We start from the raw sequence: 71,797 nt of genomic DNA, 5'->3' as shown, positions 1-71,797 counted from the left end.
ATCACAAATGATATGGGATACATTTCCCGTTACATAATTTCACATTTGATATGTTTCTTTTTCTTTTCATCGATAACTTTACTGCCTTTTTCTTCCTTTTTCGGTTTTTTGTTACCTCCATCATTTCGTGCTCCTTTGTTGACAACCCGCGTCGACTTAGGCATGTTTTTATCTCCTTGATTCGATGGACCCGTGTATGCAGCTTTTTTATTTTTTCCTTGACTCTGTTGAGCTCTCCAATTTCGCTCATTCGTCACAAGCAACCCGGTATTTATCGGATTCATCTTGGAATTAATATCGGGATAAATCAGGGTGCTCCTTTTTATTTGATAGACTAAAAGAAAGAAGAAGAAGAATGTGGTTACATAAATGAAGAAACTCCCTTTTCACCATCTTGTATTTTGAAGGAAAGAAAATTACTCAACAGGCATTCACGCACACACTGAGTGAATCTCGACCCTGTGTGATTTTCTCCTTCTTCTGAAATGTTCTATTCCTTCACTCACAACATATCCTTCCTTAGAAGAAGAAGAATACCTTGATATCCAAATTATGAAATGTTTTTACTTTTTCTTATTTGAAACCATCTGGTGGGGAAGATGAGAACATAACAAACTATTCAATACTTTGCTTCCGCCCTGGATTGCACAATATACCATTGGCGTCCAGGGCGTGATAAACTGTGACGTGGATTCATCAAGTGTCAACTTATCAAATCGCTTCAAAAATAGTTATTACACAATCACCTCAAGCTTGTATTAAACAAATCAAGACCTCTAGAAAAACTTATTAACATCCTCTAAAGAGTCTCAGGCCAAGTTGGCAACGAGAGCATCCGTCAGGTGGAATTTATGTACAAAATCCATTGTGCCACCCTGGTCCATAGAGACAATGTTAACTCTTGTTAACCTCTATCCAATTACCATATCAAAACTCTACAAAACCTCAAATCTCCCTCAATAAAAATATCAACCAACTGAGCTTTAACAAATTGATTTTTTTAAATCATTGACAATTTTGTTTTCTCTGTTCGAGAAATGTTAATCTACCCCTTGTCTTCTGTTTAAGACCTTTTTCTTGAGAGCTTATACACGCATGACTTCGATTACTTTTAAAATTGTATAGATTTGGCTGGGTCTTGCTCAGTTTTCTCAGTCCTTGTGATTTTTGCCTCTTGTAATCAATCAATCATTTTTTACAAACGGGCGCGAACGAGGTTTTTCTAGAAGAAGTTCAATTTATTTACCACTGAACTCCAATCATTTTCTCGTTTCATAAGATTTACACGGCTTATTGATCTTAACCAATGATGCATAATGCTCAAAGCTTCTGTTCCAGATTAGATCAATCAGGGCCTTGACGTTAGCGGTGAACACCAATGAGAAAAAATAAAAGTGAATCTCCTTATCAAAGCTACTTATTTCCTGAGTTTCATGGTCCATGTGATTTTCACGCAAATTCTAGATTGAAAGAATCATTCAATTACCGCCAGTTTTTTGAAAATATACCATGCAAAAACAAAGAAAATGCTAGATTCAATCCGCCATCCGAATGTGACGCAAATTCGAGACATTACTTACTCTTACCCGAAAAAGGTGGAAGATCTCCCTCTAGCCTTCAGTTTTATTATATTGGTGATACACCAATGCAAATACCAACATACCCATAAATATGTTATTCCTATACACTACACAATTTCCCAAAATTTCAGCCTAAATGTTCTTGTAAACTTGGTTCTAATAAAAAATGTGTGTCTGTGTTATACCTTGACTACCTTTGCTCTCTCTAAAAAGAGGATATTTAAACACGTTCTTTTCCTGTCTTTAGCTGTCCTACCCACAATCCTCCCTTCAAAAAATCCTCAGTAAATTACATCAAACACGTTTCTTTATAAGAACATTAAGCTTCGCTGGCCAAAATCTTAAGAACAAGTTAAGAACATTTTAAGGCTTGGTGGGCTCTAAAACGCCTGTTTTCTGAGGAAAATGGACAAAAATACTCAAAAAATGCATGTTAAGAACATTTTTAGGCTTGAAACCCGAAAGGTTAAGAACATCTGATGGATTCAAAAATTTTGGATGTTCTTATAAAAAAAAATGTGTAAGCATTTTCAACTGAGACACATACAAAAAAATTCCAAAATGAATTTCAAATATTATATCTTACACTGAAGCAAACCAAGTAAAAGGTCCTTTAACCAGCTGTATTTATCTTATCTTCCCAAAAAGCTCATTTTTCTCTCCTCCTAAAAATTCTCACTAGGAGATTCTTGTTCACACCATGGATGAAAATTATTTCGAACTTTTTGACGAACAGATGTCTCCAAAATATTCGCTTTGAAAAAGTAATACTGTATTTCCAATCCAATCTCTATACATAAAAAGAGAACCTTTTTTCATATCCTATCGTTTTTCAATTTGAGACTCTTTTTCATGTGTTTGATTATAATACAAACTTGTATATGTAATATTTTTAGTCTAATATATAAATTTCCCCTTTTATAATATCCTCCTTTCCTACATATACACATAACAAGAAGTCTTCTTCATCCTTCAACTTTATATTTTCCCTTTTATCATTTTATCTTTTCTACGCTCCTCTTTTTTCCATCTTCATCTATCTTCTCAGCTTTCTATCGTATGTCGAACTCTTTCTAAATAATTTATCTCGAGATACAACTTTTTTCAGAAGAGAAGGAAATTAAAACTTCTATTTTTCATTTTTCATGTAAAAGCATAACAAGTATTTTTTATTTATAAAAGGCAATGTTGCCATGACAATTTAGGTCCTCTTGCAAGACAAATTATTACCCATAGAACATCAGTGTCAGAGGAAATCAACATGAAAATACGATAAAAACTATTTCGTTTCATTGAGAACTAGTTTTAGCTTCCCACTTCAAAAACTATTGAGAACTACACGTTAACTGTCTCCAAAAGGTTCCTCTTTTTACCTTTCAACAAGAAATATGCACTAAATCTACTGGTACTTTTTGAGGTCATGCTCAGCTCCAAAATTTTTTTTGCTTATTATCCCAATCCGAACATATCAAGTTTAAGACAGGGATACGTAAAAATGGGGACAGTTCCAGAAACTTTTCAAACAGGATGCCCCGATAGAGTATTGAGAATGGGGTTCTTCAACAGAGCTTCGAGACGGGTACTTCTAAAGAGCTTCGGTACAGGTATCGTTTCCCGGAGCTTCGTGATATGACTTTTTGAAAAGAGGTGTTTCATAGTATCGAAACAGGTTGGAAACAGGGGTCTTTACCACAAATTTTTTAGGCAGGGGTGCTACATATTGAGTTTTTGAGTCGGGGTATGCTTCCACTGGAGGGCCTACTTTCATTAAGTATATGCGACAGTGATGTTTATCCACTTAGTATTGAAACAGGGGATGTTTTAACATTTTCGTGTGTCCTATTGACAGTGCCTTGTTCGATGTCCAGACTCGGAAAGTTATCACGTGCCCTTTACCATCTGTTTCAATTTTGCACTCTCCCCAAATTTTAAATCCAATTATCATCCCACATTAAAAAAGATATTAATCTTTCCATTGGACATGGTGAAAACGATTGATTTTAGTAGGTTTTATTCACTAAGGGTAAGCAAATTTGATTTTCGTTTTCAATTAATTTCAATTTCTATTGTAAGCTTATATCAAACACTTTCATAATTTCACCACCGTTATTTCGATTGTAAGATTACGCTTTGAGTAAACACAGACGTCACAAATTGTTTGGAACAAATTTGATCATCATAATTGTTTTTGGTATAAATATCATGAAGCAGGTATCGCATATCATTTTCTTGTTGTTTGTTGGTGGTTGAGGTGCACAAAACAAAATGAAACTTTTTCAAATTACTTTTGTGACTCTGTTCATCGCTGTATGGGCTCATGCCAAAAAGAACCCCATGGAAAGTAAGCATCTGATTTTCATTGTTAAATACTCATAATAGATTTCTAATCCGCATATTGAACCAAAATAAATCTTTTTAAATGAAAAATTAAAATCTGTTTAGGACTTTGAAATCTTGTCTTGATCTAGCTGAATTGGGATCAGTACATCAGGATAGCAAACACCCGCCGTTGTCTACCAAAGAGACTTTTCCATTCGTAGAATTTAGAAAAATTCAGGAAAATATTGAAAATCTGTGCTAATATGAGTGTACTTTCCGCCTGAGATGCAAAACTGATTTAAATGCTCAAAAATGTTCTTTGCATGAACAAAACCTTCTTCTTCTTGTCTTTCCAGCACCTGGATTGGTGGACGGTGATATCCAAGTCTCGCCGGAAGAGTTCATCGCATTGAAGGAAGGCAAATTGACATTCGGTTCAATTCGTGGTGGTAGATGGACCAAAGGAGAAATCCCTTACGTCATTTCATCCAACATGAGTAAGTCTCCCTTTCTTATTTTTGCACCTCCTTAAAATATGGGTTAGGTTACTATGGTAAATTTTCCAAATTTACTGATTTGTTTTGAGAACTGATTCGATCAAGTTGTAGAGGTGGAAATTTCGTCTGAAACCACGACAACAGGAAACGTCACTTGTAACACCATCCTTCTCCTTCATTAAGTTTGAACTATTTTCAAACCAAGAACATTGTCACATACTTAATACACAGTAATTTGATATTTATCCTTCTCGGGTTTTAATACTTTTCCGGTGTATACAAAATGAGTGAAGGATTTCTAAAAGTAGTTGGGGTGCGTAAGATTACTCAAGTAACCTGCTTTTCCATTATTAACTTTGCTAAATACGTTTTATAGCCCTAATTAGAGAAAAGTTTACGATATTTCCCAACGGATTCTTCTTGACTTGTCCACCCCAGTCTCGTCACCATGCTCAGTTTTCTGTATTACGTTCCAACGTTTTTGAACAGGAGCAAGCGGACGTCAACGTATTCAAGAAGCTATCAACGAATACCACGCAAGGACCTGCTTGAGATTCAAACAACGCACCAATGAACGATACTATATCACTTTCCAAGAAGGGACAGGGTAAGAATAAATCCCAAGCTATTCTGTTCGTTTTTCAAAAATATAAAAAATAAGCCTACATATTAAAAGTTAGATTCACGAAGGAGGGTAAGATTCGATTCTTCATTCGTTTTCTGTCCTTTATTTCGTTTATGATAACGTCTGTTTTTTTTTTTTCTATCGAAAATTAAGGGTATTAAAAGTTACAATCATAAATTATGTGTCTCACCTATGTTTGAAAACTGTTTCTTGTCTATCCTCAACTTAACTCATACTAACCCGAGTTAGTCAGGTGGTATAACTCACAGTGAAAACAGAATGTTACAAAAGTTTACTTTCTTCTCAGCTGCAACTCACCGGTCGGTATGGTCAGTTATGGCAACAGGATCAATTTAGAATACCCAGGATGCCACAGTAAAGGAACCGTCATGCATGAAATCGGACACAGTATTGGTAAGCCAATTGTTTGATTGGTTGACGAAATAAGAATCCCCGCTCCTTCCAATGGTCCGCTCAGTTAATAGATAGCCGAGCCATTGAAGCCGTGAAAACAATTGAACGACTGCCTAAAAGTCCTAGATTACTGTGCTTATCCACGTTAATATCGACTCTGTCTGCTTGAGTTGAGTAAAGGCCATATTCCTGCACCTCAGGAAAGGAGAAACTTGCTAATCTAACGTCAAGATCAATTCGCAAGAAAATGTCCTTTAACCAATCAGATCGCTTGATTCTTTATAGGTTTGTACCACGAACAGAATCGTCCAGATCGCGATCAATATGTCAAGATTCACTTGCAAAACATCAATGGGCGTAAGTGAACATTGTGATTTGTCATCTTATAATTGCTTCTTGAAATGGCTGATATAGTTGATAAAAAATGAATGTTTTATTTTTAATCAGTGATGACTTACAAGATAAAACATGGGTTTTTTTCTCTACCTGAGACATATTATGCCCTACCCCCCCCCCGGCTATCAGTTTTCTTTTAATTTCCAACCCCTTTGAATATATTCCGGAATGCCTAATTACTCGCACCGAAGCGAAATGAAGCCCTTCTATTGGCTAGAAATGACGTATAACTTGAAGTTAACCAATAGGATGGCTTCATTTCGTTTCGGAGTGAAACGGAGCCGTAGCGTGTGAACATGGACTCAGATGGAGAGGAAAAATGTCACTGCCGTTTGGAAAACATCATTCTAAAAATTCATATTGTTGAATAATGAACCTCTTTGAACTTTTTAGCATGGGCTTATGCTTTCAAGATTGTAAATTCGATCGACTCTTTGGGAACACCTTACGATTTCCACTCCATGATGCATTACAGTACATTTGCTGACTCAGCACTTAACCGTACATTTCCTACAACCTCCAATTTTAGGACCTATTCCCACTTGGGAAGGAGTATTTCCTTTCCTGTCTTGTCAATTGCTTTGATAATTCGTAAAGTAGCTTATCGGTAAAAACTTTTGCGCCACCAAGCGTCACAGTCAGCCGACGAATTTTCCACCGTTTGGTGACTAACGATTCCTTTAAAAAACATTTCATTCCGAATACTTTCTTTGAATATTGTCAGAGTTACTGCTATAGAGATTGAGCATCGCGTTTGAAAAAATTAATTATAAAGAAATGCAATCTTTCAATAATTCACGTTGAAAAACGGTGAACTTTCTCGATAGATTGTTCATCGCTGTATGGGCTCATGCCAAAAAGAACCCCATGGAAAGTAAGCATCTGATTTTCATTGTTAAATACTCATAATAGATTTCTAATCCGCATATTGAACCAAAATAAATCTTTTTAAATGAAAAATTAAAATCTGTTTAGGACTTTGAAATCTTGTCTTGATCTAGCTGAATTGGGATCAGTACATCAGGATAGCAAACACCCGCCGTTGTCTACCAAAGAGACTTTTCCATTCGTAGAATTTAGAAAAATTCAGGAAAATATTGAAAATCTGTGCTAATATGAGTGTACTTTCCGCCTGAGATGCAAAACTGATTTAAATGCTCAAAAATGTTCAAAAAACATTTCATTCCGAATACTTTCTTTGAATATTGTCAGAGTTACTGCTATAGAGATTGAGCATCGCGTTTGAAAAAATTAATTATAAAGAAATGCAATCTTTCAATAATTCACGTTGAAAAACGGTGAACTTTCTCGATAGATTGCACTTTACAGTGAGAGTTGAACTAAAAAGTCACTTTCATGCATTTCTTGTACTGTATGAATCATTCATAATCAACTTTCTTCTTTCCTGTTGTCAGTTCAACAGCTTTTGCATACCGTGGCAAGAAGACCATCACCACCATCGATCCTTCCAAACAAAGCATCATTGATACCTACAATCGCATCAGTGGCTTCAGTGACGTAGATGTTCGGCAAATCGACCTTATGTACAAAGATGAATGCGCTAAAAGAGGTTCCTTTACTTTACATTTAATCTTCCGGTTCACTTTTCCCCTGATGTCGCCCCTTCACCCGCTCAAATAAGCTCGATCGTCAAATACGATTCAAATTCTCAAAGAAAAAACGACTGTTTTCACACCATAACGAACTAAAAGATGAGTTGGTATTCATAGTATGCACCATTGCGCAATGTCTTCCATGGACCCAACCGCTGATTGGTTGCTAGTGACGCATTGACTGACTTTACGTCACTTACAACCAACCGTGATGTAATGTCAGAAGACGTTGCAATGGTGCATATTATGAATAGGCTAAATCTGTCCATTTTTCTAATACTCATGATAAAAAATTGTTTTTATTTCTTTTCTCAGGAAATGGTGGAAATGGTGGAAACGGTGGAAATGGTGGTAAGTATTTTTTTGTATCATTCACAAAAAAGCTTTTTATCATAATTGCTTTCATCATCATCCTTCGGTCTAGGTCTGTAAAGATCTAGGTCGGAAACATACAATAACCCTCCCGCCACAGCTACCGGTCGACCATTGCTGTCTCCAATTCTCCTAACTCAAGTCCTGCTGTTGTTGCTTTAGATAATTTAATAATTACTTCATCTCTCCCTACACATTTCCATATACCTATTCATTGATTGTTTCTCTCTTTTGATTCCAGGAAATGGCGGAAATGGTGAGTTTTTATTTTCTCTTAAAGATAAAAAAAGAGCGGGTCGATAAGTTTACGAACTGACTTTTGTGCTTGCTTGATAATTTTTGAACATAGCGAACTTTTTTTGGAATTCTTTTGCTTTTTGGTTACTAAATCTTTTAAATCCAAAAAATTTTGACCTCTTCTTAAAAGGTTCATGCACCGACAAGGATAGAAGTTGTCCGGGATGGAAAAGCTATTGCGGAAAGAACCAACACGTAGACACAAACTGCAAGAAAACATGCGGAACATGCCCCGGAACGGGTGGTGGTGGCAGTGGATGCCAAGACAAACACACAGGATGTGCAAGCTACAAGCGATCGGGATATTGTACTCGTCAACATGTCCAATGGATGAAAGAGAATTGCTGTAAAACTTGTGGTTTTTAAGGAAATATATGTTTTTAAAATTGAATCTAATTTTGTGAATTCCAATTGGTGCACGCTCTAGTTTACTTCTGGAGTTTAGTTCAGAGTTTTAACTCTGATTTTAACATAAAACTTGAGGTCTAAAAGGTCATAATCATTCCAATAAGACTGAAAATGTTGTCTAAAAGACTTTAAAACCCTCTGAAATCGAAATATCCAGGAAAGTTGGTGGTCGTTAAACCTTTATTACCACTATTAACTAATTAGCTTTTAATTAGAACTATTAGCTAATTCTCACCCGAACTTTGATTTCCGAAAAACGTTACAATGTCCAAAATTCTCAATATATTTCGAACTTGGTAATTGTAACTCCTACGTCCACTTTTACCGTGTGCTGATGCCGTTAGTTCCAGCCACTGACCTTTATAACCCAAGCTATATTTGTCATCGCATTAAAAACTATAGTCCGTACGGGACTCACAGAACGTGAACCGCGAAAACACAAGTGATCTTAGAAGTAAAAAGTTAATCTTTCTTATTGTCCAAGACATTGTGTCAGAATCAGAGTATGCACAGTGTCTCTTTTCTCAAATATTTGAAGCAAGCCGTCGAATGGCTTTGCCACATTCTCGACCGTAGCCACCAGTTGTGGGAAATACCGTTGGTGTTGGAATCGCTCTATTATTATCGTGATGTTTCGCCTACTTTTCATTTAGGTGCATTAGGTCCACATTTTTCTGAGTGGAAAACCATACAAATGCTTTTTGGATGTCAACAAAAAACCTCTTGTTGAAATATCGAATCAAGCTTCGTTTGATTTCACCGATGACTCCCACTAAAAATGGAGGAGGGCTATCTGCATGTCATGCTCATGGAGAACTTCTTTCAACATTTTCACGAGAAAATTTCTCAACTTGCTGTGTCGGTGGGGAGATAAAAAGTCCCCTTTTTGCACGAGAGAGCGTGGTCTAACAAAAATGACGAAACACACTCATAGTTTGATCTGATGATATTTGATGGAGCTGCCAGAGACATAACGGATGCAAATAAGGTCTTGTATAATTTGGAGATATTATAAGCTTCGCTCTAAAAGATTAGCGTTGACAATGGAGATGAAGTGCCGTTCTTATTTCACAATACTTCTGTTGGTCGTTTAGAAGAGCATCAAAAAATTGCAATGATTCTTTGACTTTGTCGATCCTCTTCTTGTTGAAATCTTGATCAGGAATTTCGCGACTTTTTTGCGTCAGTAAGATTTAAGTATTATCAAGATTTGACGTGATTTTAGTCGAGAGTTGCCGTACTCGATTGCGAGTTGCTCTTTGAAAATCGGGATAGCGCGTCCACCATATACTTGGTAGTTTTATATCGAAACCCAGAGGTGAATCGGTGAATCCAGTGTGCGGCAGCGCATATGTGGTTCGATTTTGCTGATCTTTACAATACAAGGAGAAGTTAGATCTTGCGAGCCGGGAAGTATCTTATCCATTTGGTGGACTAACTTTCTTGGGGTTTTTCTTGTTTCTTATGGTAATAAGAATATATTTTAAGCTTCTGGGCCACCTGGGTACAATGCTGGACAAAAGGTTTGTAGACTTCTGCAATATTTGCAAAATACTTCAATATCGATCAAAAACAAGCTCCCAAGAGGCTCTGGGTGCTTTCCAAGCCTATCCAAAGTCTTTCAAAGTCTTTCAAAGTCTTTCAAAGTCTTTCAAAGTCTTTCAAAGTCTTTCAAAGTCTTTCAAAGTCTTTCAAAGTCACCCACTGCAGTCTAACCACAAGGGCTTGATTAACTGGCTTACACCAGTATCAAAACGCTGATTTTTTGCTTGTGGTTCCCTCAAAAGCAATTCAAAAGCAATGCAACGACTTCAAAAGTGTTTTTCTTAACTTCCATCCCCTTTCAGACACATTGAAGAGTCATTTTGCTCTATTTCTCATCATTTTCACTGAAATTTCATTTGTCTACAACCTTTTGTCCGGCATTGTATCCATAATGGCGGATTTTTGGTCATTGGACCCCCGTAGGCAAAACTGAAAATTCTTTCAACCCAAATATAGGCTTATCATATATCAATCGATCGGAAATTTGATACTGATTAATTTTGAGATACAAAGTTGGGTCTGAAAACTTTCTTATCTCGAGATATAAATCACTTTTGTTTTATCAGGTTTGGCTGCAATTGTAGGCGGGTTATCATGGAGTAAGGCAATTCTTTTAGTCATTACTTAAATATACATTTAAACATACCAAAACTTTATGTGCTCCTAGAAAAGGCATTAAAAGTTATTCGTGCAAATTTTCAATAAGTTTGCACTAAAAATGTGTAATTTACAGAGTACAATTTCCTTACCGTCAAAAGAAATTTTTTTTCTCTCAAAAATGGCCTTTTTCTCTGAAATGAATGAGTGAAATGTTTCTTAATAAGGTTTAGAGCCACCAAGGATACAGGGTTTGATCCCAGAAACGATGAAATTTCCAAGCTATTGCTAAAAAATTTGACAAATTCTCCCAAAATCTAGAACTCAAAGCTTGTAATCATTGGAATCTCTCTACTCACTGAGCCTTATATACCTTTTAAGATGTTTTTATATTTATTTTTAGTAAATAAATCTTGTTTTTTATATGCAATTTTTAATTTTAAGTTTATTTTTAAGACAGATCCCAGACAGATACATATATTTTTTATCACTATTTATTTACCTTATATTTATATTCTTTTCTAGATAATATTTGTGAGAATAGGTTTTGTAACCTCCTGTAAATTATCGAATAGAAATAGAAATAGAAATTGTATCTCAACATTAAACAAAGTTTAATTCTATTCTTTAGTTTGACAAATGCAAAGAAGACTGGCTCTACCGACTGTAAACTCTTTTCGGCAAAAAGATCCGTTTTTTTGCGAATTTTCTTCGGCTGTGGGCATTTTTCTTAGATAGTGATTCGACTTAGACTATAACATAGTCTAGGCAGGAGTATGACTGATATGACGAAAAGGAGTATACTTTTTTTTCTCGCGCGCTATTTTGCTCGTTTCGCGCCATTTTACAATTCCGAAAATTCCGAAAATTCTCCCAGCTCGATCCCCGACTTTTCTATATGCGGACCTCATGTAAGCAGCTGGAGTTCCAGGAAAATCAACAAACTTTGGCTGGTTGGGTTTGTGCTAACATGTGCAGATAAATACGAAAAACACTAAAGATAATTCATACCAATCGATTGGTGGTAAGGATACTTACTAGAAACTCAAAGTCATGACACACATGAGATTGCATGAGATATCATGATAATGTACGTTAGCGTATTATGTGATCACTTAATAGAACTAGAACTAGAACTGCAATTGGAAAGGGTTTGTTTTCAAAACAAAGGTTACGGAAAATCTTGTGTTTTCTTACTACAAAACTGTCTAATATACCAGACCCCCGCGCTCGATAGGATCGATCATCGGAACGGCTCGATGACGGATCGATATGTGATCGATGGATTACTTATCGATCCGGATAGGAGATCGATAGAGGATCGATACTCAAGATTTTTTTAAGCTTATGATTAGTTATCGATCTATCATCGATCTATCATCGATCTATCATCGATCTTATCGACCCTATCGACTCTTTCTAAAAATCGAGCTCTAATATTAATCGATCTTTCTCGCTATCGATTACCTTTCGACACCTATCAATTACCTATCGACACCTATCGATTACCTACCTCTATCGATCCAATCAAAATATCGACCGTTTTTTTATATTGATTAATCGATCCATATCGATCTAATAGACCTTTTTTTAAAGATGCAACCCTGTTGAATAATTATGTAGTCCAGCATAAAAACAATGATACAGCCATGCATAATTACTGTTTCATGCATATTATAATAATTATGCATGGCTATATCATTGTTTTTTTTGCTGGACTACATAATTATTCAACAGGGTGGCCTCATTAAAAAAAGGTCTATGGCGTCAAACCGGATTTACTTATCGGTACTTATCTGGCACCCGATGTAGAAATTTTCTTTCGACACGCTAAGAATGCTCTGGGAAAAGGTCGGGGAAACTTTCAACATCTGCTGGAAGGTTTATATTACGGAATTTCGCCTGAGCCCTAGCTCCGAACTTAAAAAAGCGGAGGGGGCCGGCTTAAAAATGGCCGATATGGTACTCTCGGGTACCTAATATAATAAGCGCCGCCCCCCTTAGCAGTGCGTCACAAACAGCCATATAAACAAAACTCAACATTCTCACAAAAGTTGTCTTTTTGATTTCCCAAACATTCGTCTCAAGCGTTCCCTTCTACAATAATTTATGTAATTGCAATTGCGGTCAGTCCACAGTCGGCTTCAACATATACACGTGTGTTTATTTACGTGACCGAAGTGCCTACTAAAACAATCCGGGGGGAAATAGCGAAGCAACACAGCAGATTATTCGTAAGTATCTTTTGGCATTGACAATCAAATACAGTATATTATACTATATTTCCTTTAATTCAAAACTCAAAAATTCATTTTTCATTCGCGAAAAATAAAAATAAAAGAATAATGAATTAATATAACATACTAAGACGCCCCCGTCTTTTACTCTCATTTAATTTCCAATCTCGGCACGTGCAAAACGCCTGTCCGCCCAATATCCACCCAATCAGCTTAAATTCACTTTAATTGTCCTTTGACATTCAAAAAATAGTATTTAAAAATTATGAATTTATAATAATTACAAAAAACAAAAAGTTTGATACTTCATTAGTGAAATATTCAATAAATTCCTGGTTTCAATTTTCAGTGGGCGTTCTTCTAGGGCTTCGTTTATCGCGCAATTTTTGCGTCACACAAACTTTCTCGGCCGCTCGTAATAATTATACATTGCCAAATTTGGTTCTCCATTGTCGAGTCAGGATCGATGGTGACGTCACCTAAGCATAAAAAAGAAAGGATTTCGTCAGTTTTATGCATATATTAATTTGCGAGATATTCTATTCGCCGCGCGAGCGCACTTTTCGTAGACTAGTCGGAGTACTTTCTTTTACTCGCGGGATTGATGGTAACTTTTCATCTTCGTTATTTTTAAAATGAAGCACAACCGAAAAAAAACGAAACTTCAGAAAGTTGCGTATTTCCAGTGAGTAAACGACTCTGACAATTAACAAAATTGATGATGATGATTTTTTTTCGGTCAGGCCAATGTCTCGTATTGGGGGTTCTAGTCTTGAGCCCAAAGCCTACGCAGGATTGCAGCGTTTGGGTAAACGAGACAAAACTCTAAAAAAGCTGGTGTTTTGACGCGCTTCCGTGCTCTCGAAATATCGCGGTTTGAGACGCACTGCTTAGAGCCTGAAAAATTAAATAAGCTTATTCGAGGATTTACGGGCTCGATGTATGATCGATATACATGATCGATATACATGATAGATGCATAATCGATTTATAATCGATTTATAATCGATGCATAATCGATTTATAATCGATGCATAATCGATTAACGATCGATGATGAATCGATTAACGATCGATGATGAATCGATTAACGATCGATGATGAATCGATTAACGATCGATGACGAATCGATTAACGATCAATGACGAATCGATTAACGATCGATGACGAATCGATTAACGATCGATGACGAATCGATTAACGATCGATGACGAATCAATATACTCGATTGAAATACTAGCTCGATAATGGATCAACGAAGGATCAATACTCAAGACTTTTTAATGGCTGAATCTTCCATCGATCTCCTATCCGGATCGATAAGTAATCCATCGATCACATATCGATCCGTCATCGAGCCGTTCCGATGATCGATCCTATCGAGCGCGGGGGTCTGGAATATAGCACCGTTTAATATACCAGACGTCCGCGCTCGATAGGATCAATCATCGAAACGGCTCGATGACGGATCGATATGTGATCGATGGATTACTTAACGATCCGGATAGGAGATCGATAGAGGATCGATACTCAAGATTTTTTTAAGCTTATGATTAGTTATCGATTATTTATCGATCTATCATCATCGATCTTTTATCGATCTTATCGACCCTATCGACTCATACTCGATTTACGATCGATAACGAATCGATTAACGATCGATAACGAATCGATTAACGATCGATGACGAATCGGTATACTCAATTGAAATACTAGCTCGATAATGGATCAACAAAGGATCGATACTCAAGACTTTTTAATGGCTGAATCTTCCATCGATCTCCTATCCAGATCGTTAAGTAATCCATCGATCACATATCGATCCGTCATCGAGCCGTCCCGATGATCGATCCTATCGAGCGCGGACGTCTGGGTTATATTAGTAGCACAAAATTAAAAAAAGACTTGAATTCACACAAGAAGGCCTTACCAGTCAGGGCTTCCTTGGTCTTTTTTAACATTAGTTTTGATAGAATAAAAACATACCTTGATTAACACAACCAAACCTTCTGTCTGTTTACTTCTTTTCTTCCCCCAGCCCCAGCAACTTTCGCTTTTTTGGTTATATACTGTAAGTAGGTTTTAAAATCCCACAAGTAATGAACCTCTTATAGCTTTATCTGACAGTATATTATATATAGACCAAAACTCCTACCGTGAGATCGGGTAACTTGCATCAGTGGAGGCTAACATGCATAGCCTTCAAATGAATGACCTGGCTGGTCATTAAAATTCAACTATGCAGCTCCGCTCGCAGCTCTACTCTACCATTTTTGTTTTGATTTAGCTTTGTATTTTAATGACCAGCCAGGTCTTTCATTTGAGGGCTTGTATGCATGTTAGCCTCCACTGATGCAAGTTACCCGATCTCACGGTATATCAAGATTATGAGATTTGGAGTGTGGGCCGATTTTACTCTTTGTTTTCAGTGGTTTCACTTTTGATTTCAAGCCAACATTTTAGCAACGGGATGATGCTTGCCCATCTTTATGATTAGTCTAGGCTATAAGGCGGTCTCCTTCCTTTCTATTTTGTGGATACCGTCTCATGTATTATTAGTGTTCAAATGGTAAATAAATAGTTACCGTGAAGTAGGGTAACTTGCATCAGTGGAGGGAAACTTGCATAGCCATCAAATGACTGACCAATCAAAGCAGCAAAATTTCAAAACAAATCAATTACGCAGCTCCGCTTGCAGCTCTACTCTACCATTTTTGTTTTGATTTAACTTTGTATTTTAATGACCAGACAGGTCATTCATTTGACAGTTAGTCACACTAGGAAATCTAGCTTTCAGAAAAAACAACATCAGTCATCTACAGAATGTATTTGCAACAACAAGGATGAGAGTTACCTGAATCAAGTTCGCAAGACAATTAATTAAAACTTGAAAGTTTGAAACAAAATAAAACGTGCAGCAGCCAAAATCAACCAACCAAAATTTGTCATTCAATTCCCGAGACAGCGCTTCGATTTTTAAGGCCTAGTTTATACGCTAAAGTAAAAACAATTCCGCACATGTAAATGGGTCAGTGTTTGAGGTCCGGCAAAATTTCCGGGAAATAGCCTATCCGGGAGTGCGGGATCTAGGTGGGCTCCGTCTCCTCCGTAGATCTTTTTCTTGGGAAGTTGATCTTCGAATTAGTTCTCAAGGTTGGCTTGGCTCAAATTATTTCATCTATGGCTCAAATTTTAGGCAATTTCTCATAGTTTTTGATAGCCTGGATATCCAGACCGTAAACTATTTCACCGTCTAGTTTTTTTAAGATCATGTTTCTGGTTTACGGTCTGGTCCAACTAACTCCTCTGCAGGGATATCTGTCCCTGCATATGTGAGTGTCTCTAATTGGTCAGTACGCGACCAGTCACTGAGTAGAATTTTCGTGGGATTTTCAATATTTTTCGATGCGCGTGCATAATTTATGGAAAAAGCTGACATTGCAAAAAAAGATAAACAAATGAAAATGAAAACACAGGTTCATTTCTAAACAAAATGGCTGATGGAAAGGAGCCTTTATGAATGTGGCTGACGTTTGGATGTGGTTTGAATTAGTTTGAAAGGCTTTTGAGTTTGTAAAAGAGGTTTTATGGTAAGTAATTATGTGTGTTTGCCTAGGTTTCCAAAGTTTGGAGATTCTATCAACAAGGGTTCAGTCACAGACTGTGTCATTCAAACTGTACCATAACTGTTTTAGTTGCACCAGACTCTAAAATTTTAGAAACTTTGTATGTTGAGGTAAGACTTTTTTTTCTGAAATTTTGTGTCTGGATACCCAGGCTAAGTTTTTGAGAACGTTAATTTCATTTAAAAGCACCAGGTTATTTTTCCGTGAATCCGTTTAGAAGTTTTGCGGCGCATTTTTTACTTGAGAGTCAGGTAAACGATATAGCGCTTTCGCAGCATTAATCTTTGATACGCATTTTGGCGGGGCGCTAGTGTGACTAACTGTTTGAGGGCTATGCATGTTAGCCTCCACTGATGCAAGTTACCCGACTTCACGGTATATATATACTTACTTACTAGTTACAGGGGGTTGTGCAAAAAACCAAACATAGAAAGTTTTCCAAATCTCCTATTTCGATTGAACCAATAAAAAATGAAACTTCTCCATGTTTAACTTTTTTGCACCAATTCTTCAATATGAAAATATTTAAGATTTTAAGTTATTTTTTTATTCAATGATTTTTACGGCACTTTGTTGACAATCTGACTCTCACATCAAATTCCCGCTTTCTTCAGAAAATTGAAGATGAGAAAAACCTAAGCCTTAGGATCACGGATTGAAACAAATATATATGAAGGGTGAGATTTTACAGCCGCCCGTTGTGCCAGGCACTGAGAGGCCACAGGTGCCAAAAATAAGGGCCGTGTGAAATGCAGCAATTTCATTGGTGGAAATTTGATAAACAGCTGCGAAGGAGCACCAGGAAGCAATCAGTAGAAGAGACCACTTTGGTTTTTGTTGCAGATTTAAAAATATATAAACTTGTCTCAGGGATTACATGTCATTATGTCAATGTGTTGTGTCAACTTGCCAGCATTGTATTGTTGTTAAGGGAAAGATAAAAGAGGTAAGACTAGCCTAGTTTCTAATCCTGATATAGGAGTTTAAGCTTAGACTGTCTGAATAAATCTTCTTGATTTGAAAACCTTCTGTTTTCATTCACATGGTGAACCAGTTTCAACAAGCAACTGGGCGTACCGCCATCACAAAATATTTTCCATGAAAATTTACTGTATTCTAACGCTAATATAATCTAGATATGCAACCAATATTAAATTTGACTCTCTTTTCCTCGTATTTCAAAATTTCACGCTATTTACAAATTATTTTCTTTACCGGGTGTTGAATCGATATTGACATATTTAAAGATGTTATAATCAATGCTATGCATATTTTGTCAGCGCCGTGTATATTTTGTCAACATCCTTTTCATTGGATAAATACCACTAAAATATACAAGATAAGTAAACATAAATTTATTGCCCGCGAGCATGGCACCTCTCTTAAAATCATTATTTAAGAATTGAATGAGCAAAGATTACCGCGCGGGCTGATGGTGGACAAAGGTTTTCTGAAGATATCTTCAGTTATAATCCAAGGTAGAACAAACTAAACATAGAAATGGGGTATTTTTTTGTGCTCTATACGATGATCGGTATTTGTTTTGAATTCTATCTCTAGATTTTTTCTAACCCAGCCCCATTGTTATGAACGCGCGTCCTGTTGCTAAGAACTGCTTGAAATGGAAAGCGAAACCAAATATTATAGCACACACTGCCACGCGCGTAATATTGATAAAGTGAAAGGTATGAAAGGAAGCCCTGACTGCCAGTTAGTGGAAGTACTTCGATTTGCGAAGCGTCTTTACGTCACACAGAACAAAAGAAATTAGCAAAAGAACAAAGGGATTACCCATAGCTACCATTCCGCAACCATGGGGAATTGCAATTTTACGGAAATGGGAATCCTCATATCTAATAAAGCATCTTCTGAAAATTTCATTCCTCCCCATAAATTTATGCAAAAATGAAAAACGAAGAAACTTTCGTTTTCTAATTGTCTTTTTAATCTGCCATGAAGTGATATAAAATTCCTTATTGAATGACACGTTTTTTTACTAAGAGGTTTAAAAAATGACGTAGAAACAAGAAACTGTGAAAACCGATTACAAAACCTACGTACCACGGAGTGCTGACTTTTAGTTTTAATAACTTGTTCTCACTTATTTGGTTTCCGTAATAAAAAGAAAGTCGTTATTGTGAATTTTTAACATGCTTTAAATGGAGGCATTTCCACTAACTGACTGCCGCTAACACAACGTCTCTTTGTGTGTGACTTCATTATTTTCAGCGAAAACTTACTATCAGTAAAATAAATCTCATGACACTAAGAAGTGATGATGAAGTACTGTAAGGCTTGACTCTGGATGAGAAAATAAATGGAGCATGTTATGTAAGGCTCTGTCCACAATACAAGATTAAAATTTTAAGTTGTAGAGAAATATTTGACAGTAGCCAAGATAAATTTGGAATAATAAACAAAAGGAAGCACACTGGCTGACTTTTCAACCATGAATATTAAATTAACAACTTGATGTTAATTTGAGAACCATATTTTTGCGAAGCGAATTTATGAGCGAAGCATTTTTGCTACATTAGGTGCACGTACCTTTAACTTCTATCCGAAGCAAAAATTTGCTATATAAATCACATCTTCAAACTGGTGATTTTGTCAAAATGACCTTGAATGGTTTGGCTTGAAGCCACAAAAATTTTCTTGGTTTGGTAGCTAGGACTGCGAAAAATGCTGTTTTAAAATTGTACCCTAGCAGTGAACAGCAAAGAAATTACCGGAAACCGAAACATGGACTTAGAATCTGAAGTTGATCAAATTGCAGTGCGGGCACGCATCTAAACAGTGGTTCTTCGGTTTTAAATGTTTATTTTGCTCTTAAATGGAAAAAAATTAGTTTGAACAGTGACAGAAAGGGTCTTCATCATTCCTTGACTTTTAAAAGTAACTATCAAGTATCAAATAAGGTGAGTAAATGAGAAGTTTTTTGAAAGTTGCGCGGGCAGGGCGAGTGCTTACCTTGCAAAACCAAGTGGATATTCAATGATAAAGAGGTACGAAGGAATCAATTTGTCAAAATTTGTCGAATTTGTCAAGCAAACAAATCAAAATTGGCGAATAACCAACAAGCCATCTTTATAGATTTTTGTTTTTGTTTAGTTTTGATTTCAACAGGCGATTCAAATAACTAGCCGTATTGTATAAGGGTTGCGAAGCGATCCAGACTCCACCTCAATTCGCAAGTTGCTAGCAAAATAAAAGACACTCTAAAAATCCCTCTAAAGCCGCTAAAGAGACAGCTGGTCGTAAGCCTTAATACCCCAAACACACCACATAATCCACGGCAACACAACACCCGCCGCCGCCTCGCGTCGCTGCTCTTTTCTTTCCTTCTAGTTATCTAGTGTAAATGGTGCCTTAATTAAATTGAACGATATTTGTCGAACGATCGAACATTTTTATTCGAATCGTCTGTCGAAATCATCAAAACATAAAAATAAAACAAAAACAAAAATGTACAAAGATGGCTTGTTGGTTCTTGGGCAGTTTTGATTTATTTCTTGACAAGTTCGACAAATATGATTACTTCTTTATCATAGAATATCTTGGTTTTGCAAGGTAAGTTTCGTTCACTAAAAGAGCACTCTTCCCGTCCGCGCAACTTGCAAAAACCTCTCATTGATTGACCTTATTTGATATTTGATACTTGCTGTTAAAAGTCAAGGAATGATGAAGATCCTTTCTGTCACCATTCAAACTAATTTTTTTCCATTTAACAGCAAAATAAACATTTAAAACCGAAGAACCACTGCTTAGATTGTTTAGATGCGTGCCGCCCGCGCGGCAATATGGTCAACTTCAGATTCTAAGTTCGTGTTTCGGCTTCCGGTATTTTTTTTGCTCTTCACTGCTAGGATACACCATTTTAAAACGGCATTTTTCGCAGTCCTAGCTACCAAACCGAGAAAATTTTCGTGGCTTCAAGCCAAACCATCCAAGGTCATTTTGACAAAATCATCGGTTTGAAGATGTGATTTATATAGCAAATTTTCGCTTGGGATAGAAGTTAAAGGTACGTGCACACAATATAGCAAAACTGCTTCGCTCATAAATTCGCTTCGCAAAAGTGTTCAAACGTTCAACGAATATCGTTCGATTTTTTAAGGCACCATTTACATTGAAGAAGCTATGGAGCTATGAAGCTATTAGGAGCTATGTTTTTCTTTAGTGACTTTTGTAGAGGTTCGACAGACTAAGACAAATAAATCTCAAGAAATGAAAGTTAAGTCTCAAGCTTTTGTATCCATTGAAGTGATTTACTTGTGTGTCGTCAATTTCAGATCGTTTAACATATCATTTAAGATTATTATACTTTTTCTCTTGAATGTTTTAGAGATTTTGTGAAATTGAACAGTAAGACAAGGCTGCTATCAATTTCTATTTTGTTTACTTTAGTTTCATTTCTTCAATTTTATTTTAAAAACAATCCTTAACTATGGGTCATTTTTGCCACTAAACACTTTTGTTATAGTAGGGGGCTAAGCCTTGGGTCCCGTGACATCTTTTCTACGACCTAGCCATTTTTAGTCTATTCAAAAGAACAGTATATTACAAGATATTTCTGAGAGGGAGGACGCGGATTAGGCCCGGGAAAACTTTTTATGACCAAAATAGTGACGCCATAGGCAAAACTGTAAGGGAAAAAAGGGGTAGAGAAATAGCGGATTTTCAAAAGTCAAAATAAACGAAAATAATTGGTAAGAAAGAGCATGAAATTATGAGCAAAAAAATGTATTACAACAACTCTCTGACTAAAACACACAAAGAAATACAGCTGCTTGAAGTTCAAAAACATACCGACGTCAGTACGATCAAGACAAGATTTGACGTCAAATCACAGTAGAGCTGACAGTTAGTTGGTCTTAAAGCGGCTATATTCCTTTGTGTGTTTTAGTCAGAGAGTTGTTGTAATACAATTTTTCGCTCAGAATTTCATGCTCTATCAGATGGTACCAATCATTTTCGTTTATTTTGTTTTGACTTTTGAAAATAAGCTATTTCTCTACCCTTTATTTTTCCTTGCAGTTTTGCCTATGGCGTCACTATTTTGGTCATAAAAAGTTTTCCCGGGCCTAATCCGCGTCCTCCCTCTCAAAAATATCTTGTAATATACTGTTCTTTGGAATAGACCAAAAATGGTCGTGAAAAAGATGTCACTGAAACCCCAGGCTTGGCCCCCTACTATTACTGGCTATGCCACTGAATAAAACTAGAGTGTCTGCAGCTTACAGTAACCATTTTGAGATATTAAACCACTTTGAGATTTTCAGGTTAGCAGATCCGATAGAAACAAAACTTTTTGCCAAGATTGTTTCCACCTTTAGATATGGCAAATCAAACACAAAATCACAATGGGGATATTTTACCCAATGGTATGATCCCATTTTACACATCACAAGGACAAATCTTTTTTGAAGAAACCAGAGATAAAAGAGAAGTTTTTATCAAAGATTTCAAACATCAAATTGGGGGCTCTAATTGTGGCCCTGCTTCTTTAGCCTTGGTTATAAACACAATCAATAATTTTCAATTCAATACTTTCAGATCCTGATTTAACGGATGAAGAATATGAAATCCTGATGGAAAAAAGGAATGATGACAAGAAATTAATTCTGACTGAGTTTGATATTATAAAACCATGGAAAAATGAAAGATTATTTTAGGGATATCAATATTGAAAAGAATGGGATGACTTCATTGCAGCTTTAGCATGTTTGTTCAGGTTTTTATTATTGGGATGTGAATACTTATTTTGCTTACAATGATTCAATAGAAATGTCTGAAGATAAGAGGACTGAGTTCAACAGTTTAATTAGCTCACCATCTTTTCATACACTCGAAACATCTAGTGATTTTGAAGCACTTGTTGAAAATCGTATTAGAAGGCCCGTAACTGGCGTGATTCTAAATTATGACATGTCAAAATTAGGCTTTACATCGTTCCCAGGACACCACAGCCCCATTGGAGCTTTGAATGATGAAATTATCCTGGTGATGGATGTATGGAAACAAACACAACCAGCTTGGGTTGATAAGAAACTCTTGTTTGATGCAATGTCAACTATCGATAGTGATTGTGGACTTCTACATGTTCATGAACTTTTATAGATTATTTGTTTCCATTTAGAAACGAAAAGAGGACTTCTTCATAAACAAATACTTGAATTTTTATAGATTATTTATTGGTTATTTTATATATTATAAAATGCTTTCGCAAAATAAACAACAAAGACAGCAGTTTAATTTACTGCTTGATTTTTAGTCTCTTTTAAGCAGGAAAATCCATCTAAAATCTTCCTTTTATTTCATTAAAAATAGAAGTCAATTATAAATATATAAATGAATAAGAATGAGAAAGCCTTTGCTTAATTGGCATCAACATGAAGAAAGGAATTCATCAAGCAAAAAAGGAATATAAATTGGGTAAGTTTTAAACAGCATGCTTCATTTGAAAAATAGAAATTCCAAAAGCAAAAAGTTTTTCTATTTCTATGCTAGCGCTCAATGTAGATATTTAGAAATTGTCTCTGACATTATTAAAGGGATAATCAGATGGTTTGAGATATTTTGCCTGAAGAAACCCTCTGTGGTTTTGAGTAAAACCTCCAAGTATGTTTGGGTAACTATTTTCCAAAGTCGAGATATCACAATTTGAAATTTCTGAAAATGGGCTCTCACACGTTTCTTACGTTGAAATTCTTACTAAAAGCTAAAAACTTGTAACTTAAATATGTGGACTTTGGAAAATATTTAGGTAAAAATATTTTGAGGTTTTGCTCAGGACAATAGAAAGATTACACATGCCAAATATCTCAAACCATCTGATTATCCTTTTAAGCTCTGCAAATTGTAGAACTTTAGAAGTTTAGATTATGGAATCTTGCAAAAGGTGCCAAGTTATTCATCTCTATATCTATTTTTCAGTGCATCAAATTTTGTGCGTCACATTTGTGGATTTCCAAAGACAGACACTACAGGTCTATACCTTATCTTCTTGATTTCATCTTTTCAATTCATCATCTTTCATTTTTTTGAACTGTCAATCTTTCAACCATCTGAAATTGTCAGGACCACATTCATTCTGTGTTTCAATTATTCATGATGATTGATAGCAGCCAATATTGTTAGCGTGAAAGAATACGGCATAATCAAGAAACCCTTAATTACAGAACAGAACATGTATTATAGAACAAAGATACCCAGCATCAATTATTTTGCAGTGTTTAAACTGGTTTAAACACTCTTATGTGCCCACTCCCTTCCCTCGTTGATTGAAATGTCCTTTGTAGCACCTAAGAAACATTTTCTCCTTTTCTTATTGCAGGGATTTGTAGAGTTACACATTCAACCCCTTGTTCCTCTTCTCAGCAGAATCAAATTAAATTGCAGACAATGCCGTATCTTTTCATTGAAGTTTTTATTTATCTTTTTGAGGGAATCATACATCAGACTGATTAACTATGTTCATGGGTATATCTGGAAGTGTTGCCTACTGGGACACATTATTTATTTGAAATGCATCTAGATTGATTGTATAAACACAGAAAGAGCATCAATCCATTCACTAAGAATATCAATTTAATTCATTTACTCTTTTTCATTGCTTAGTTTCTTTAACTTAGACAATTTTCGGATAAAGGTATTTACAGAGTTTGCATCAAAGGACCAGGCTTAGATTCTTGGCTTGAGGCAGCATTTTTGACTGATGACCCTTGTGCTAAGATTGGGACAGACAGCAGAAAGTATACATGTGTTATTTATTTTTTTTGTAATCTTAATTTTGGCAAAACTTTTATTTTCTTCTTTACCTAGTTGTACCATTCCTATTTATAGTAGAAAGTATACATGTGTTATTTATTTTTTATTTTGCCAAACAAAAACTTGTTTTTTATCTTTTGCCTGGTTTTGCCATTGCTATTTTATCTTTTTTTCTATAAAAATTCTACTCAAATGTCTTCCACGCTCGTAAAAGAATGATTTTCATAATAAAATTGTTTCTTTAGGAGAAATTTGGATTATTTTTATTCGAACCTTCAAAATGCAGTGAACCAAACTGAACCAGAAAATGATGGAGGTGAAATCACGGTTCGTTTGCCAAGTGAAACAATGCCGCTGGTCGAAGGTAATGAATGGCTTTTTATCCAAAGCTGGTATATTGGTGTTCTTTTTTAAAATATTCCTTTCGGAGAAAGAATGACCCATGAAACTTGGGTCGCTTAAGCTTTATAGAAAGACCTTGCCAAAGTTTTTTTCTCTTTGTTAGTAATTATTTCACTTATTTTTTATTTCAGATAAAAAGATTTTGCGTGTGAGCATTGAGTTTGTGTTGGATAAACCATCGAGTGGCATTCATTTCTGTATACCTAACGGTGAAGGAAGTTTTGCCAAGGTTGGTAAATTTCTTTGCTCTTCTGATTCTGAAATGCTCCTTGTAGATAATCTACAATGATATTTTTTTAATTATTGCATAACTTTCAGCAACTGTGAGCTCATTCACATTTTTCAAGAATTCTTTTTAATCTTGTTGAGAGGCTGGAATATGATACATAATATAAATACTTTATTGTCGTTTCAGAGGAATGCACATATGTTCAGTTACAATTGGGGAAATTCCAGTCGCCTTTGGTTTCCTTGCATTGATTCTTTGAGTGAAATTTGCACCTGGAAAATTGAAGTCACTGCCGACCCTGATATGATGGTTGTAAGCCCTGGTGATCTGGCTGAAAAAGTAATTACTGTTTTCTAGAAATATCAAATTTTCAGTTCAACTGTAAATTATATTGCGTTATTTTCGTCTTCACATTATTTTATTTATAAAAAAAGTTACTTTATTTTTTTGTTTTAGATTTACACGGAAGATGAAAAGCGGATCACGCATCATTTCACGTTGACTACACCAACATCTGCCAGTAATATCGGTATCGCTGTCGGGTAAGCAGTCTCTTCACTCTAAAAAAGAACTTCAAAATGTTAGATTTCTTTGTCTAGTCACACCCCAAACAGGATCTGAATTCAGTTACTTTTTTTGCTTCATCCACAGAAATTTTACTTTTGTCTTGTTTTTATATTGCAGACCGTTTGAAGTTGTTTCGGATCCAGAAATGTCAGACGTTACTTACTTTGTGCTTCCTGGATTGAAACCACTTGTTAAAAATACAACTTCGTTCTTAGCGGAGGTATAAGATGGTTTTTAATTTAATTCATACTTATTTATTACAGTGGCCCCTGGGGAGACAATGGCTGAGCTGCCTAAAAGCTTAGTCGTTATTCCATGGCCAGCCACTTAAAATATTAGTTATTATTATTATTATTATTATTGTTATTACTTTCTTATGGTTTCTTTTTGTCATCTGTCATACTATTTTCTCACTCTCCAATCCGAATGACTTTACAATAAAATTGTAGAATTAAACAATGGCAATCAAAATTCCGATTTTCCTGTTTTTGGCTATCATCTGAAGAACTACAGTATGATTTTATTTCTAATTTTATTCTTGGTCCGTGTTTCTATATTTTGTAGGCGTTCGAGTTTTTTGAAGAAACGTTAAACACACAATACCCGCATTCGACCTTTAAACTTGTTTTCGTTGATGAGGCTTACGAAACTTCTCAGGTCTTCCAAAGTCTAGCTATCCTCAAGTATGTACAGTCTTCATTTTTGACCATTTTAAACTGCCTCGTTCGTTCGTTCGTTCGTTCGTTCGTTCGTTCGTTCGTTCGTTCGTTCGTTCGTTCGTTCGTTCGTTCGTTCGTTCGTTCGTTCGTTCGTTCGTTCGTTCGTTCGTTCGTTCGTTCGTTCGTTCGTTCGGCTCATTTGTTTTTTCTGATTTTTTACACAAAATGCAAGATGATTCGATTTTGAAGCTGGACAAATCAAAATCGTCGGATGGGGAAACTTAGTCCGGTATCTCTTAAAATATTTTTTCTTGATAAAGGATATTTTTGCTATTTCATGTCGTTTTAACTGGGATAAAGGGTTCTTGCTTCCGAATACACCCAGAGTTGGCTACTGCGGATATATTTTCGAGATGAGGGTGACTTTAGATATTGTTAGATTTAGGACCAAAGGAATGATTTGATATTTTTAAGTTCAAATGATTAAATTCAATTGCGTTTTACTCTTCTACTGTACAAATTCATATCAAGCCTTAAATTGGGGGCTTTAAAAATTTGAAGTTTTACTTTCTCTCGGAAACAGAATTCATATTTTGTGTGTTTCTTTCTTGAACAGTACCAACCTTCTCCATCCACCCTTCATTATTGAGCAACCATTCGAAACGAGAAGATATTTGATCGAATCTCTCGCACAGCAATTCTTCGGCATGTTCGTATCAATACAGTCATGGTATGTCCAACACTTCAGTATTTGACCCTTCTCAAATAAGTTTTTCCATCACTGTGTCTATGAAATTGCAGTTTAGCGCTCTTAAGATACGATACAATATAACTTATATAGGGCTAAACAAAATTACTTTTTCGATAGGAAGTTTGTTTTGCCGATAAGGTATATTTTACAGAAATTTATTATGTTCTTTAGAGGTTTGATGGGACGAAGATAGTATTAGGTTATATATTATATAGGCTCAATTGTTTCCTGGAGAAAATTGACTGTTCCATTTAAAATCCGTCGTACCGGGGGTAAAAAACTTGCTTAGCAAAAGAAAATTGAAATTACTCAGATATCCCCTGGGGATTTAAATAAGGACCCTGGAAATTCCCAAAATTTTCTTCCAATCCTTGGAAAATAAATAAGTTCCTTGATATTCACGTTTTTTTATAAGAACCAGTAAATTTTGGCTGAGCCTAAGATTGTTCTTTAAAATTTCTATTGTTCCAAAATTTTCCTGTGGGCCTAAATCTGCGGCTGGTGTTCTTATAAAATTCTTCTTATAAATAAAAGCGTGTGAATGAGCATAACATTTTATCCCTGGAAGAAGGAAATATAGGTAGGTGATTGGGCTTCAAACAAAAACAGCAACTCAAACTGACTCAAATCAAACTCCCTGGAAATTGCAAAAAAAAATTTTTAAATCCTTGGGAATTTTTTCCTTGGGGACACCCTGGAAATCGTCCACCCTCATATATAGATATACGATGGAATGGCCCAACAAATCCAATTGACAATCATGTACTCCTTTCAATCTTAGGGCGGACCTGTGGTTGATCCGAGGGATTTCACTTTATTTGACGGGACTTTTCGTAAAGAAGATGTTCGGAAATAACGAGTACAGACATTGGTTGATGAAGGTAAATCTTTCATGTTGTTCGGCCTCATTTCCTAGTCTTAATGTTTACTGGAAGCTAGGGAGGCTTTGAAGATTTTCAGTCGACTTTGCCAAAAAGTTTTACCGTACCGACAAAAATCGATCCAAAACAGCTTTGTCATTTTCTATCATATTGTCTCTTCACAATAACAGTGCTTGATACTACTGCGGAGCGAATTACTTCATTAAAAGAAACCGTAGTTTTCCTTTCCCGATACCGCTGGTTTCATGTATCATTGATGCAATCATCAGTCGGATTTTAGAAAAATAAACGCGAATACATGAGTATATTAGTTAGTTTGGATTGGTTTGGTTTAAATAGCTTCTTGTTCAAATTTTCTTGAGCCCCATTGTATTACTCGGTAGCTCACTAACTATAAAATTCGAAATAATTTATTGAATTTTTAGGAAATGGAGACACTGTGTATTTACGAGCTTGACGGTCCATCACTAGCCCCACTCTACCCATTCCCATTAGCCGCTGTTCCACTAGACGGGAAATACGACAGTAAACACGAGATCAAACAAGAATCATTACTCAAACAACACCCTCATTTAATCTCCAGTGAACAATTAAAAATGTTGGAAACGAAAAGTCATCTTATTATGCGGATGGTGGAACTGAGGATCGGGCAAGACCTCCTGATGCAGACCTTCAATAAAGTGTTATCGCTCGCTACTTCAGCGGCCGCGCGGAGAAGTGATTCTTCGCACTGGAATTCGATGTTGATTTCCACCAACGGATTCTTGAAAACCATATCCACGGTCTCAGGGAAAGATATCAATGTGTTCGTAGATCAATGGATGTATCTTTTCGTTCTAAAGTTTCTAAAGCTACGATTCCATGTAGCTTGAACAAAAAGATACCATTAAAGAAAACTCTGTTTATTTCAAACGTTTTTCAGGCTTCTCAAAGTGTACTGTAAGGGCCAAAATTTGCAAAAATGAGAGGAAGTGAACTGAAAGGGTGTAAAAAGTGATACATACGAATTTTTTGTGCAAAGATTTGGAAAATCCAACCATTCGACAATTGACACTGTAAGGATTTTCCGCCCAAATTTACTGAAATCTTGAGGTTATATGGTTATTTTCAGATCGAGAACCCCCCCCCCTGGGTTGAAACCAGAGAACTTATTCGAAATCTAACTCAGAATCTTACTCTTTGGAATGTATTTTCAACCTATTTTGTTAATATCTTCAGCTTTGTTTCGTCAATTTTTCCTTAACCACGGTTACTCTTTATCAGCTGTCATACTGGAGTTGCCAAGTTCAACGTCTCCTTCAGTTTCAACAGAAAACGTAATATTATTGAACTGGAAATGACTCAATACTCTGGTAAAGGCTGTCAAAAATACGTTGTAAGTATGGATTCTTGCGTTCCGTAGATTTTAAATATAACACCTGTCAAAATAATCTATAATTGATTGAGTGAGTAAGTATAAGTGAGAGTGAGAGTGCAACACTTGTTACTGAAGGATCAAATAAAAAGAAATTGCGTCCTCTAATAAATATTAAGAATAACCATCATTATTTGTATTAACTTTCTGCATTTCAAAGGGACCTCTGATCGTATGTGTGCAGGAATTAGATGGGTCTTTCTCACACACAGTCCAGGTGGAAGATACAGTGAGCCGACATGAGATTCCATGCCATTCCAAAAGCCGACGGAACAAGAAGAAAAAAATCCCTCTCATTACCGGTGAAGAGGTCGACATGGACCTCAGCGCCACTTTTGATACGGACTCGCCCGTATTATGGGTGCGTGTAGATCCGGATATGACTTGGGCAAGACGTGTGATTATTCAGCAACCTGATTACATGTGGCAGTATCAGTTGAGATATGAACGTGATGTGACGTCACAGATCGAGGTTAGTCTGTCTTTTTGTTCAGATTTTTTTCTACAGCAAGCTTTTGTTTTATGGTTGACTAATTCACTCGTCCCAATTCCCAAAGTAAACAAATTGTAATATTGCTGACTGTGATATTTTCATTGAGGCAGAAATATGGTTGTTTTTCTCCCTGTTTCTATTGGGTTTGGTTAACTTAGGGGTTGATAAAAAAGCCTTTTCATTGAATTTACAATTTCATTGAATTTGCAGGCAGTGAGAGCTCTTCAAAAGTATCCATGTATCGGAACACGAAACGCTCTGGTTGACATCCTCCATCAGAATGAAGCTTTCTTTCGCGTCCGCACCGAGTGTGCTCAAAGCTTAGCTAAGGTAACAAAATTTTCTCGCCGTCCCTGTTTTCAATTAAAACCCTGTCAAGGAAAAAATTGTTGGGAGATAACTTAGTCGGGGAACATTTTCTTTAAAAAAAAGATATAATAAGATATTTGAATCGCACTTTTTTATGAAGAACAACGCATACATACTGATAAAGATTTGAACAACTTGAATGCTTTCCGCTTTCCATTGCTGCAGGTTTTGATAGCGGATACTGAGCTCAGCGGAGAACAAACAGAACTGATCGAAATTTTCGAGAAAATGTTTGGATCGAAAGCTTGTGCATCTATACCGCGATATAACGACTTCTCAAACTTCATCACTTACTTCATACAAAAGGTATTTTTTTCACGACAAGATTTCTTGTGTATTCTTTAACTCCCCAGAGGTTTTCCATAAAAAAACAACAGAAACTGTCAGCATATAGAGTTCTTGAAAATTGTCTGTCCCTATCCCAAAACGCAATTTTCGGACCACTCTGTGTCGAGAAAAACCGTGGTCATCTGGTACAGGCAACCTCTTTACCAGAAAATTGCTAAGTTTCAAACGTGTGACCCGTTGAAGGCGATTTTAAATTTTCGTAGGTTGTATGTGTAGAGAGGAGATTAATCTTTTGGAAGATCCTTTTTTTGCAGTGCTGATCTAATTAAAACACATTTTTAACACCGTTTTCTTTTCTTGTAGGCTATCCCTTTCGCACTTTCGAATCAGAGATTGGACAATACTCAGTGTGCAAGTTTCATCACAAAATTCATTTTGAATTTACTCAAGTTCAACGATAACCGCACAAATCATGTAAGGTTTGATCTTCTAAAAATCTTGCCTTTTGTACAGCCTTTTGTACTAAAAGTTTGGCGTTGTAAAATTTCGTGGTTGGTAACTTGAAGTGATGCAGAAATAACTTAACTGGCTAAATGTATTTCTTAGATTATATATCATATGCCCTTGTCTGTAAATGGACCCGATATTTACGGATATTTCCAAATTCATTGCCGTTATACGTGAGAGACACTCTGAGACAGAGTATAGGCTGATGACTTTGTGAAATTTATTTCTTTCAAGTTTTCAGACGGAGGGTACTTATCAGCTCTGATCGAAGCGTTGGGAAACACGATTGGCCCTGCTGACAACAGAATTACTGAAACGTGAGTTCTTTACAAATCATTTCAAACCTTCCACAGCCAATGGGTGACCATTACGCACAATGTAATGTTATCTCATGTTATCTCTCATGTTATCTACTACGGGAAGCTAAGTTCGAAATTTTATCGAGCACCAAGTTAACAAAGCTTCCATCAGTAGAGAAAGCCAATGATAAAGTTTCTCAAATAAATCAAGCCTTATTTTCTATTTTCCAGGACTGTAAAAAGCTCGTTACCTCTAAACGAAGAAGCAAGGGTAAATTTTTACTATCTTATTCCCAAATTTATAGAAGTGTATTTTTCTTTGAAACAATCTAACAATCAATTCTTGTTTGAATGATGATCATGCCCAATGTTTATTTTCTTTTCAATAAGTGAATTTTTTCCACTTTCCACTTTCAGGCTGTGTTATCAGAAGTGAATCGTCGTTTGAATATGGAAAAGATTTTATCATCCTTCAAATATTCCGTCACTTGCAGGTTAATCAACATTTTATAATTTACCAAAGAAACCTTTTCCTCATAAATTATTTTGAGTGCAACCACTGCCTCGTTTTGAAACCATTGCCAAGGTGATTAAATCTCTTGAGTCTCCGGTGCTACTTTTATAAATAGAGTCATTTTCTAATGAACTCCTCTGCAAATCAATTACCATACATAGCAATATTTTGAAAACGAGGTAAGCGTTGCTCGTGACGTAATTTATGAAAAGGTCTATCTACTGGGAAGTTTTTTAATTAAAGGTGTATTCATGATATGCACCATTGCAATGTCTTCCATTCCACCCAATAGCTGATTGGTTGAAAGTGACGTATTGACTGATTTTACGTCACTTCCGACCAATGAGCTATTGGTTCCGTGACGTAATGTCAGAAGACATTGCAGTGGTGCATATCATGAATTGTAGGTAAGTCTTACGACCGCAGTCAGAGGCGACCTGAAGCTCTTCTTTCGATAGTTATCCATCCGAAGGTAGAAGAGGGGCCACACTTTCTCCCTGGATTTCCCCACTTACCTTTGACAGCTCTTTAATTGCTGAGAATTAAGCAGAGAGACATCAAGTGCCATTTTGGAATATTTGATATGAACCGGCCAAGGATTTAACCTTTACGCTACGGGCCGCTAAAAAGCGTCATGAAATTGGTCATTTAGTAGCAAATCTGACTTGCGATTCAACTAAATGCTCTATACCATATTGGTAGAGTCAAGAATTTATCTCTTTTCTTTGCCGAATTGGTCATTTAAATGCATGAGCATTGTCTGAATGAATGCAGTGATGTGTCCAGTCTAGATCTCCCTTTCCCCGTTATGTGAGTTTCCCAGAATTTTCAAAAGAATCAGTCTTGCGAAATTCTGGTTTACTCGGGTATCTATCATTTCAAACTCTTTATTTACTCTCTTCAGTTGTTTGAAAGCGATCCGAAGGCTACAAGTGACCGGTCACATTCCTGCTGAATCGGCATTCTTCAGAAAATATAGTCAATATGGTTTATTTGAGGACATACGTTTAACAGCTCTTGAAATTCTGGTCGACTTTGTACATGGTGAGTTTGCAGATATCGTTTTTCGCCGAGTTTGGCTTTATCATGAACTTGTTACGACTTTTATTGATTTCATTTTTTCTTTTTTGTCAGAAATGTTAGACTTGATAATGTTTCTCTTCATTTAGTTAACTCAAGTGAGAAAGATTTGGATTGGCTGTTGGATTTGGTAGAAAAAGATCCAGTGCCGAGGATAAGGTAATTAATTATAGACTAAATATTGTGACCGTGGAAAGGAAAACATATAAACTCAAAGCTTCACATTAAATTTGGAAACAGTAACCCTATGTAGGAGCTTTTCGTTCAAACATCCCCTTTATGCTGAAACATTTTTCCATTGTATTTTCAGACACCATATAGTGATGTGTTTAACAAAGAGTCCACCGTTCGAGAAGAAGAAGTCAGTGGATAGCGTCTTCAATAATTTGACATTGGTGGAACGCCTCTGGCAACTTATGAAGTATGCTTTACTTTCTTCTGGTTGTCAATTAATTTTATGGAAACTGTCATTTCTATTCACCTTACCAAACAAAAAAATTGTTTTAAGTGTTGTTTACATCTTAGAAAAATTTGTGTCAAGGCAGAAATTACTGCTTTCTCAAAAGACCAAATACTATCAATAAAATAATTTTTTTGGTGAGATTAAATTTCGCGACCCAAAAAAATCCCGAAACTTGGATTCGTTTCTGCGATTTACCGTTTTTAAATATTTCGCCTAGATTTGATTTCGCAAATCAACCTAAAATCAGTTGAAAGTGGCCCTGAAAATGCCAATTTTTGTCACAAAATCAAATTTACAGGATATTTAAAGCCGACAATCTGATCTTGAATTCAACTGTTGTATTCTTGTTATTCGTTGCTTCTGTATCGTTTCTTTCTTTTCGCGCACTAGATAAAAGTTGGCTATAAAAATTTAATAAGTTGGCGATCCTAAAACCTTCCTATCTTTGTATTGTATTGTTATAGTTCCGATTGTACACTGGAATACCGCTTACGGTGCAGTATCATGGAGTTTTATAGCACGTTGTGGGGGCGGATCACCCCGCCCTGTGTTCCAAGCCACGGGGTAAGTTGCTGTTCTCTGTTACACTTCGAGAGAGGGAAGGGTCTCTTATTTATCAATGGACTCATTATATATTTTCTATTTGACGACTTTGGTATTGCATGTCTACACCCTTGGTTCGCTAAAATAATTTATGAATCGATAATTTATTTTTTTTAGTTTGGTGTTGTGATCGATTTAAAAGAGAAGAAGGCCTTGTCAAATATTACAGCACCAAAAGCACCCGCTTCTCCGGTAAGTTTATTTTTTCTATGCTGGTAAAAAGTTTTTCGGATAGTTTGTGAGTTTAGCCCTATAAAATTCACCTGGTGTGACTTTATAGCCGTATACTGTTAGAATTTATTGCTAACACATTTGCTTTCTAAAACTTTATATAGATTCTCAAACTATAGTAAAAACTTTAACTTTCATTTTTCATCCACTTCTCTCTGCAGGAGATGGGAGCATCAGTAAGCGCTGGCGAAGAAGGAACACTTGCCAAGAAACGACGTCTCTCCGTCGAACATTTTGATGATCAGATGATGGACTCCTTCCCTGGCACACCAATGTCCATGTGCTCTGAAGGTTCTGCTACTAACAAAATCAAACTCAAAATCAAAGTAAGAACTTCCTTTATAAGCCACACACCACTCCAGTAAATTTTGGTTGATCACAGCTGCTCTTTAATTTCTCGAATTTCCTTTTTTTACTTTCGGTTAATGAATATGAATTATCATGGAGTAAGAATTATGTTTGGATGTATCTTGAAAAGTGGTATGGATGTTATTTTGGAAGCTGAAGTTATGTCCGAGGAGGGGTACTAGGTTAGTGAGACGACGGGCATATCCGAGCTAAAGTTTGAAAAGCGACCCTTAGAGAGACTGAATTTCGAAAATTTTCGCCACTCTTAGAGAGACTATTTGATGGACTTTCGAGAATGTGAAAAAGGGACCCTTATGGTTCGCACATACCCGGCGCCCATTTTACCTAATAAATGACTCTCCTCCGGAACTGTGTTAGTGACAATTGCCAGAAAAGTGATTCTTTTAGCTTTCCTCTATTTCTTTACGTAGTTGGCAGGTGAAGAGACAAGTCATGACAGTGGAAGCGATTTCTTACCGCCTGTCAAAACGAACGACCCGCTCGGTCTCTCTCTTCTCGATGATAACGAGTCCAACAGTTCCAAGAAAGTCAAAAAGAAGAAGAAAAAGAAACATAAACACAAAGATAAAAACAAAGACCACGAAAAGAATTCTTCTAAAGGACTCGATCTTGCAAACACAAGTTTACCTGGTGTCAATCGAGAATTATCACTCGATGATAGACTAGCGTCCGCTAACAGTCCGCTTTCTCTTAGCTTATCGCGGACGGGAGAAGAGTTTAAGCCGGACAATGTTACTGAAATGATGGTGGACTCGGACGAATTGAGTGATATGTAAATTTGGTATTTCTTTTTTAATGTTTTTTATCATTTATTAACCTGTATATATTACCATGGAGATATTACTTTTCTCTTGAAAATGTGATCGTGTAAAGATCCAACAACATGATTTTTATTTAATGATTTTCTTATTCCTTTGCACTTTTGCAATTTTTGAAACAATTTTACAACTCCGTTGAAAGGTGTAATACACGTGTTTTTGTAAAAAAAAACTATATAAGAACTTCGGTTTCGATGGCCAAAATTAGAAGAGGTTAAGAACATTTTAAGGCTTGATTCTTAAAAAGTTAAGAACATCCAAAGGCTCCATAAAGTTTGGATGTTCTTTTAAGAAAAAACTTGTAAAGTGAAAAAATAATTTTTGCTTATGGAAATGAACTTCAATTATCAATCGGCTCATCCACAAGATAATTTGGCATTTCATGTATTGCGGTATACTTTTTTACTAATTAGCCACTAAACATAAGTAAACACATTTTGTTTGACTTTTTGGATCAGTTATACTGAATGTGAAGGGAAAGCATTCTCAAATGATATTACAAGGTCAAATATTTCATCAAACAGTCGGAAGATGTTTAATGTTTACATTGGTGTTTGGTTGAGCTTCTATTAATTATTTTTTCGTTATTTAATTTCATTAGATATCAGGAGAGACTTGGATTCTACCTTTTTGGTAAGATAAGTATATTTTGCTCTTTGATTAAAAAATAAATTCCTTCATACCTTTCCCTCTGTATAAACCACCATTAATGTTATCAGCTTTCTCAACCACAGCCGATGCGAGACAACTGATATACACCTACGTTCTTCTTTGATAATAAGAACCAGCGAAATTTTTGTTGAAGTTCACTTATTCTTATACACGTTTTTTTTTATAAGAACGTCAAAAATTTTCGAAGCCTACGGATGTTCTTAGTTTTTTGGATTTGAAGCCTAAAAATGTTCTTAAAATGTTCTTATTTTCAGCATTTTTTTAGCATTTTGATGTAATTTCTTAAGAAAATGCATGTTTTTAAGTCTCCAAAGCCTTAAAATGTTCTTAAACTTTTGGGCCTCGAAGCCTTATGTTCTTATATAGTTTGCTCTTATAATAAAACGTGTATTTCAGTACTTTGAGCAGTGATTCTCAACTTTTCCTTTCGGGCATTTTCGCGCTTCTAATGATGTGCATATTTTTTTACAAGCATAACACTTATAAGCATATGAAGGCTCTGATTTGCAGATTTCCTAAGCATAAAATAATCAGCCAGCCAGCATGAATTTTTTTTATTTGGTCAATTGTTTTTCTGTTCAAAAAGGTTTGGAAGTGGTCATGTAAAAAAAGGCATTGGTTTGGGTGAATCAAAAGCATAATAATCATAAACATATAACAAGCATATGCTATGCCTGGATGCTTTGAAAGCTTGAGCATACTCGAGCCTGACCAAGGGACAGACACTTGCTTATAAAAAAAACATGTACTCTCTCACCCCTAACTACTTTTAATATTTCTGATTTTTAAATCCGAGATTCCACCTGAGAGTTTTTCTTCAATTGGATTTATTTTTGTTTTAGGGCACTCTGATGAGAGAAAGACAGGAATGTTACGAGGCATTCACCAAATCACCATCGCTGTTTTCATTGTCGGTGTTACTATAGTAACCATCTCTTGGCTCAATACAAAAGATGAAACAGCTCGTATTTTTCGCCCTATCGGTTTAAACGATTTCGAATCAAAACTTGCTTATGAATATCTCACGAAAGGTGTTCGCCCTGACCAACAGATGAATGCTAATAAAAAACCACGGGAAGCCGATCGGGCCGGATGGCCACGTTACCATGGATACGGCGACACGCGAAGCTGCAAAAACGACTGGACGCATAAAGGCCTGATTGATTTATTTGACTTGTGGGTTAAGATGGCTGACTTACTCAACGTGAATTATACGTTGACGCACGGGACGATGATCGGTGCTTTACGTGACGGTGACTTGGTACCGTACGACCAGGACGTCGACGTCATGATGAATATTGACGAAGTTCCGAAATTCGCGCAGATGATTGACGAACATTTCAGTGATAAAGACGAGAAAGTCCATTTGACCATTCATAAGGAGTATCGTAAACCGGTGAAAGAGAGAGGGATGTGGTCTTGCAATGGTGATCGGATTTATAAAACGCAGTGGTACAGAGACCAGTGTTCCACGCAAGAACCTCTCGGTAGACTGTTACGCGGTCCTGTACTTCATATTGATTTAGTCGGCTACCGTATAATTAACGACACGACGTTTCATATACAAAGCGAGGATAGAATAACTGATTATAAAACGGAAGATATGTTGCCGTTTACTGATTGTCACTTTTTGGGGTATAAGACTTATTGTTTGAATAATCCTGCAGCTTTGTTATCCAAAGTTTATAATGATAATTTTATGACTCCAATTAAAAAGTGTGTGAATGGTAGCTGGGTCAAATGAATGGAACTATTGATCAAGATGGCGGGCTAAAAACGTCGGAATAGTTGGCCTTGTACTCTAAGGGCCGAGTTACTCTCGTATGGAAATCAACTCATTATAGTATTGTCTTTATTCTGATAGGATAGACAGCTGTGGTTGTGTTGTAATCCTATGTTCGTAAAAAGATAACGAAAATTGTTTGGCATTTTAAGCTACTATCATATTATATGCATTTTGGATTTAAGAAAAATGTACAAAAAGAAGACAGCACTGTAATGACCGTAATATTTGTAAATTTGGACTTCCTCAAGACATAGAGACTAACTATCATGTATCCATTATTTTTGGACCTACCCCGGTGGGGTGGAGGTCCTATGAATTAACCTGTGTTAGTCCGTTCGTCCGTTCGTTCGTCCGTTCGTTCGTCTGTTACCAACTTTTCTCAGGATTGAATCCTAAAAATCTTTTGATTTTTGGTACAAAGGTGCAAAATGGTAGTGGCCAAAATGTGACGGAGCCCGATTTTCGAAAAAAAAAAATTTGGGGCAAATTTGGGCCAAAAAACGGCTAAAAAACGGCTAAAAAACGGGTTTTTGGACTTTGTGAAAAATTGGATCATTAATTTTTTCCTGATTTTTTGCATGAAAGTAGGCTAACACCATTGGTAAAAGATGGCTCAAGCAGATTTTTGCAAAACCATTTTGTTGGCTCAAAAAACGCATATAAGAATCACTATTAATAAGCATACATCAATGTTCTTAGTTAAATTACTCAATTTTTTGATGAGATAGATGTCTTTTTTGCTCATGAGGGCTTACTTTTGAAAAATATGTGTGTTTAGACATGAAATTTTGGTTGCTTGGCGTGTTTTTATAGAAAAACTGGCCAAATTCGATATTTTTCTATAAGCACATTAGCAATTACTTAGGTATTATCTTTTCTCGAGATTGGCTCTTTCATTCTTCATGTTTTTTTGCACAAAGATGCATAACTATAAACCCTCGAATATGACGGAGCTCGATTTTTGGAGAAAAAAATTTTTGGGTAAATTTCAGCTAAAAAACGGCTAAAAAAGGGTTTTTTGGACTTTTTTGTGAACTATTGGATCATTGTTTTTTTTCTGATTTTTTGCATGAAAGTAGGTAAAAGATGGCTTAAGCTGATTTTTGTAAAAAATAATTTTGTTGGCTCAAAAAACGCATGTTTATCTATAAGAATCACTATTAATAAGCATACATCAATGTTCTTAGCCAAATTACTCAATTCTTTGATGAGATAGATGTGTTTTTTGCTCACGAATTCTTGAATATGAAAGAATATTTCAAGAGCATGAAATTTTGGTTTCTAAACGTTTTTTTATAAGAAACAAACGACTAATTTTAATAAATTGCCAATGTTTGTGTTCTGAATGATTGTTTAATGGTCACGTCACGTAGATATCAATTATAAATGTGTTAAATACATAACCAGGTAGGTCCATAAAAGTATCACTTGTTATATAGGTGATGTTATTTTCCGGGTTATTTCGAAAGTAATCTCATTCTAAAAATGATGTTGTTCTTAAGAAATTTTTATTTGCTTATCTTTTTGTATCATCTCTAAAATTGTTTGATGTTTGTTCAACCCTCTTTTTTGTAATGGGTTCATCAGATGTTTGAAGAAAATCTTGTTGTAAAGTTGTTTTGTATGATGGATGATAGAAGATGGAAGATGGTTGAAATTTTGTAAAAGTAAGGTGTACAAAAAATCGGGATGAGCTGGAGTTTTTACAAGATACTTCACTAATTTGGTCATTTAAAGTGATAGAGATGACGCGTTCTTTAGAAAAAGTAATAAGATTCTTTTATTACATCTTAACGATCAACCAAATCCAAGTCCCAAAAAAATCTGTCTCGTTCTCTTTCTTTTACACAATTTTTTACCGAATCAGATGAGTACAACAACACAATTTTATTAATTTTATTGAAATTTCTTCTGTTCCAATAAAATTGGCAGTCCAAATTAGAAAACGTAGTAAAAAAAACAGTTACTTTCAATCGGTGATTAATCTATTTGTTTGAACTTCTTTATTTTGCAAGAAGAGCGCTAATTTTTGCGATTTTGGATTGATCTTTAAGATCCTTCATTTTGATTTTCAAAGTTTATAATCCTGAAATAGTTACCCTAAAAAAAGATTTCCCTTTACAAGTGAATGAAGACTTTCTGGCATGAATTTAAACCCCCTTCAGTTCCGTCACTGACAAATGTGAAGAAATAACTATTGTCAGAGTAAATACAGTAAATAGCCTTCATTACAAAATATTGCATAATAAACTATAAACTTCTTGACGGAAGGAAGGAAAAAAGTTTAAAATATCTTAATCATATTTGTACGGTGGCCCACAACTGCCAAGTAAAAAAAAAATCCACGGCAATTTGAATATTTGTTCACGGCAATTTGAATTTGTTCACGGCAATTTGAATTTTCTCACGGCAGTTTGAATTTGTCCACGGCAATTTGAATTTGTTCACGGCATTTTGAATTTGTCCACGGCAGTTTGAATTTGTTCACGGCATTTTGAATTTGTCCACGGCAGTTTGAATTTGTTCATGACAACGCAATATAATATTGTTTTTCCATCGTCCATCGGCTTGGTAAGAAAAATTATTTTGTGTGGTGTGGTGTGGCTGGTGGAGTGCATGTGAGCTGGTGTTCTTGGTGTCTGTGTGTTCTTTGTCTAATGGTTCTGGTGATGGCCTGCACCTTGGCCATAGTGTGCAGAGGGGTTCAAGGTCCCACCACTTGAGAAACTCCCACCTGATAGTTGACTTGCCAAGTCCCACCTAAAATAGGGGATTGAATGCCATGAAAGTTTCATTTAAAAAAAAGTTCTGTTCCTAGACCTTCCCTTCTTTTATTTCAACTTATTCTCAGGTCAGGTGTAGGGTTAGTGAAGTATTTTCAAACTATGAAACAACAAGCTATGAATTTAAGTTTTTGATTCAGAGTTGGTATATCTAGATTCTTATTGAGAAGTTTTCAGAAGTCCCACCTAAACTTTTCTAGCCCCACCTAAGCCTACTTCCCCCACCTCAAAGCCCAGAATTTCAAGGTCCCACATGCACATGGTGAATTTAGACCCAAAAATCCAAACCCCCCCCCCCTGCAGAGTGGGGGGGGGGTGCACACTATGCATTGGCCGCAAGGTTTGTTAGGATCTGTCCTGTTGCTGGATCTTGGTAATATATCTCTATTGCTTTCAATCCGATTTTCGATCATTTCAGTTAGGGTTAGGGTTGGAGCTCCAAAATCATAATATAGTGCCTGAAGTGCACTTTTAGGGGCACTGGTAGGAGCACCGGTAGTGTTATTGCCACCATTATGAATAGTTTCTAATTCCCATTTCTGCTGTCCATCGATGGCTCAGCGGTTACACACTGGTTTCACAATCAAATACACTTTCATTGGTGGGTTCGAATCCCATCAGGTCCCATTGAAGTGTGTTTTGACTAGCAATGTTTTTCTACTTTATCAGTCTAGGGTAATACCAAATTAAGGGACAGCCCTTGAAAAAGGGACTGATGTCCCTTAATTTAAGGGTGCTGTCCCTTAAAATTAAAAAGTGATGACAGTGAGATGTAAACAAGAATGTTAAATCAGCTAATCGACCATCCCAACGATCCAGCTAAACAATCCCTTTGATTTTAAGCTACACTTGTTAAATAAATTTGTGGTACCACATTCTTTTTATAAGAACGTAAGGCTTCGAGAGGTAAAAAAAATTAAGAACGTGCTAAGAACTTTTCTGGCTTCAATAGTAAAGAAATAAGAATATTTTTTTGTTTTTGATTATGTACACGTGTTTCGATACAAAGTAAAGAGGTTGTTAAGCCAGTTGACATAATAATTGAGGAAAATCGCGTTTAGAGCCAATTAAGTCCCCAATGAGCAATTTTTTGAGACTTAAATTAAAAGACTTAACTATAAAGAACATTTTAAGGCTTGAGGCCAAAAAAGCTAAGAACATTGAAAGCTTCCTCCAATTTGAATGTTCTTATAAAAACGTGTACTCTCCTTGACTGGTAGTCCGTATGAGAAGCATGTTTTGTTAGCAGCCTAGGCTAGGTTATTTTTAATTTTCATTTGATTCCATTCGAGTGACATCGTCTTTAAAAGAGAGTATACTATTATGCACTTTATAATATCTGTCACATTTTTAGATGTTTTTTTCTAAACATTTTAGATTTAGAAAATATGACATTCTGTTCTGATTGTGGCCTTGATTGTGGCACTAAATCTTTTTGCTGTGAATGTGGATTCAGTAAGTAAAGTCTATTATTATTTATAAAGGTCGTAATTCTGCATAATTTTTCAGAATTCTGCTAATTTAACTCTCAGCTAATCTGAAGTGTTGTTCTTGACTGACTGACATCAGTCTGGTCTAAAGGACTTAATATGGAATATGGAATAAATCAATGCAATTTGAGAACAGATTTTGGGAATTTGACATATTCCTTTTAATAATTTGCCGACCAATTATGAAAGTAATGTTTTTATTTTACCAACCAACTAACCGTGTCAAATTTGTGACGATCATTAGTGTCCTTGTGGGTTGGTCCTCCCTCTTGAGAAAAAATCCTGCCCCACCCACTTGATAATTTTTTCTAATATAGTTTTCTTTTTTATGGTATATATACTCGGTAGTTTTACAATGATACTGATAAAATCACTATATCCCTCCATTCGGCAATTTTCTCCACCCCCTCCCTTTACTAAGAGTTTACTTGAGTTCAAAAACTATAATTTTATTTTGTTAAAATGTTTGTTTGTTTGTTTTCAAAATTTCAGGGATTTAAAAGCCAGTAACGCGGAAACAAACGTTTTTTTAGGGTTGGCCTTGTTGATATTTTTTTGTTATAATTATTTTAGAGCTTTCTTCATCTGCATCTGCATCTGCATCTACACCAAGCCATAAAGGTACATTAGTTTAAATTTAAAAAGTTTTGACTGATTAAAAAGGCTGACACTTTAATTTAAGATTTTCATTTTAAACCAGTAAACTTGTATGATTTATTGAATACAAATCTAATTCCTTTAGATTCCTTTAATTTACTTCCCCTGCAAGTAAAAATGTGTGAGTGGTTCCAGGGGGTTGGGTGCTCACCTTGTGGTCCGACAGGGCAGGCTTGGCTTTAAAAAATGGACCATGTAGTCGGATAAATTTTAGCAATTTTTTGCCAAAAATCGTGAAAAAGGCACCCATTCAGGATTCAAATTCCCAAATTTTGGCTAAAGTTTCCATATTTTTCTCAAACTTTCAAAAAAGGGACCCTACAAGATGGAATTCAAATTTTGGTGTTTTTGCTACCTACAAGGTATTCTTTAAAGCGAAAAAAATTACCCTGACCAGTAGCACACCCCATATCTTTTTTTGCCTAAAGTACCACCTGCCTCAGGAGTGGTCTACAGATCTTTGAAGAAATTGTATTTTTGTGTACAATTATTCCAGGAGTTACTTAAGAGTTGGCAGACAAGTTCATAGTGTATATTAAATATATTTCCTTATTAAAAATAAATTAAACTTAACTGAGGCAACTTATGGCACGTCCAAATTCATTTTTGGGGCCTGGGGGGTTAGCAAAAACGAGGCTAAAACTAAAAATTGTAAATTTATTTTGTTTCAAATTTTGTAAACTTGTACCCCGGACAAATACCTGAGGGTCAATTTTTTGAAAATCTCCATTTTCGGGGCCTGGGGACTAGTTTTTCGTCTAAAGGAGGCTAAAACTTAGGACCTTAGAAACTTCAATGATTGTCGGATTCTCGGGGTAGCTAAGGCACTCCCCAATGGTCGCATGAGGTTCCGCCCCTTAACGTAAATGTTTTTTAGGTTTTTTCGAAGCATTTTGATATAGAAAATGAGATGGGGCATGGTCAGATGGTCCCACTTCTGAAAAATTGAAATTTTTTGAGAAAAACCTAATTTTTCAGCCAATTTTCATGATTTTGATGACGTCACAGAAATAAGAATTTGAATAACTTCTAGTAGGTAAAAGCCTTTGACTTCAAATTTTCACCAAATGTGTAAATCAATAAAAGGAAGCGATTGAAGAAAAAAAAATTAAGATGTTTTGCTGACGTCAGCATATTTCAGCAAAAATGGTTTTTTTGCAATCTTTGCTGACGTCAGCAGAAATTGAAAAAGTTTTTTTCGTAGATCGCTTCCTTTTGTCGATTTACACCATTGGTAAAAATTGGAAATCAAAAGCTTTCTCCAACTTAAAGTTATTCAAGATTTTCTTTTTATGACGTCATCAAAATGGGGCAAAAATGAGGTTTTCTCGAAATTTTTCAATTATGGAGCAAGTGGGACCATCTGACCATGCCCCATCTCATTTTCTATATCAAAATACTTCGAAAAAAACCTAAAAAACATTTACGTTAAGGGGCGGAACCTCATGCGACCATTGGGGAGTGCCTTAGGTACCTCAAGTTTTTTTTTTGTTCCTTGGGAAAATACCTGGGAATGTTTTTTCTTTTTTTTTGAAAATGTTTTTGGGGTCTGAGGGCGAGTTTTTTGCCTAAAGGAGGCTAAATCTTTGGGTCAGCCGCAAATATCTTGGGAAATATTTTTATGAGGCTAAAACTTTTTAAGGAATGCTCAAGTTTTACCTAAGTGATGAAATTTACAAATAGATAGATGGATAGATAGATAGACTGAAAAAACAATTAGGGCACAACCAGCCGACTAAACTTCATTATATTGGTCTCCTTATTCAGTTATTCTTTTGCTCGTTTTCCTACAGCCTTTGTTATTTGGACTGGCCACAAATTGCCCGAGAACTTTATTTGTAGAAATGACAGACATTTATGAACTTAATGAATAATAAAATTACTCCTGTCGTTTATACAAACTTTTTTTTCTCACATTTTTTACACACTAATGATTGGTTCATTAGTTTTTTCTGAATTTTGGTGCATGAGTATCTTCTCATTTTTAACTTTTATTATAATAACTATATTACACGCTTTTTCTTTTATAAAAATAACTTCTATAAGAATATCAGGGTGAGGTTTCGGGTTTAAAACAATAGGCCTATTGTTTAGAACAATAGAAAAATAAGAATAATGCTCACCCTCAACCAAAGTACACTATTCTTATAAAAAAAAAAGCGTGTATAATAAAACAGATAAGTGGATTCAGCCTGTTGCTTGTTTTTTAGTGAAAGTTCCGGACAAAACCAAAGAAAACCTTAGAAAAGGTATTTCAAAAATTATATTGATCTTTCTGATCCAACCTATCCTTTCAAACAAACAGTTATTTTTTGTTAATTATGTTTTAGATAGTAAATTAAGTTCCTGACTTCCTAAGCAACCACACATCAAAGTTTTTGAAGATTTAGAACCCTATGTTTTTCAGTAACTTGAAATTTCATGAAAACACATTACATAAATAATATACACGCTTTTATTAAGATACACAATATTCTTAGACATTTTTAACTTTATGGCCAATTTAATCATGAACATTCTTATTTAAAATAAATTACATATAAATTACAAATAAATCTGAGTATATTATATGGTACCTCTAATTCTAATAAATAATTTATTAGAAATTAACTGATCTTTTTTTTCAGCACAAACTCCTTCCTTTGAGCAATACAAAAAACGTAAATCAACAAGTTGGTTTGAAAAAGTCAATAAAACGAAGAAGCTAGTAATAAAAAGTAATAAAGAGAATGTCAACATTGATGTAAACATATTTATTGGGATTCTTGGTTGGCACAAAGATGGTTCTCAATATACACGCTTTTATTACGATACACAATATTCTTAGACATTTTTAACTTTATGGCCAATTCAATCATGAACATTCTTATTTAAAATAAATTACATATAAATTACAAATAAATCTGAGTATATTATATGGTACCTCTAATTCTAAAAAATCTTTTTTTCAGCACAAACTCCTTCCTTTGAGCAATACAAAAAACATAAATCAACAAGTTGGTTTGAAAAAGTCAATAAAACGAAGAAGCTAGTAATAAAAAGTAATAAAAAGAATGTCAACATTGCTGTAAACATATATATTGGGATTCTTGGTTGGCAAAAAGATGGTTCTCTGAAAAGAGTTCACAAAATGAGAGTATTATTGAGACTCTCTAATAGTTCGACGTATGATGATATTTTGACTTTGGGAATTAGGCGTATGAAAAGTTATCACCCTGATGTCATTGATCCACAAGAAACATATCTTCTGGCATATGAAACTGGTATTCCTGCATTTTTCATCCCTGGGACAACCGATGATTTCATTTTATCCAAATATAAAGATGATTCGGGGTTGGATTACAAAAACATAACTTTGTGTCTTTTGTCCCATACTGACAAATTAACCATTGACAAAATTGAAGGGGATGAAACACTGCCTAAAAGAAGGAATATTAAAGAGGACGACTTCCTCTACTATGAGGCACCAAACTTTGGTATGGATAATCCATTTGATTCCCCTCCTCCGCAAACCCTTTGTGACCCTTGAAACTATGGACGCGAACCATGCTGACTCCAACCATTCTGTTCAAAACTTATCCGATGCATCTAGTCAAGTAAGTGTCTCAAAAACTTACTTTACAAATCCCACCTTTTTATGTCTTATCAAGTTAGGTTCTCAAACCATGCTCCTTTAGAAAGTACACCCACAAAATCTATTTAAGCCATTGGTCAAACTTTTTATTCAAAGCATCAATCACAGATTGCAATCTATGGATAATTATAACAAGTAATCAACAGATTAGATATTGATTGATTACGATGATCGATAGGTAGTAATCTAGTGTCATAGAAATCTTGAGTATTAATTAATCTAGCCTGGATATCCAAGCTCAAAATTTTAGAAAAAACAAAATTTACCTCAACATACAAAGTTCTAAAATTATAGAGCTTGGTCTCCCTAGAGAATGAAAGTGAAAACCCATGTTTCCTAGCCAACCCAGGGCAGCAAAACAGAAAGTAATAAAAAGCAGTCTTATAAGATCTAAAACTATTTAAAACATCCAAAGATTACACCAAAGTCCAGAAAAAAGTTTGCATGCATTATCATGACCAACCATGTTTTCTTGGAAAATGAACTTGCCCCTGTTTTCTTCTTTTTCATGTTTTCATGTAACAGAAAGCCCTATCTTCACTAGAAACTGGAGGACTATCCTATTTTTGCTTTAGAATTGCTCAACGCCGTGTAGATTGGCCCTTACGGTTTTAGCGAAGTGAGTGCAAGCAAGCGGACTGCATTCTCTTAAAGAGAATGCAAATCGCTCTAGGGAGACCAGGCTGTAAACCAGAACATAAAATATCAAAAACTAGACTGTGAAATAGTTTACAGCCTGGATATCCAGGCTATAATTAATCATGAGTATCGATCACCATTTGATTATCAAAATCAATATGATAGGAAATAAAATCACCAGAAGCGACATATAGTTTGTTTTTTTCTTTTGTTTAAAAAAAAGTCCTTATGGATTTATAGCCTGCTTTATTTTTTTTCCAAAATTTCAAATTAACTTATTATTCGTCAGGGAACAGTGATTAATTTTATAATTTATTTAGGGAAAAGTGACTAAAATATTACCAGGTGACTAAATTATTCCCGACTTTCCTTAATGAATTATTTGCCAACTTTTTTCCCCAGATAAGGTACTACGAAGCACCAACCCCTGATACGGTTGTTCCTCCTTTGCAAAGCCTGCCCTTGACCACTGGAACTGAGGATACAAACCATGGTAACTTCAACCTTGCATCCAATGCGTCTAGTCAAGTAAGTGTCTCAGTCCATACTTCACAAATCCCACCTTAAATGTGTTATCAAGTTGGGTTCTGAGACCATGTTCCTTTACACCTTTACAAAGTACACCCACAACATCTATTCAAATCATTGGTTTAAACTAAACTATCCATTCAAAACGTTGTTTTGAACCATGATCAATCATCGATTATATCCAGTGCGACCATGAAGGATGAATTTCAACTTTCAAGTCTTCATTCTCAACTTCAGTTGAGCTATAATCTGATAATGTCTGTCTGTCGTAAAAACTTTGGGGCAGTTTGGAGGGCTCAAAACATGTCTAATTTGTCTGAAATTTTGTACAATTGTTCCTTGGACAAATCCCCTGGGGGTGAGTTTTTCATTTTTCTAAAACTTTGATTTTTAAGGCCTGGGGACGAGTTTTTCTTCAAAACGAGGCTAAAACTTTTGGGAAGCCTGGAGACTTCAAAAGTTGTCGGATTTGGCTGAAATTTTGGCACCCTTGTTCCTTGGGAAAATATTTTAGGACAAGCCTAATTGGCCATAATACAATATTAATGGACTACAGTTAGTGATTTGTCTTTTAAGAAGTTTTTTTAAGAACGAAATATCTCTTCTATAGAGCTGACTCATTGGATCATCAGCAGCAGATCGAACAAAATTAAGAGAAGAAATGGATGCTGCTCTTATTCAAAGCCAAGAAGCTGATAGGGAAAAAGTCAACAAAGCGAAAGAAGAAGAAACATTGCACAAGCTACAACAAGATCGTTTGGCCAGGGTGCTTCCTGAGCCTGAAGTGAATGAAGACCACACAGTCATCTCAGTGAGGCATCCAACAAAAGGAACTAAAAGAAGGCTGTTCCCGCTAAATGCAACAATGGCAAATGTTTGGTCTTCATCTATTCAATCAACCTGCTGTACCATGTTGGGAAAAAGTTCATCAGTTTGGTAGAGCAGTTCTATCAGTAGAAGAACGAGATTACCCTCTTGTAATGGAAGCTGATGGTGAAATTACAGCAAATGGCTTTGCCGACCATACATATACGAAAAAGGTAATATTTTATAAAATCCATGTTTAACCCTTTCCGTGTCGATACCTTATTTTAACACCCCTTCCCATTTGTGATTCCAAGCAAATAAAGAGGACTGTATTTTTTCTATTAAAAATTTCACAAGATGTTCCTTCTATAAGCTCAAATTTCAACTAAATAAAAACGCTGATTTCACAACAAAAAACGTGCTTTATATACTACTTGATCACGTGACTTCATCAATTATTCACACCATTTGCCGGGATCTAATTTTTTTTGGTATCCTGATTGCCATTGTCGGATATATCCGACATTCAAAAATTCTTTTCCTTTGCCAATGTCGTATATATCCGACACGCATTTTCTGAGATGACTTATAGACCAACTTATTGAATTCCTGAAAAACTTATATACTGTTAAATTTTACCTTGCAGAAAGTACTCAAATTGATTATTGTGTAACAAAAAATTGCTTATTTGGGTACTTTTTCTCATCATATTAATATATTCAAAATCTTGGGAAAAAAAGTTTAAAGTTCCGGCAATAGGGTATGACTTTTTCGGCAAATAACTACAAAATTTCAATGTCGTATATACCTTAAGTGGATTAATTTTCGCGTGGCCTTTTTTTCGCGAATCGAGAATCTAAAATTTTCGCGTGGACAAAATTTCGCGAATCAGCCTCTTTTTTATCTAATTTCTTTTATTTTCCTAGGGGTTTTTGCAAAAATCCTGATTTTAAACTTTTCGCGAGGAGTAAATTTCGCGAAAATGGCCAAAATTCACGAAAGTCGCGAAAATTAATCCACGCGAAATTTAATCCACTTAAGGCATATCATCAAATAGTGTTCACTTCGCGTGTGCACTGTTTGGACTGCAATGTCTGTAAAAAGAACTATCAGGAGTTCTACAGTACGAAATGCATTTAAGAACTTTTTGGTGCCGATTTTTAAAGATAAATTTTTTGTTGTTACTCTACGTTGTCTTTGGGATGTACAAGAACAAGATATAAATTTAGCAAGCTATAATATAGATAGCAAACGAGACGAACTTGAATCGATCGTGAACTTATATGACGATGTGGTAGCCTATTTTTCTTGCACGTGTGCCATGCAGTCCTCTATTTTGGAGAAAGAACTGAAAAAAACAAATGGAAATACTGAAAGTGACCAAGAATACCAACAATATGAGGATGATGACGAAGCAATGATACCAGGTACATATATTATACTTTAGTCCTCTGTGTGGCGTGTTCAATCTTTAAACCATATCTGATATTTTCTCCGACAGCTTGTGAATAAATGGTACTTTCGCTTTGCTTTTACTTTTAAAATAACTCTTTATTTTCTCCGAACATGTGCTCATTGGAATTTTTTATATTTTTAGGCGTGTCTTTTTGGATCGCTATAACATCAACCAAACGTGGGGTGGCAAAATTTGAAACTGACATTTCCTCAAAAATGATGCTTGCCGGGTTGGACGTTTTCTTCGTGTAAGCCGATTACAGTGAGAGGTAAGTTTTACTTATTGGCTTGTTTATATTTTTGGAATGAATACAAATGATTATGAGATGGTGTATGTCATAAAATACTTTTCATATCTCCATCATTTTTTTCTTGTCATGTCAAAAAATCTACTCTCCCTTTTCTAAATTTTTCTTGATTTTTACTTACTAATAAATTTCAATAATGAAATGTTCTTTTAATCAGGAAGAGGCAAGATCGATACAGCCGAAGTTTATTCCAGGTTGCTGTGTCAGGTTTTGAAAGACCACGCTTCCACGGCCATCATCAACAAGGCAATGAAATTCTTTTTCGAGGCTGTCCGAAGAAAACTGCGCAAAAGAGATGGGCTCACACTAACCGAGAATCCGATTTTTGAAGATTTTGAGGAGGGTGACCATTTGCCAAGCTGACGATTAGACCATCAATGCCGCAAAATTCGAGACAAGATCTTCACAAAGCAATGAAAAATATCCAATTTTTGACTATAGCCTTTACCATTGACGATGCAGAATCTTCCAATGGTAAGTTTTAAATAAAATTATCGCCTAACACTGTTAAAGGGCTTTGAAATTAAATCTTTTTTGCTTGTTCCGAGCTTGTTCCCAAATTTAGCCTGCTTGTTCCTGTTAGTGTCACGTTGTCCTTTGTTGTTACTTAATTTCTAGAGAAAAAGTGGATAGTGGCTGTTTAGGGTTGTAAAATTTTTAACTCTTTTCTTGTTCCGAGCTTGTTCCCAAATTTAGCCTGCTTGTTCCTGTCAGTGTCACGTTGTTCTTTGTTGTTACTTAATTTCTAGAGAAAAAGTGAATAATGGCTGTTTTTCTTGTTCCGAACTTGTTCCCAAATCTAGCCTGCTTGTTCCCGATAGTGTCACGTTGTTCTTTGTTGTTACTTAATTTCTAGAAAAAGGTGAATCCTGGATGGTTAAGTTTGAAATTTGAATTCTTTTTCTTGCTCCGAGCTTGTTCCCAAATTTAGCCTGCTTGTTCCTGTTAGTGTCACGTTGTTCTTTGTTGTTACTTAATTTCTAGAGAAAAAGTGAATAATGGCTGTTTTTCTTGTTCCGAACTTGTTCCCAAATCTAGCCTGCTTGTTCCCGATAGTGTCACGTTGTTCTTTGTTGTTACTTAATTTCTAGAGAAAAGGTGAATCTTGGATGGTTAAGCTTTGAAATTTGAATTTTTTTTCTTGTTCCGAGCTTGTTCCCAAATTTAGCCTGCTTGTTCCTGTCAGTGTCACGTTGTTCTTTGTTGTTACTTAATTTCTAGAGAAAAAGTGGATAGTGGCTGTTTAGGGTTGTAAAATGTTTAACTTTTTTCTTGTTCCGAGCTTGTTCCCAAATTTAGCCTGCTTGTTCCCGTTAGTGTCACGTTGTTCTTTGTTGTTACTTAATTTCTAGAGAAAAAGTGGATAGTGGCTGTTTAGGGTTGTAAAATGTTTAACTTTTTTCTTGTTCCGAGCTTGTTCCCAAATTTAGCCTGCTTGTTCCCGTTAGTGTCACGTTGTTCTTTGTTGTTACTTAATTTCTAGAGAAAAAGTGGATAATGGCTATTTTTCTTGTTCCGAGCTTGTTCCCAAATTTAGCCTGCTTGTTCCCGATAGTGTCACATTGTTCTTTGTTGTTACATATATTCTAGAGAAAAGATGTATGGTGGCTTTTTCACTTATTATTTATATAATTTTTTACCTTTTCAGCTTCTAACCTTACACCATCGTTCATTCCCACCGATCCAATTTGTATTGCTGTAGCAGAGCTATCAAGGTTCATGAAGGAGAAAAGCTATGCCATCTGTAACGGGAAAATCTACAAAAAGGCTCCAGATAGTGCTTTCTCTTATGTGTACTGTCTTACAGTGAAGAGGTTCCTGATGAGATCACTCCGTGTTGGCTCGGTCGCCAATGTGCTGGCATCGCACATCAATTCGGTATCGAATTTGCTTTCAGATCCAGACTGCGGATTGATAAAGCCACTGAAGATACTTTACAATATCATTGAAGTGTTGCCGGCACGTACTATCTTCGTAATTTCAGAGAAGCGGTTTTACAAAATCAGGAATTTTCCTGAAGGGTGCACACCCCGTGCGTTCATCCGCTACACATATGATAAATCATACGTACCATATCCTCGACCTTTCATCCAAGGTAACCACTTCCAGATTTTTAAATTGGCCTTTGTCATTTCGACACATTTCGATATACTTGAAAAGTGACATAAAACTTTTGAACTTTGTAAATTTGTTTGAAACTATGAAAACCTTCTTTTTGTTTTTCTCTTCAGGAATAATGAACAGTTTTCCCGAACGGAAGACACGAGTTCATTTCTTGCAGAAATATTTTCAACTATTGTTGCACAAAAAGTTCCCAATGAAGGAGCCAAAACTTTTGCTAGAGGGCGACTCAAATTCGGGCAAAACCAGCTGGGCTGCCGTATTCGAAGGTTTAATACCAACAGAAAACATCGCTGGAGTCACCCAAGAGGGAAGATTTGCAGGACATTTGATAAACAATCAAACCGAGTTGGTGTTCATGGACGAGTGGACTGTTAACAGTCTTAGTTGTGAAGATGCAAAGCGTATACTTCAAGGTAAAATGATAAAGTTTATTTCAATCTTATCTTCGAGAGGTAGACTATTGGCATATCGATTCCTGCGCAAAAGTGAATTTGGGCGTGTCTCGAGTAAAAACATTGACAATTTGGGTTCAATCATTTCTATTTTAGGTGGTTTAATCATGCTCTCACAGAAACACGCCAGTGCAACAAAGGTGATGTACAACTCGGGTTTTTTTTATCACTACGAATGTGCTACCAAACTTTGGAATATCGAAAGATCATGACGCTGTATACAACCGGCTGAAGGTGTTCTCAACAAAACCGTTACCAAAGAATGATTCCAGTGTAACAAGTAAGGCATTACAGTAATTACGATTGGTGCATTTCAAAAAACTACGTTTGTTAAATTGAAGCAATTTGTTTTGCAATTTCTTAGAGCGTATAGTAGATTATGTATTTCCTATGTCTCACGTCTTGATTATCCAGCTGATTTAAATGAACGGTTTCCATATCATTCTAACAGGATGGCTGAGGCGTCACTGCATGGAGGTCATTCATTATTGTTCAGAGGTGCTTAAAGAGACGCCCCTATTCGAGAGCTGCGATGACGCTTACGTATTTTCTACTAAAGATGACAAAGTTGGAAGCATATACAATGATTATGACGGCGGTTCCGACAAGCTAATTATGGAGTCAGACTTTCAGGAAGACGAATTATCATGTTCTCAGTCTGCCCATGAACTAATACAACAGGAAATTGTCAGAGACCCGATTGTGGATGACGAGGATATGGATTTCTATTTTCTTGAGTCGGACGAGGCAACTCCAGCTAGGTGGGCTAAAACACACCAACTTTTCTACACGGAGAAAGGAACTACTCATTACCAGTTGTGTATCAATACTTTGAACTACATGTCTAACGAGGATTGGAAGAAGGTGCCTATCAACCAGGAGGACATAAAGAGGTATTTGTTATTATTTCTCTCAAAGTGTGATTAACTGAGCCTGCAAATTGTTAATTTGCTAAGTTTTACCATTGAATATATTATGGATTCGAAATTCTTATGCTCCATGCTCCGATTGAAACATAAGGAAACTTCCAGCACCACGAAACGATGTTATATTGACGGCTGATTTCATTATTTTTTTTAGGTACGAGATAAGAAGAAAACGCAAATGGCGTGGCGGAGACACGTTTTACGAGGCTTGGCTGGCACGGCAGGAAACGGTGCCTGAAACTCCGTTAAAGGATATGCCCGCCCCAAATGTTTCAACCTCCACCCCTACTAATGTAGCAGAGCAAAACTCTAACTCTTCTAGTTCAACAAAAACGACACTTCCCAACTGAGTGTTAAACTTCAGTCCTATCAAAAGGAAAAAGTGTTCCCAGGGAAGTTCTTCCACCCCATCAAGTTCGAGCAAAACCTCTGCACCTTCACCGCCGAAGTCTTCAAAAAGATCTCCTCTACATCTCTTGAAGATTCTTTACAGCGACTATACAAGTGATGACGACGATGAAGTTCTTCCATCCCTGAAGCGGACGAAGAAATCACAGAAATTGGAAAAGTCAAATGAAATCGATAGTGGCACGTCAACGGAAAGCGCTTCGGACGAAGATAAGAAACCGCCACGAATTAAAGGTAGAAAAACGCCCTCTGTAATCACGGACCCAGTCTCCTTGATCACAACAGACGAAGAAGAAGGGGGTGAGGTCAAGCCAAAGATCCGTATAAAACCTGTACGCAAAACTTCCTCAGAGATAACAAACCCAATCGAAATACCGGATTCTGATATCGAAGAAGATTTTGTCATTGTATGATTGTTCCATACTTTTTATATCTTTGAAACCCTATAACTAGATTTATAAATTCTTTTGTAATGTCGTGTTATTGTCATTATATTTCATAAAATATAAGTTTCTGAGGAGCCCTCAAGTGAAAATCCACCTTTTCTCTGAAAATTGTTTAACAATAAGGAACAACGTGTCACTAACGGGAACAAGCAGGCTATTTTTAGGGAACAATCTGGGAACAAGAAAAATCTACAATTTCGACCCACCTTTTCTCTAGAATATAAGTAACAACTGGGAACAACGTGACACTAACGGGAACAAGCTATTTTTAGGGAACAATCTGGGAACAAGAAAAATCTACAATTTCGACCCACCTTTTCTCTAGAATATAAGTAACAACTGGGAACAACGTGACACTAACGGGAACAAGCAGGCTATTTTTAGGGAACAATCCGGGAACAAGAAAAATCTACAATTTCGACCCACCTTTTCTCTAGAATATAAGTAACAACCGGGAACAACGTGACACTAACGGGAACAAGCAGGCTATTTTAGGGAACAATCTGGGAACAAGAAAAATCTACAATTTCGACCCACCTTTTCTCTAGAATATAAGTAACAACCGGGAACAACGTGACACTAACGGGAACAAGCAGGCTATTTTTAGGGAACAATCTGGGAACAAGAAAAATCTACAATTTCGACCCACCTTTTCTCTAGAATATAAGTAACAACCGGGAACAACGTGACACTAACGGGAACAAGCAGGCTATTTTTAGGGAACAATCCGGGAACAAGAAAAATCTACAATTTCGACCCACCTCTCTCTAGAATATAAGTAACAACCGGGAACAACGTGACACTAACGGGAACAAGCAGGCTATTTTTAGGGAACAATCCGGGAACAAGAAAAATCTACAATTTCGACCCACCTTTTTTCTAGAATATAAGTAACAACCGGGAACAACGTGACACTAACGGGAACAAGCAGGCTATTTTTAGGGAACAATCTGGGAACAAGAAAAATCTACAATTTCGACCCACCTTTTCTCTAGAATATAAGTAACAACCGGGAACAACGTGACACTAACGGGAACAAGCAGGCTATTTTTAGGGAACAATCCGGGAACAAGAAAAATCTACAATTTCGACCCACCTTTTCTCTAGAATATAAGTAACAACCGGGAACAACGTGACACTAACGGGAACAAGCAGGCTATTTTTAGGGAACAATCTGGGAACAAGAAAAATCTACAATTTCGACCCACCTTTTCTCTAGAATATAAGTAACAACCGGGAACAACGTGACACTAACGGGAACAAGCAGGCTATTTTTAGGGAACAATCTGGGAACAAGAAAAGTTAAAAATTTTACGGACTTAGACAGCCACTATCCACCTTTTCTCTAGAAATTGGGTAACAACAAAGAACAATGTGACACTAAGTGGAACAAGCAGGCTATTTTTAGGAAACAATCTCGAAATAAGAAAAGAAAATAATGTTTTGTATTCATGAGCTGCCGAAATTGATCGCATCTATGGTTTCACCAGTAGCAAAGAAGATGTTGATATTATTGGGAACAAGCATGTTAAATTTTGGAAGCAGTGTTTTTGAAAATTTTTTAGTTTTGTTTATCGCTCTAAAAATTTTTCTATAAATTCTTTGATATTTTTAATGTAATATATACAATTTTATCATAAATGTTAAGTTAAGAAAATATTAATTCCAGTTTTCTGTTTATTTGGGTTGTTTCTTCTTTAGTTTTTTGAAAGCTGCCGTGTCTGCACGCACTCTAAGAGAATCTCGGTTTCGCGTTGGATGGAATTGGTATTGTGTGTCCTTTAAGATTGCTGTCCAACTTTTTTCGCCATGTCTTAAAATACCTTTTAATAACTGTTCGTCTTCTTCGATGGAAAATTTTACATTCTTTGCCTTGTTTTTCGATTAAGCTTTTACTTCAACCTCCATTTTTCTTGATGAATTTCGAGTTGTCGTGGTTCTATCGTAAACAATCGATTCTTCCAATGTGACGGGTGCTTCTTCATCCACTGATCTCACTACTTCCATTTGGATACCCTCACTGTCGTCAAGATTTGCGTTATCATCCGGCGAACACATGTTTTGAACTCGTTGCAAAATAGTATTAACTTCTATACTTTGTCTTTCGATGCTCTCGGAATCAAGCATATCTTCGTCAGAGTTTACCACATAAGGTGAAGCTACATTGCTTGTCGATGGTCCTGCTTTTTCACTTGCCACGCTCATCGATGGAAATTTGGATATTTCAGCCAAATCTTTGAATATACCTGAAATTATAAGTGAAGTTAGTGAATCTTTCACCATAAAATAAATCCTGCCTGGAAGTGCATGGGATTCGAACACAGTCCTTTGCGGTGCAAGTCTGTGCTCGAACCCTTCACACTACCACATATATTACTCTCTTTCTCTCTCAATACGGCTGCTAACCCAAGTATCGATTGACGTATAATTACAGATGTAGAACGACAAACTCATACCTGAAATGGCTTGTTGTTGGTCCTTTCGTGCGTCTCCAAGCATTTTTTCCATGCATCTTTTCCCCTCCGTTGCCACAATTCTTGACTGTTTTTTCTTATAATGGACCTTTGCTACCTCTGAGCTATGTTTTTGATCTTCGGAGACTATTTCTTGTTCTGAATGGGATAACCTGTCAGCACTGGCGGTCTCGATAATCTGTCTGTAGCGAGTTGGATGGATGTACTTTCCTATTGCTTGGTGAACAAGGATCGTCATTGCACTTGTTAAGGATTGGTATTGAGTTCCGGCTGTTGATACCAGAAGATAGTGGCATGCTGGCTTCATGTGAGGTCTGACAATATCAATGTAATTATCCAAAATTGTAAAGACTTCCTCTGTTAGAATTAAAGTGTCGAATAGATATTTACCACTTGTCTTGAATTCTCTTTGATCAATGAAGCCATCAGTCTGCTTTGCCTTTTCGATCATCGGAAGAGTTACATATTGAAATGTCATGGGTCTGCTGCATTTAACACGTAAAAAAAGATAGGTTGTCACGAAACGAGTGCAAAATGTTAATTCCTGCTTGGTAGGTAATGGTGTTTGCGATTTGCACTTTTCAACAACCTGCTTGAAGCCATTGATATGGTGAGGGATAACCCGCTCCATTTCTTCCAAGCTTGCCCAGCTGTCGCGACCAATGAGGGTTTCTAAATCAAAATTTCTTGTGCTATCAAGACGTTTTTTCTTCCTTAGATTATCCCTTGCCCTTCTCAAGTAAACCTCTGTAATAGTAAAACAACGCAATTTGCTATCATTGATCCCATCGCTTTTCTATAATCCATCAAATCAGAGATTGATTTTACATAGTTCAATGCTCCAGAGGAAGATAGTTTCCATTCCTCCTCTAATACAGTCATGAATTTTAAGATGATGCTTGTCGAGCCCAAACAACAATCGATCAGCTCATAAGACAATGATGCCTGAGATTCATTGTCCCCAGTACTACACATCAAAAACTTGAGTGCACGTTTGGCGGTCTGGTTAGCTTCCTTTTCATTTTTACCTCCGCCACAGGTAGTTCGTAGCCAATTGAGAAACGCCTTGCCGATACCGTCTTCTATAGAATAGTGAGGTTTTGAGTGGGTAGCAGCCTTTCTATGAGCCATTGGTTGATTCAGTTCAATTTCCTGTCTATTGATCTCAGGCTGATCATCAAAATAATAAAGCCAGGGGTGTTTATTGTCGATGTGTTTCCGCAAGCCCCGTTTACTACCAAAGTCGGCATGTAAGCAAAGTTTAGCCGGACAAGTGAATTTACCTTTATCGTTTTCTTCGAAAATCAACTTCCGCTTTCCATTTGCTGATCCATTGAGTGAATTCCAGTCTACGAAGAGCACTCGTCGGCGTGCCATACCGGCTTTTGATAATTTAGTATATAAATTAGGTCCTTATATACTATTTTGATTCAGGAAATATTCATTTACACGGGGTGTCCTATTCTTTTAAAACAAGGAAATTTATTATCATCTTATTATATTTGCAGCCTTCTGATTGGTTTACTTGTTATACGGGGGTAAAAATTATTTGGCGCCGAAAAAACAACAAATTTTGTCCCCATAAATGAGGGTTCCAGACTGAACTTTTATTCATTAAGTGACAACGGAACTAACTGGAACCATATCAATAAAGGTAAGGAGGACATTTAACTTCAGTTTTTAGAAATATTTAGTCCGTGCAAAAGATACTCAAATTATAAGAACTTGGGATTTGGAAATGTTCTAGTGCTTACAACGCATGGTTTCTTACAGATTAGAAGAGTTGCTTCCCTTTGAGTCGATTCTGTACAGAAAAAGCAAGCTAATTGGACATTTATCAAAAGACGTTTTGTTTCATATTAACATACGAAATTGTTCTCTAAGTATTTGAAGAAATTATTCATGTATTGAGAGAACGGTTTTGATATTGAACACGCCACCATATTAGACAATTGTCATGGTACATTCTCTTTTATTTTGCCATACAAAATCGTTCTCCCACAGAATGGAACAAAGTATTCCTTTCTTAAAAATATCAAGTTGGACATTTTATCAAGGGATATTATGTTCTAATTTAACGTGCGAAATTGTTCACTGGTGGGTTAGAAGAAATTATTCATTTCTCGAGGGAATGGTTTTGAAAATGAAAAGCGAACTAATTGGACATTTGTCAAGGGACACATTCTTTTCCACCAACAGACAAAACTGTTCTCTAAAAAGGAACCAAAGTGAATAAGTTGAGAGCCTCTGTGGAATATTTCTCAAAGTGTACAATAAAGAACATAACGGAGACAAAATTACTGTTCCTTCGATGTACATCGCGATTACAAAAGACTTCCATTCTTTTAAATACCGTTAATCATTGAAAAGTCTCTAGAGACAACAATTATTATGAATGTTTCATAAGGGAGTACCAATTTCAATCAATTTTTCTTTTGCTGAAATGACCCATAATTGTTTCAAAAAACTGAAATGAGTGTTAGAAAAGGATATAAAAACAACTACTATAAGGCATATGAACGAGGAGTGTTCACTTCGCGTTTAGTGAAGTAGTTCGCGAGCGCAATGTCTCTCAAGAAAACATCGAATAGTGGCGTCTTTAAGAAGCGATTGGGAATCAACCAGTTTTTGAGTGAAAAATCTTTATTTCAAAGCCTTCAAACAAACGAAACCAAGTCTTTCAGCGAAATCGAATTGAAAAAAGGGAATAAAAGGAAATGCAGATACAAACAGCTGGAGTTTTCTCAAACTGGCTCTTCAAATGGATCAAAGTTGTATCAAGATCGAAAGCAGAAATCCAGTAACCAAGAGAACGTTATAACTATCATACCAGAAACAGATACAGAGGGTGAAGCAGAGGGGAGCAAAATGACTTTGATGGTTTTCAACCAAAAGTGGTATTGAAAGACATTATTAACATATGCAGTGATTCTGATAGTAATGCTTGACCTTGTAAATTGTATAGGATGGGACTTTTTAGCTACCTTCTGTTTCGCCCTCTTTGTGCTATCAAATGCTTCTTGAAAATTCTAAAATGCTCTTTTTCTCTTTAAACCTATGGTCAATCAGTTTGTTATGATTTGCTGACATAGGAGAATAATATTAAGACTTACTAGGTATGAAATGATTTGAACCCTTATTCCTTTAAACATCAATTAGAAGAAAGGTATTAGGATTATGTTAAACTTAATGTTTATAGTTATACAGAAGATACGATTTGTATTTGATTGATATCGTATAATTTATTACGATTTCCTACAAATAAACATAATATATTAAATAATGTTAGGTTTTAAAGGTAGATACAACTTGCCTAGGTTTGAACATTTGACATTTTATCCTTACTTATCTTTGTTACCCAGTGTTACTCCCCTTTACAAATTATGACTAATTATTTCGATTTCTACCAAAGAAAGCTAAAACAAGAAGTGAAACCAGAAAATAATTTACATTTAGAACGTAGTCATTCGAGCCTAAAAATTCCAGTATCGGAAGTGTCTCTTGTTACCCGTTGTTACCCTTTGTTACTCGTTGTTACCCGTTGTTACTCGTTATTACCTGTTGTTACACTTTTTCTCGAACTAAGTCAAATTGGCCGAAAAAGTTTAAGTCTAGAATCGAAAGTGCCTCTTGTTACTCGTTGTTACCCGTTGTTACTCGTTGTTACCCGTTGTTACCTGTTGTTACGCTTTTTCTCGAACTAAGTCAAATTGGCCGAAAAAGTTACTCAATTGGTTAAAAAGTGTAACAACGGGTAACCACGAGTAACAAGAGGCACTTTCGATTCTGGACTTAAACTTTTTCGGCCTATTTGACTTAGTTCGAGAAAAAGCGTAACAACAGGTAACAAGAAAGACATTTTTAAGATTTAGATTCAAACTTTTCATTTTCATTATTCCGTTCTGAACCAAAATATTTGAGATTTTAAGTAAGTTTCATTAGAAGCTATAACGATAAGTAATCATTAAAGGGTGACAGTCAATTTATTGCATTCTAGGAACAGATATTATAGTTAATAATGTAAAACAAAAGAAAGAAATAAGAGACATAATATATTTTTGAAGTGTGCTATTAAAATTGCATTTAGATTTTTAAATAAACAAGTTACATTTTAAAATTTAGTTATTAATAAAAACCCTTTTTTGATTACAATTAAATTCAATTTTTTATAAGTTTCTTAAATGCTGCCGAATCTGCTCGTACTCTTAAAGAATCACGAATTCTCGATGGATGAAAGTCAAAAGTTTCATCTTTTATGATAGCTGCCCAGTTCTTCCCTCCATGCTTTTGTAATCCCTTTAAAAGTTCTTCATCTTTCTTTTGCGAAAATTTTACATTTCTGGAAGATCTTCTTGCTGTTTCCCTTATAGCAATCTCCTTTTTTACTTCAGCACTTTGACTTATCTTTCGTGTATTGTAGGCTTTCTCTTTCCCAGATCTGATTGGTGTAGATGATCCTGTCGAGCTGATGATTTCCATTTCTATGTCTGCCGAACTGTTTAGATTTTGACTTGCAATAGCTTTGGATGAAAACATTGATTGAACGCGTTGCATAATGCTGTTCACTTCTGTGCATTGAGATTCGATACTACTGGGCTCAAATGCTTCATCATCTGATTCAATTGGGATAGCCATATTGTTGCTTGTTGATTTTGAACAACATTGTCCGCCGTCAAAACATCTAGACTAGCTTGTTTCGTAACAAATGGACTTTTTGATAATGCAGCTAAATCTCTAAATACCCCTGAAATCGCCACTTGGTGATCCTGGCAAGCCGTGCCTAGCATTTTCTCCATGCATTTCTGTCCCTGTGTAGCGACTATTCTCGATTGTTTCTTTTTGTAGTGTACCTTTGCAACATCAGAGCTATGCTTTCGGTCTTCTGATATTATTTCCTGTTCTGAACGAGATAATCTATCAGCACTTGTTGTTTCGACTATTTGTCTGTATCTTGTTGGATGGATATACTTTCCTATGGCTTGATGAACAAGTATTGTCATTGCTGTTGTTAGAGATTGATACTGATTGCCTGTCGTTGATAATAATAAGTAATCACAAGTCGGTTTCATAAGTGGTTGAATAAAGTCTATGTATGTATCTAATATAGTAAATACTTCTTCAGTTAAAATTAGTGTATCAAAGAGATATTTACCTGTCGTTTTGAATTCTCTTTGGTCAATAAAACCATCAGTCTGTTTAGCTTTTTCGATCATTTGTAAAGTCAAGTATTGAAATGTCATTGGTCTACTACATTTCACACAAAGAAATAAAAAGGTTGTAATAAAACGAGTGCAGAATGTAAGTTCTATCTTGTTCGGCAGAGGCTTTTGTACTTTGCATTTGTTGACAATCTCTTTAAAATTGAAGATATGATAAGGTATTACTGCTTCCATGTCCTCTAAGCTGGCCCAGCTATCACGACCGATAAGTGTCTCTAAGTTAAAGTTTCTTGTACCGTCAAGACGTTTCTTCTTTCTCAAATTTTCTTTTGCTCTCCTCAAATAAACTTCTGTTATTGTAAAACACCTCAATTTGTTATCATTGACTCCAAATGATTTTTTATAATCCATTAAATCTGAGATAGCTTTTACATAATTCAATGCTCCTGAAGAAGATAATTTCCATTCTTCCTCTAAAACAGCTAAAAATTTCAGTATGATTGTTGTTGACCCTAAACAGCAGTCAATCAGTTCATAAGATAAAGGTGTTTAGGATTCGTTATCCCCAGTGCTATTCATAAAAAATTTCAAAGCACGTTTGGCCACTTGTTTGGCTTCTCTGTCGTTTTTACCTCCTCCACAAGTAGTAGTTAGCCATTTATAAAACGATTTACCGATCCCTTCATCGATTGAGTAGTAAGGTTTAGAACTTGTAGAAGCTTTCTTTTGAATATTTGGCTGGTTAAGTCCTATTTCTTCCCTTTTAACTTCTGGCTGGTCATCAAAATAGTAATACCAAGGATGCTTGTTATCTATGTGTTTTCTCAAACCTCTTTTGCTTTCAAAGTCTGAATGTAAACACAATTTAGCTGGGCATGTAAATTTACCTTTATCATTCTCCTTGAATGACAGTTTTCTTTTTCCATTGGCTGATCCATTGACCGAGTGCCAGTCTACGAAGAGCACCCTCCGGCGGGCCATTATGGCCCTCCTTATAATATTCAATGTTCATAGTTTCTCTTTTATACCTTTCTAAAATAATATATATATTCTTTCCGGGGGTCCTTTTGTTATTTTTGTTATTTTTTTGAATGCATTCTTTAAGAAACTTGATGTTTGATTGGTTATATTCTTACGAGGGGGTATTTGTATTTTGCCCGCCAAAATGCACACATAAGTGCTGTTAATTGTCCATTTCATTTTGTGAATACGTTTATCTTTTGTTCTCTTTAAATATACAAATCATTCAGATTTAAAATAGAACACTATATTTTTGTAATGTTGTCTATTTTGTTCATTTTTCATGAACAATCATTTGATTCATTTTGTAACAAATTGATCATTAACTTATACTGTTTAAATAAGAACAAATTATAGCTAACAACAAAGATAAAATGTTCCTATAAAAAACTACTTAAAATGTTCTCACTAATGAAACAACAGTTCATTCCTTCTATTTTCAAATGAAAGGTATGAACTTTATTGTTCCCCTTCTCTCAAGGGATAATATGTTCCTTCCATACAAAGGACAAACAGTTCTCCGCGGTAAAGTAAAACTGTTCTTTTACGTATAAGAACACTTTTGATCCCGCAAAAAAAGAATAAAAAGGATCATTGTTAAAACTAGATCTGTTCAATTCAAATTAAACAATTCGTTCTCTGCAACAAGAACAAGAAGGAATTAAATGGAAATCTCCAGGGCATGATTTCTCAAACTGTTCAATAAGGAACATAAAAGAGACTCAATTGATGTTCCTTCATTGTACATCGCAATGCGATATTAACGAAATCAAACTAGCAATCGTCCTGCATAGAAAATTCCCTAGGCACCAAGAATTGAATACAAATTCCCTAGATAACGACTTTAGATATGATAGAAATCCTTTCTTGTAAACATTGTTAATTGTTGTGTAATATAGATTTCTATGATATGGAAGAGTATAAAAACATCTACATTAAGGCATATAATCAAATAGTGTTCACTTCGCATGTGCACTGTTTGGACTGTAATGTCTGTAAAAAGAACTATCAGGAGTTCTACAGTACGAAATGCATTTAAGAACTTTTTGGTGCCGATTTTTAAAGATAAATTCGTTGCTGTTACTTAATTTCTAGAGAAAAAGTGAATCTTGGATGGTTATGGTTTGAAATTCGAATTTTTTTTTCTTGTTCCGAGCTTGTTCCCAAATTTAGCCTGCTTGTTCCCGTTAGTGTCACGTTGTTCTTTGTTGTTACTTAATTTCTAGAGAAAAAGGTGGATCTTGGATGGCTAGGCTTTGAAATTTGAATTTTCTTTCTTGTTCCGAGCTTGTTCCCAAATTTAGTCTGCTTGTCCCCGTTAGTGTCACGTTGTTCTTTGTTGTTACATATATTCTAGAGAAAAGATGGATAGTGGCTGTTTGGGGTTGTAAAAATGTTCACTTTTTTCTTGTTCCGGGCTTGTTCCCAAATTTAGCTTGCTTGTTCCCGTTAGTGTCACGTTGTTCTTTGTTGTTACATATATTCTAGAGAAAAGATGGATAGTGGCTGTTTGGGGTTGTAAAAATGTTCACTTTTTTCTTGTTCCGGGCTTGTTCCCAAATTTAGCTTGCTTGTTCCCGTTAGTGTCACGTTGTTCTTTGTTGTTACATATATTCTGGAGAAAAGATGGATAGTGGCTGTTTGGGGTTGTAAATATGTTAACTTTTTTACAACCGTTGACATCAGAGATAGTCGACAAAAAGAAACATGCAATGTTGTCTGGTTCATTGTTTGATCTTGTTACTTTAAGCCACAAGATTTTTCGGCTGTAGCCATCTATGGCACCATGAATAGGAAAACCCCAAGGTTTTAACTTGTCATACCCATCTATGTGCCAAGCATAGTTTGCACCTGGATTGACATACCTCCTCCTCTTCAGACGATGACGTTTTCTGGCTTCAGTTCCTTCTGGATCAAATTATTTCAAAATGTCACTAACTATTTTTCTTGGAACTCTGAACCTGTCCAATTGCAATGAATGTCAAACTGTACGATACCCTCCGGAGGATCCTGGTCCATCAACAAGCTGTCGAATTCTTTGTTCAGTATCATTATGTGTACTATTGGTTACAGTGTTTCTTCTCTTCAATCCATATTGATCCAACCTCCTTAAAGGGTTCTGTAGCTGTAATCAATGCCATGGTATCTGCTCAAAAACGTCAAAATTTCGTTATAGTCATAGCCTTTCACAAAATAATGCTTTATCAATTCTTTTTCTGTACCTGTTCCTAGAGCATTCGCCATATCTTGCCTATCAACTCAACTGTCACAAGCAGAAGACACGTCTCTGACCTGACACTGGACTGCATGGAGCGTTCTGTCGTTCTGTGCATCTAAACTTTTTAAATTCAAATTGCCGTGAACTGGTGAACAAATATTCAAACTGCCGTGGACAAATTCAAACTGCCGTGGACAAATTCAAATTGCCGTGAACAAATATTCAAACTGCCGTGGACAAATTCAAATTGCCGTCGACAAATATTCAAACTGCCGTGGACAAATATTCAAACTGCCGTGGACAAATTCAAATTGCCGTGGACAAATATTCAAACTGCCGTGGACAAATTCAAATTGCCGTGGAGTTTATTTTTACTTGGCAGTTGTGGGCCACCGTAGGTACGGGACGCCGAACCGGGTTCTATCTAGACCAACTTTTTAACTTTTTTTTTTATTTTAATTTTTTTATGTTATGAATGAAAAAATATCTTTTAAAGATTTATCGAAATAGGCGAAACAATAAATGGACAAACTTCAATGAATTATAATTCTGAAAAAATAGAAGATTGATAGACCCGATAGCTTCAGTTATATTAATGTCCTGTAGCTTTGGGCTATTGTTCTTTGGGGCTCTACTGCCTCTGATGCATAAAACTGTCGAGCGCGTTAGAGCGAAAGATAATTTTGTCCTCAGATAGTTCAGAGTGAGGGCAAGGGCGATCGCAAGAGCTCTGACGAAAGTTTGTGCCTCTCTACCTGCTCCTCCGTTGGTGGTAAAAATCAAAGGAGTAAATGAGCCTGCTTCAACACGAATGATCCTTTGATTATACTGACGTTTCTTCTCCTTCTCGTTCATTTCAAATGCACTAGAGGGTCGTTTTAGAGTACCTCTGGGCGTATGGGTTGAAAACCCTAACGTCAAAAAATGCCCGTTGGCCTCTAGTCCAGAACCCTCTAGCACAAATGTCTGCTCTCGCACCATCTTCCTTTATTGTTCCTCGAGGGAGCTCTTCCCCAGTAACCGGTTCTAACTGTGGTTCAATAGATAAGTCATTTCGGTAACAGGTCTTTCGGTAACAAATGGCCAAGGCTAAATGGGTAAGAGCTGACGGCACCAAAAACAGTGAAAAAATCACTTTTTCAGATTCAAAATTTAATATTCTTTTCAACGGCTTATTCAATTGTTCTGAAATTTTCAGGAGACTCGGGTGAGTTAGGGCGTGTCTAGATTTTTAAAAATCACAAATCCCGAATCCGCGACCATTAGCACCCATTCTCAGGGATAGATGACCTATACCTTAAAGTTTCAGGACCCAGTGTTACGTAATTAAATATTAACCTAAAAATTAATTATTAAAGAAAGTGTGAATTGTGACGTCATCAAATTATGACGTCATAAATCGTAAATTAGCTCTAACTCTATAAGTACATGTCAAATCTTTGTCAAATTTGGACCAAAGACGCATCTTAATGATGCCGAACTTTTCAATGAAAAATTTTTTGAAGGATTTGATGACGTCAGCAAAAAATGCAAAAAATCGAAAAGTGCATTTTTTTGCTGACTTCATCAAATTTTTCCAAAATTTTTTCTTCTAAAAGTTACATTCCAGTTAAATGCATCTTTGGTTCAAATTTGGGATAGATTTGACATGTATTTTTTATATTATAGCAATTATACGATTCATGACGTCACCAAATTCGATCAAATTATGACTTCATGATTACAACTTCTTAAACAATTAATTTTTAGGTTAATATTTAATTACGTAACAACCGGGCCCTGAAACCTTAAGGTATAGAGGTACTTTAGGGTCCTAAGTGGATCTCTGAATCTGGCTGCTATTGGTAGCGAAAACTTAGGGTAAACTGTTAGGTTTTTGAGACTTGCCCTAAGTCACTCGAGGAGTTGGACATGGATCTAAGCTTCCAAGTTTTGAAAAAAAAAAAATTTATTCTCTGGAACATGTGTATTTTACAGACCCACCAGCTAATTCAAAGACCAAAGTAATTATTTGCTCAAAAAAAGGTGATCCCATGGTCCGATTTACCTGAAATTTTGCACACAAGCTGGGATTCATAAAACTAGTCAAAATCTGAAATTTCAAAATTTTCGGAATATCAGGCGGTATTTTACAGACCGGTCTGTAAATTACACATTCTGGTCAAAAAAAGGTGATCCCATGGTCCGATTTACCTGAAATTTTGCACACAAGCTGGGATTCATGAAACAAGTCAAAATCTGAAATTTCAAAATTTTCAGAATGTCTGGCGGTATATTACAGACCGGTCTGTAAATTACACATTCTCGTCAAAAAGAAATTGGCAATCGATCCAAATTTTGAAATCCTTCCATGCAACTTTGATCCACTGAGAGTGCCAACTTGAATACCATTTTTTTCCAATTGTCTTGCCAATTATTATTTTAGTTTTCCTGTCAAGATAAAGGGGAAAGTAGAATATCAATAGTCTGTCAATTATAAGAGAAAGTTGGTATTGATTATGATTGGTATAATGTAAATTTGCAATTGTAAAGGTTTTGAATTTCCCGTCTGTCCGAAAATGTTCTAGAGAAATAATACACAAGTATGTCTATTTCTTCCATAGGGACAACTGAAAGTCAATCAACACAACCAGAAAGGCAATCGACAGAACACACTACATGTTTAAGATTGTTCAAAAAGTTGATTTTATCATTTGTCAATCCAAAAGCAGCTGGGAGACCCGTCTACTCTGTGCGTGTGATTTCGAAGTATAGCATTTGGTCAAACAAATAATAATATGGAAATAACAGAGTAGGCGGGTATTTTTGTAGATGCCAAGTCTGGTCGCAGAATTCTATTGGCTGTTAAACAATTGTTGAAATCACGTGATATTATTGTTTTGATTGGAAGTACGCGAACCTGATTGGCTAACCTTATCAACGGCTTTTTTGGCACCAAATTCAAACCAAATGTAAACAAATTCAAACTGGGTCAAAAATACCATACTCTCAATGAGTAGCTTCTGATGGGGTTTTTGCTTATGTGGTGTAAGTTTGAATAGAGAGTATGGATCTCCAGACTAATCCAAAAGAGACATCAAAAGTAATTTAAACTTTTGCTAATTCATGCTTAGTTGAGGGTTGAAATTGCAGCTGAGTTGTGTTGGCATTTCAAACAAAACATAGCAAGAGAGAGAGAGAGATCACGATCGTGTAATGTTTGTAACAGGATGTTGCAAGATAAGTCAAAATGGTACAAAAAGTAAAAACAATAAAATAATGAAAAACAAATAACGATATAAACAGGTTTTTCCAGGGGGGCACGCAGTTACTACAAGACAGTATGACACTTACTACCGTGGTGGTACTGTATTCAGAAGTTATGAAAACAGTTACTACACAGTGTAGTAACTGCTGTTTGGGGGTGGTGTCAAACACCAAAACTAGTACTTTTGGTGTATAAGTGCTTATATTTTAATTCTTTTTAAAGAACTTTTAAAATTTTTCACAAAAAATGATTTTTTTTGTGAAAAAAATTCTTTGTTAAAAAAAATATTTTTGTTATAAATGGACGAAAAAAAATTTGAATTTTTTCTCAGACCCAACTTTGAAATTATGCTTTCCCTAATTATCATTAAAATGTTCTCAACAGCTGTTAACCAAGTAAATTAAAAGAAAATCTAGCACAAAAATAGCTTTAGGTTGAAAAATAATCCCAATTTAGGGTGATTTCGAGCATGTTTTTGATGATCACTCAAAAACAGGGGTGGTACCTGGAAATCTTTTCTGAAAACAGTTACTACCGAGGTGTAGTAACTGCAAAGGGTGGTGGTCCTGAAAAAAGGTGTTGAAAAGCACTTACTACACATCATGTCTTGTGGTAACTGCGTGCCCCCCTGGTTTTTCCACAAACAAGAAAGTTAATTAAAGTTGTTCAGTGTTTCCAGTAAATACATAAACGAGTTCACAAGCTGGCCATTGAAGTTACCATTTCGATTCGCACGTTGGTTCACATTACCTCCACGTTGATTCACATTACCTCCACGTTGATTCACATTACCTCCACGTTGATTCACATTACCTCCACGTTGATTCACATTACCTCTGCGTTGATTCACATTACCTCCACGTTGATTCAAATTACCTCTGCGTTGATTCCACTTACCTCCCCGACCATATGGATGTCCACGTCCACGCCCACGACCACGTTGGGGGGCTGGAGGGGCTGGAAGCTGTTGGGGGGCTGGAGGTTGTTAGGGGGCTGGAGGCTGTGGCTGAGGGGTAGGTGGTAGTACTAGCTCATCCTCATTATGCTGTTCCTCATTATGCTGTTCCTCAACTGACTCGTTTAAGTTATAGTCTATGTCTATCACCATCTCCGCGGTGACACCTTCATTGTCACCTACAATCTCATTCTCACTCTCAACTGCATCACCCTGAGAAAAAATCCTAGACTTTGAAATAGCTGGTTCACAAATAGAGAAAACTTATCAAACTAAGTGTATCTAGAACAAAGCAGTTAAACTGTTAATAATTACCTAGTTAACTCGACCTATAACCTCTTTAACAAACTTAATAATGACTGAGTTTATACTTAAACTTTTATACTTAAATATAGCAAAACCTTACGTATGCAACAGTCGAAGCTGGTGATGCAGGTGACTGTGGCGGTGGTGGCAGTGGTGGCTGGTTCAACAGCTCGTCAAGTATACTGAAATTAGCTGATATTGACATTTTATGTTACACTGAAAATATAAAAATAACATGTTAAATGAAAGACAAAATACTCTCCTGTCTTGACTGGAGAATTGACACACATTCAAGACATGATTCACGTAGACAATAAAATGCAATTTTCAAGGGTTATCTAGAAACGACTATTTTTAGTCAGAAAATCTGTGGAAAGACCTGTAAACAGCTTTTATGTATATCATTTTAATTAATTTTTAGAACATTTTTGAACAAGAAACTGATCTCTCCAAGCAACAGTTCAACATCAAAATAGTTCAAATCAATCTCTACCATCAATGCTTCAGGTTCTTCAAATAGTTGTTTTTTATAAGAATTTGCTTGACATCCAATAATTTAGGGAAAAATTGTAAGCCAAAAATTGGCATTTATCTTTGTAAAAACAAAGAATACAGTGTGAGATACCGCTCCACCACGCGGACCTCGAGTCCATCACTTCCATAGTAATATCGATGGTCCTTTTATATCATGTTGCTATGTTTAAAACATGCACAATAATAATGAAACAAAATTTCACCTTTCAATACTGAAATTGTCAAAAAAGCAAACTCAGCTATTACAAAATTCATGCTGTTACAGAACTCCTAAATTGATTGATGGTATAGATTTGGTAAATGTGACTTTTGCTACAAAAAAGAAGAAAATTTTCAGTTTCTTGTTCAAAAATGTTCTAAAAATTAATTAAAATGATATACATAAAAGCTGTTTACAGGTCTTTCCACAGATTTTCTTACTAAAAATAGTCGTTTCTAGATAACCCTTGAAAATTGCATTTTATTGTCTACGTGAATCATGTCTTGAATGTGTGTCAATTCTCCAGTCAAGACAGGAGAGTATTTTGTCTTTCATTTAACATGTTATTTTTATATTTTCAGTGTAACATAAAATGTCAATATCAGCTAATTTCAGTATACTTGACGAGCTGTTGAACCAGCCACCACTGCCACCACCGCCACAGTCACCTGCATCACCAGCTTCGACTGTTGCATACGTAAGGTTTTGCTATATTTAAGTATAAAAGTTTAAGTATAAACTCAGTCATTATTAAGTTTGTTAAAGAGGTTATAGGTCGAGTTAACTAGGTAATTATTAACAGTTTAACTGCTTTGTTCTAGATACACTTAGTTTGATAAGTTTTCTCTATTGTGAACAGCTATTTCAAAGTCTAGGATTTTTTCTCAGGGTGATGCAGTTGAGAGTGAGAATGAGATTGTAGGTGACAATGAAGGTGTCACCGCGGAGATGGTGATAGACATAGACTATAACTTAAACGAGTCAGTTGAGGAACAGCATAATGAGGAACAGCATAATGAGGATGAGCTAGTACTACCACCTACCCCTCAGCCACAGCCTCCAGCCCCCTAACAACCTCCAGCCCCCCCAACAGCTTCCAGCCCCTCCAGCCCCCCAACGTGGTCGTGGGCGTGGACGTGGACATCCATATGGTCGGGGAGGTAATTGGAATCAACGCAGAGGTAATTTGAATCAACGTGGAGGTAATGTGAATCAACGCAGAGGTAATGTGAATCAACGTGGAGGTAATGTGAATCAACGTGGAGGTAATGTGAATCAACGTGGAGGTAATGTGAATCAACGTGGAGGTAATGTGAACCAACGTGCGAATCGAAATGGTAACTTCAATGGCCAGCTTGTGAACTCGTTTATGTATTTACTGGAAACACTGAACAACTTTAATTAACTTTCTTGTTTGTGGAAAAACCAGGGGGGCACGCAGTTACCACAAGACATGATGTGTAGTAAGTGCTTTTCAACACCTTTTTTCAGGACCACCACCCTTTGCAGTTACTACACCTCGGTAGTAACTGTTTTCAGAAAAGATTTCCAGGTACC

General features: G+C 36.0%; 4 protein-coding genes across 5 annotated transcripts; 3 read left to right on the top strand and 1 right to left on the bottom strand.

The window, feature by feature from the left end:
* The first annotated feature begins 3,807 nt into the window (after window positions 1-3,807).
* On the top strand, window positions 3,808-8,504 carry LOC136807425 (low choriolytic enzyme-like). The gene is made up of 10 exons (XM_067064012.1): window positions 3,808-3,921; window positions 4,256-4,396; window positions 4,886-5,003; window positions 5,329-5,435; window positions 5,721-5,792; window positions 6,225-6,307; window positions 7,248-7,401; window positions 7,760-7,795; window positions 8,058-8,072; window positions 8,244-8,504. Exons 1-10 carry the CDS (start codon window positions 3,846-3,848, stop codon window positions 8,477-8,479), a joined length of 1,038 nt encoding a protein of 345 aa, XP_066920113.1. The 5' UTR covers window positions 3,808-3,845; the 3' UTR covers window positions 8,480-8,504.
* A 14,332-nt stretch (window positions 8,505-22,836) lies between these two features.
* Window positions 22,837-37,951, top strand: LOC136807424 (transcription initiation factor TFIID subunit 2-like). 2 transcript variants are annotated; one of them, XM_067064010.1, is made up of 29 exons: window positions 22,837-22,960; window positions 23,462-23,514; window positions 23,862-23,934; window positions 24,177-24,279; window positions 24,541-24,659; window positions 24,829-24,926; window positions 25,113-25,265; window positions 25,383-25,468; window positions 25,611-25,713; window positions 26,058-26,176; window positions 26,769-26,882; window positions 27,685-27,784; window positions 28,210-28,607; window positions 29,048-29,159; window positions 29,359-29,670; window positions 29,902-30,021; window positions 30,226-30,366; window positions 30,712-30,822; window positions 31,090-31,172; window positions 31,386-31,425; window positions 31,572-31,648; window positions 32,573-32,712; window positions 32,838-32,907; window positions 33,059-33,169; window positions 33,676-33,775; window positions 33,932-34,006; window positions 34,207-34,371; window positions 34,825-35,195; window positions 36,747-37,951. In XM_067064010.1, the coding sequence occupies exons 1-28, from the start codon at window positions 22,918-22,920 to the stop codon at window positions 35,188-35,190; spliced, it is 3,585 nt and encodes a 1,194-aa protein (XP_066920111.1). In that variant the 5' UTR covers window positions 22,837-22,917; the 3' UTR covers window positions 35,191-35,195; window positions 36,747-37,951. The 2 variants fall into 2 exon arrangements, with proteins under 2 accessions (XP_066920111.1, XP_066920110.1); XM_067064009.1 differs by lacking the exon at window positions 36,747-37,951 and having other exon boundaries at window positions 34,825-35,315.
* An 11,972-nt stretch (window positions 37,952-49,923) lies between these two features.
* LOC136807423 (uncharacterized) lies at window positions 49,924-54,455 on the top strand. The gene is made up of 7 exons (XM_067064008.1): window positions 49,924-49,952; window positions 50,149-50,465; window positions 51,640-52,086; window positions 52,223-52,528; window positions 52,664-52,847; window positions 53,019-53,460; window positions 53,648-54,455. The coding sequence occupies exons 2-5, from the start codon at window positions 50,369-50,371 to the stop codon at window positions 52,777-52,779; spliced, it is 966 nt and encodes a 321-aa protein (XP_066920109.1). The 5' UTR covers window positions 49,924-49,952; window positions 50,149-50,368; the 3' UTR covers window positions 52,780-52,847; window positions 53,019-53,460; window positions 53,648-54,455.
* Window positions 54,456-56,231: 1,776 nt separating this feature from the next.
* On the bottom strand, window positions 56,232-57,299 carry LOC136807449 (uncharacterized). Its single transcript, XM_067064034.1, has 2 exons — window positions 56,804-57,299; window positions 56,232-56,593 (listed from the first exon to the last, which is right to left on the bottom strand). Exons 1-2 carry the CDS (start codon window positions 57,297-57,299, stop codon window positions 56,232-56,234), a joined length of 858 nt encoding a protein of 285 aa, XP_066920135.1.
* Window positions 57,300-71,797: the final 14,498 nt, after the last annotated feature.

The sequence above is a fragment of the Clytia hemisphaerica genome, unplaced genomic scaffold (genome assembly GCF_902728285.1).
Source record: "Clytia hemisphaerica strain Z4C2 unplaced genomic scaffold, Clytia hemisphaerica genome assembly, whole genome shotgun sequence".
Taxonomy (NCBI): Eukaryota; Metazoa; Cnidaria; class Hydrozoa; order Leptothecata; family Clytiidae; genus Clytia; species Clytia hemisphaerica.
Note: the sequence above shows the minus strand (reverse complement) of the source record. Positions and strands in the feature narration are given on the sequence as shown.

Excerpts from the sequence above, each read along its gene's own strand:
- LOC136807425 (XM_067064012.1), top strand. The coding sequence starts at position 3,846 with ATGAAACTTTTTCAAATTACTTTTGTGACTCTGTTCATCGCTGTATGG. Across the intron at positions 3,922-4,255 it reads CAAAAAGAACCCCATGGAAA|CACCTGGATTGGTGGACGGT; the intron begins GTAAGCATCTGA and ends TTGTCTTTCCAG. Across the intron at positions 4,397-4,885 it reads CGTCATTTCATCCAACATGA|GAGCAAGCGGACGTCAACGT; the intron begins GTAAGTCTCCCT and ends GTTTTTGAACAG.
- LOC136807423 (XM_067064008.1), top strand. The coding sequence starts at position 50,369 with ATGCCGCAAAATTCGAGACAAGATCTTCACAAAGCAATGAAAAATATC. Across the intron at positions 50,466-51,639 it reads CGATGCAGAATCTTCCAATG|CTTCTAACCTTACACCATCG; the intron begins GTAAGTTTTAAA and ends TTACCTTTTCAG. Across the intron at positions 52,087-52,222 it reads TCCTCGACCTTTCATCCAAG|GAATAATGAACAGTTTTCCC; the intron begins GTAACCACTTCC and ends TTTTCTCTTCAG.
- LOC136807449 (XM_067064034.1), bottom strand. The coding sequence starts at position 57,299 with ATGACATTTCAATATGTAACTCTTCCGATGATCGAAAAGGCAAAGCAG. Across the intron at positions 56,594-56,803 it reads CCAACAACAAGCCATTTCAG|GTATATTCAAAGATTTGGCT; the intron begins GTATGAGTTTGT and ends TTATAATTTCAG.
- LOC136807424 (XM_067064010.1), top strand. The coding sequence starts at position 22,918 with ATGAAGAAAGGAATTCATCAAGCAAAAAAGGAATATAAATTGG. Across the intron at positions 29,671-29,901 it reads ATGTGACGTCACAGATCGAG|GCAGTGAGAGCTCTTCAAAA; the intron begins GTTAGTCTGTCT and ends TTGAATTTGCAG. Across the intron at positions 31,649-32,572 it reads AAATATTCCGTCACTTGCAG|TTGTTTGAAAGCGATCCGAA; the intron begins GTTAATCAACAT and ends TACTCTCTTCAG.